Source organism: Rhinoderma darwinii, chromosome 10 (assembly GCF_050947455.1).
Source record: "Rhinoderma darwinii isolate aRhiDar2 chromosome 10, aRhiDar2.hap1, whole genome shotgun sequence".
Classification (NCBI taxonomy): Eukaryota; Metazoa; Chordata; class Amphibia; order Anura; family Rhinodermatidae; genus Rhinoderma; species Rhinoderma darwinii.
Window position 1 is genome coordinate 41,973,686 of NC_134696.1, and position 72,089 is coordinate 42,045,774.

At 40.4% G+C, this 72,089-nt stretch overlaps 1 protein-coding gene across 7 annotated transcripts; it reads right to left on the reverse strand.

The window, feature by feature from the left end:
• Positions 1–3,883: 3,883 nt before the first annotated feature.
• LOC142661406 (uncharacterized) lies at positions 3,884–49,053 on the reverse strand. 7 transcript variants are annotated; one of them, XM_075838796.1, is made up of 15 exons: positions 48,878–49,053; positions 48,475–48,557; positions 47,562–47,588; positions 45,737–45,783; positions 43,588–43,645; positions 42,409–42,543; positions 28,162–28,242; positions 23,634–23,718; positions 22,398–22,532; positions 20,311–20,363; positions 17,284–17,482; positions 11,333–11,476; positions 8,985–9,105; positions 5,614–5,726; positions 3,885–4,780 (listed from the first exon to the last, which is right to left on the reverse strand). In XM_075838796.1, the coding sequence occupies exons 5-15, from the start codon at positions 43,632–43,634 to the stop codon at positions 4,688–4,690; spliced, it is 1,206 nt and encodes a 401-aa protein (XP_075694911.1). In that variant the 5' UTR covers positions 43,635–43,645; positions 45,737–45,783; positions 47,562–47,588; positions 48,475–48,557; positions 48,878–49,053; the 3' UTR covers positions 3,885–4,687. The 7 variants fall into 7 exon arrangements, with proteins under 7 accessions (XP_075694915.1, XP_075694911.1, XP_075694912.1 ...); XM_075838797.1 differs by having other exon boundaries at positions 47,537–47,588; XM_075838798.1 differs by lacking the exon at positions 48,475–48,557.
• Positions 49,054–72,089: the final 23,036 nt, after the last annotated feature.

Sequence of the window (72,089 nt, forward strand, 5' to 3'; positions counted from 1 at the left end):
TATACTCTGCTACCCTTATATATATCTCTGTGTGTGTTTATATGTGCCTGTGGTTATAGTTATCATCTATGACATTATCTGTACTCAGAGAGTTATCACTGTGTTATCTGTTGTGTTACATAGGACTGCAGGTAACGCTACTAGATTATCTGTACTCAGTTATTACTGTGTGTTTTCTGTGGTGTTACATAGGACTGCAGGTAACATATACTACATTATGTTTACTATGTATATATGGGTCTGTTTGTGAATGTGTCTTTGTGCTTGTATATATGTGCCTTTTATGTATTTGTATATGCTCCTGTCTGTGTATTTATCTGCCGATGCATGTGTGTATATGTGTCTGTACGTCTATATATTTACCTGTATGTATATATTCCAGATGTGTGTATGTATATTTGCCTGTATGTCTAAATATCTGTCCTTATGTATGTACAGTATATATTTCCAGTATGTACGTGTCTATATATGTGGTTAATTTTTCGTTTGTGTACGGGGCAGCAATAGAGAGTCACGCACAGGGCGCCATCCAACCTAAGGCCGGCCCTGTCTATTATAACCTGACCCTGATGAGTACTATCCTACAGTAATATCAGCACTAGTTTGTCATCTGCTATAAAGTATATGAAATCAGATGTTCAAACATTTCACATTTCAAATCATATATTTAAAAAACATTTAAGTAAGCAGACTGTACATATAAGTCTTAGAACTGCTTGATCAGAGTTGTATAAATTCTGATACAATAAATTACATTAATCCCATATCATGAACAGCAAAGCATAACTAAAATTAATAAGGAAAATGCTGAGTCCTAACAATAATATTTAAATTTATATATAATGTAACCTGGAAATAACCTTAACAGTTCACCGAAGCACAACTCAAAGAGACATCTGGTGTTAATAATTGCTTAATTGTTGCTAAGTGGGACTAAATGGATTTGAGTATCTCCTTGTAAGTGTCCTTTCCTGGTTATTGGGAGTTTCCATGTCACATATAAAAAGTAAGATTGTTTTTAAAAGAGTCTACAAGCAACAACTTAAGATTTAGTAAAAAAAAGATATAACAACCCCAGGGCCTTTTTTGTGATTCCTCCATTGTTTTTTGGCTTTAATTTTTTTAAGAGCTATGGGATTTAGTCTGTTTAAATTTTGGTTTTTTCACGGCGTTCACTGTGCAAGTTAATTAATGGACTTTTACGGACGCGGCAAAACCAATTTTGTTTATTTTTTTACATTGCTTCAGAGAAAAAAATGGGAAAAGGGGGGTTTTTAACTTTTTTTTCACTACTAATAACTTTATTAAACTTTTTTTTTTTACACATTTTATTAGCCCTAGTAGGGGACTTGAACCAGCGATCGTTGGATCGCTGGTACAATACACTGCAATACTAATGTATTGCAGTATATTGTCATATTTACAGGCAGAGTGAAGGCAGTCCTGGGAGCCTTCATTAGGACCCTGGGTTGCCATGACAACCATCGTCACCTCGATCGCGTTGTGGGGGGGGACGATGAGCTGTCGGAGGGGGCGCCCCCTTCTATTCAATGCCTCAGAAGCTCGGTCGCGATTGACCGCAGCATTTGAGGGGTTAAAAGACAATGAACAGCGCGATCGCCGTTCCCAGCCATTAGTACCGGGTTTCAGCTATAATACACAGCTGACACCCGCTGAGTATGGAGCGTGCTCAGCCCGTGAGTGCCCTCAATACTTCCTTATGACACTTATCACGTACAGGTTAAAATTACCTTCACAGTACACAATATAATTGAATATCAGTGGATAGATTTCAATAGGGTAGTGCATGTAAGATGACTTAAATATATTTTTTGCCTAGAAACAGCACTACAGCGCCCTGCATCTTCGGCTGTGATCAGTGATCCTCGTTAGCTTGAAGATGGATCACAAAGACGTTCTATGTGAGACAACTTTTGCCTAACAGGGAGGGTCGATTTCAGCCGAAGATGCAGGGTGCTCAGATGAGTGCTTCTGCACCTTCCTTTTAGCGACGATGGGGGTCTCAGCACCCGGACCCCACTGATTCAGACTTATGAAATTTTGTGGGGAAATTATCATAACCTGTAATTTATTGATATAAAGTACAGTGCAAAAGTTTTAGGCAGTTGTGGAAAAATGCTGCAAAGTAAGAATGCTTTAAAAAAAGTGTTAATAGTTTTTTTTTATCAATTAACAAAATACAAAGTGAATGAACAGAAGAATAATCTAAATCAAATCAATATTGTGTGTGACCACCCTTTGCCTTCAAAACAGCACAAATTCTTCTAGATACACTGTATTTTGTATAATTATGGTCAGGTGTATGATTAACTAATTATACCAAACAGGTGATAATAATCATCATTTTCATATGTAGGTTGAAAAACAGTAATTAACTGTAAAATATACAGCTGCGTTGGAGGCTTAAAATTATATGAGGATCAGCCAAACTCTGCTACAAAGGTGAGGTTGTGGAGGACAGGTTCATGTCACAGGTCCACTATGGCAAGACTGAGCACAGCAACAAGACACAAGGTAGTTATACTGCGTCAGCAAGGTCTCTCTCAGGTAAAGATTTCAAAGCAGACTGGGGTTTCAACATGTGCTGTATAAGTGCTTTTGAAGAAGCACAAAGAAAAGGGCACATTGAGGACGGTAGACGGAGTAGTCGGCCAAGGAAACTTAGTTGCGCAAATCAAAGACACATCATGCTTACTTCCCTTCGAAATTGGAAGATGTCCAGCAGTGTCATCAGCTCAGAACTGTCAGAAACCAGTGGGACCCAGGTACACCCATCTTAGACAAGTTTGTCCAGAAGTCCAGAAGGGGTTGTCAAGGAAGAATTACGGCCAAAAAGCCATACCTTCGACATGGAAACAAGACCAAGCGACTCAACTATGCACAAAAACATAGAGATTGGGGTACAGAAAAATGGCAACAGGTGCTCAGTTGCTTTGGAGATGATTTGATGGAGAATTGATGCTGTTTTGAAGGCAATTGGTGGTCACACCAAATATTGATTTGATTTAGATTTTTCTTCTGTTCATTCCCTTTACATTTTGTTCATAAAAAAAACAAACTATTAACACTTCTATTTTTGAAATAGAAGAAATTTGCAGCATTTTTTTTACAACTGCCTAAAACCTTTGCACAGTACTGTAAATCCCTGCTCAATGGGGTCTAGTGACCAGTGGGCGGTCTCAATCATACTACCCTGTATAAATGTGAATAGAGAAATATCTGCCAATCACTGAGTGAGACCGCCCACTGGAGTCTTTATCCCACTTAGAACTGAAATTTAAATCATTACATTATAGGTTATCCTAAATCTTTTCCCACTAAACTAGATATCAATCTGTTTAGCACCTCCTGCTCTATAGAGTAGTGCACGCAGTTTGGACAGCAGGTTTGACGTGACAAGTTTCCTCTAGGCATTTTGAAAAGCAGCCCAATTCCTGTGTTATTAAATAACTACATCTTACCTTGCCATCCCCTTCCTGATCTATCTGGTGTCCTGTCCAATATAGGAGTCCTGCCTCCTGCTATTTGTGTACCCCTGACTGTGATCTGTGAAGTTATACATAGGCACCACTGGTGCAGATCCTAATACTCAAATAACACGTTTCTCAAGGATTGCAGGGCACTATCACTAGTTCATGGGTGATAGTGCAGATGGGGGAAATCGATCTTTCTTCAGCCACAGGTGTTCTAGTTTCAAAATTGGATTGTATTTAATTGAAATGTTTGATTAATAAATAGCATTCTACTACAAAATACGGTATTGTATGCTTATATGCAGTTTATAATATTAATATCTCTCGCAGATTTCTTGAAGACTGTTGGTGTAGACAGGCTACTGTATTACTACAAATTCACTAAAGACAGACCCTGATCAACCATACAAGAATAAAAACGAAAGATCTTTATCAATCCAGAGCCAAAGCCATGATGCCACTTTTGAGGGTCTTTATTCTTAATACCATGATATGAAGGGATGAATCTCAAAAATGAAATGTAATAATTGTTTTTAATTCCTTTGTAATTTTAGAATTTCATTAGATGGATACTGAATATTCATAAATTCTTGCCTGCCTGCCTGCCACTTCTGGTCAGATGAACTAGTAACATGAAGTGCGTCTTATCAGAAGTACAGCTCTTCTCACAACATCAACCATATTAACATTCACAGCTTAGGGCACAGCTACCAACCAAATTAACATGCAAACCAGGTGGTAAGCTAGGCAATGTGGCGGGAGGTTGTGGGTTTACAGCCTCATACAAATATTACGTCATTACAAAATGCCATAAATTAATACAAAGAACAAATTATTGTTTTACATTTTCTGTTATTATTATTGTTTATTTATTACATTTTTATCTCGGTAACCAGTCATTATCTTCTCAATCTTTAATAAGGTAAATCGATAATTTCGTTGGGCAGTGTCTGCAAACAGTGGTCTGCAAACTGTGACTCTAGCTGCTGTGAAACCACAACTCCCAACATGCCCTGACCACTGAACATTGTCACTTTCACAATAGATGGCGAGGCACAGGCAGTAGACCAATGTCATAAAACAATCATAAAAGGTTGTAGTACTCTAGTATACACATAGGTGAATTACAATGAAGTTATTTTTTTGTTATGAACATTTATAAAGAACGTGGAGACAACAATAAGAAATGCAATTCATCCAAGTTCTATATCTCTTTCATATTCAAAGATGTCTTCCATATCTTCCACCAGTATCATATGTAATTCTGTTAGAATAACTTCTAGTGCCTGAAAGAAAGACAAACAAGAATGATGAAAATATATTTCTGAGAGGAGATCCAAGAACACACGCGTGTGTGTGTGTCTGTGTGTGTGTGTGTGTGTGTGTGTGTGTATATAAGGAAGGAAGGAAGCATACGCGCTTGCAAGTCACAGTCAGTGACCTTATCACATTACTAGCTCCAGTCATTGTTCTTATGTTATCAGCGCCAATCATTGTCCAATAGCAATAAACAATTGGGTGTCTTAGGATTAAAGCGGTTGAACATGGCTTCTTTCGTCCAGAAACAGCGCCACACTTGTCCATGGGTTGTGAATGGGGCTGAGCTGTCATACCACACATAGCCTGTGGACAGATGTGGCACATGTATTTCTAACCCTGGACAACCCTTTTAAGTCCTATATGTAATATAATAACTTAAGGTCCGTTTTACACAGGCCAATGATCGGTTGAGCGAAGAACTCGTTCTCGATCATTGGACCATGTGAAAGGGCGCAGCGACCTGCTGACAATGAAGCAAATGCTCATTTTGTTGGCTGATCGCATCTTTTTTGCAGCAGTAAAAATCATCGTTGTTGGCAGCATATCTCTCCCTGTAAATAGGTGACGTGCTTCCGACAATGATACAAACTGTATCGGGACGAATGATCTCATTCGTCCCCATTTAGTACAATGATTGCTCCATGTAAATTGAACTAAACAAGCGCAGATCGATGTACAATATTGTCGATCGGCGCTCGTTTACAACAGGCCACCCATAGTAAAGCCAGCAGCCGAAGGTAAAGCTGTGGGAGGCGTCATCAATTCCAGAGGTCATGTGGAAATATTGAAGGGCACGTACCACTTTGCTAACTGTATTTTGGTGGAAAAGCATTGCCGGATAGTTTTCAAATGTGTTTTGTTGCACTTGTTGAATGGTGACTTGTTCTCTTAGAAGTACATCAAGCATGATACCTTTAATAAAATACAGTGTAAATAACTCCAGTCTCAAAAACATACACATATATACACAATATATATACAACTCTAACAGATTTATAATATTTGAAAAATTGTATGCTCTTGGAAACAATTTATTTGTTGCAAAGTCGAAAGGGATTTGAGAAAGATATAAGTTTGTAAGTTTTGCACAGCTTTAAAATTAAATTGGTTGTCTCATGATGACAACCCCTGTCCAAAAGCCCTACTCTATGGGAATATGAACGTCATATAGGAAGGCCGTCTGCTCAGTTAGCCAGAATATACAGCCTCTGAGAAAGTAAATAAGGGTATGTTCACACTGGGAGAAAACAGCCCCGTCATTTCAGCCGTAACGGCATGTGCAGGCGCTTGAACGCCGCGTCCAATACGGACGTAACTGGAGCTGGTTTTCCATGGAGTCCAAGGAAAACGGCTCCATTTACGTCTGAAGAAGTGACATGACACTTCTTTGACGCGGGCATCCTTTTTACGCCCCGCCTTTTGACAGCAGGGCGTAAAAAAAATGACCGTCTGAACAGAACATCGTAAGACCCATTCAAATGAATGGGCAGATGTTTGCCGACGCTATTGAGGCGCATTTTCGGACGTAATTCGGGGCTAAAACGCCCGAATTACGTCCGTAAATAGTGTGTGTGAACATACCCTAAGGGTATGTGCACACACACTAATTACGTCCGTAATTCACGGACGTATTTCGGCCGCAAGTACCGGACCGAACACAGTGCAGGGAGCCGGGCTCCTAGCATCATACTTATGTACGCTGAAAACATGATTGCAGTACGGGACAGTTGTGCTGCAGCGAGGCAGGGACTCCTAGCATCGTACATAAGTATGATGCTAGGAGCCCGGCTCCCTGCACTGTGTTCGGTCCGGGACTTGCGGCCGAAATACGTCCGTTAATTACGGACGTAATTAGTGTGTGTGCACATACCCTAACAGGTACAAGGATAACACCAATGCTATTTTGGATTGTACCGCAGCAATGAGCCCAAGATCATTTTCAACTAGACATCAATACCAGCTTCTTGTTAGAGCAGCAGAGAGAGGTGTCTGAAACTGGAAGCCAACTATGCATCAGGCGGGAAGACTGCTAAGTAATAGCAATGAAAGAGGGTAAGGGCAGAGGTGTAGCTAAGTTCTCCAGCACCCGGGGAAAAGATTCACTTTGGGTCTGCGACAAATTCCGTATGCAACACATGCAGATTTTTTTCCGCCACATCTGGACTTAGCGGATAAGACAAGACAAGGTGGATATTTTCTGCTGTATTTTTCACAACAAATCTCTAATGAATCCACGGCAAAATGTGGATGTAATAAATGTGGATTTTGGCATGGATTTGCTGTGGATTTCACCCTATATATTGTAAAGAGTGAAATCCACACTGTAAGATGTGAAATCCAGAGTTAGTTTTGCAATAAATCTTGGACAGAATTGACATTTTCCCTCATATCTGCACATATGTTTTCTGCTACATGTGGATGGGTTTTAAAAACACTTATTTATTCACATGTATTGTACTGTAAATAGATGCAGATTTTCAGTGCATATACCGAAGGCCGGTTCATACATCACGCAAATATTACGCTGTGGAAACGGTCAACAAAACTGCCCAAAACCACAATAAAATCATGTGCATTTCATTGGGTATTTTGGTGTGCGGATTCAGCTGCACATTTTACTCAATGCATTGCAATGAATGAAATCCAAGGTAAAAATCCATGGCATTTCCCCAACACGTATGGTATGCTGCAGATTTGAAAATCATCAGTAAGGCTTCATTCACAATTGCGTAGGGACTCTGTTCATGGGTTCCGTCGAAGCTTTTCGTGTGGGGAAGCCATGAACGGAATAGAAACTGAAACAAATGGAAACCACAGGTTTTGGTTTGCATCACCATTGATTTCAATGGTGACGGATCCGGTGCAAATGGTTTCCATTTGTCCCCGTTGTGTAAGGGTTCCTTTGTTTTGACGGAATGAATAGCGCAGTCGATTACGGTATTGATTCCATCAAAACGACGGAACCCTTACACAACGGTGACAAACAGAAACCATTAGCACCACATCTGGACCTTAAAGAGGCTCTGTCACCACATTATAAGTGCCCTCTCTCCTACATAAGGAGATGAGCGCTATAATGTAGGTGACAGTAATGCTTTTTATTTAGAAAAACAATCTGTTTTCACCACTTTATTAGCGATTTTAGATTTATGCTAATGAGTTGCTTAATGCCCAAGTGGGCGTGTTTTTACTTTAGACCAAGTGGGCATTGTACAGAGGAGTGTATGACGCTGACCAATCAGCCTCATGCACTCCTCTCCATTCATTTAGTCAGCGCATAGGGATCCTTTTAGATCAGTATGTGCTGTCTTATACTAACACATTAACGATACTGAAGTGTTTAGACAGTAAATAGACATTCCATGGGATGTCTATTCACAATGCCTGCACTTCGTTATGGTTTCTGTCGTAGTTACAGCAGAGCAAGCGTAATCTCGTTGTAACCTGTCATCTACAGTGTAATCTCGCGAGATTACGCTTGCTCTGCTGTAAGAACCACAGAAACAGTAACGAAGTGCATAGATTGTGAATAGACATCCTGTGGAATGTCTATTCACTGTCTAAACACTTCAGTATTGTTAATGTGTAAGTATAAGACAGCACATAAAGATCTAGCAGGATCCCTATGCGCTGAGTAAATGAATGGAGAGAAGTGCATGACGCTGATTGGTCAGCGTCATACACTCCTCTGTACAACGCCCACTTGGTCTAAAGTAAAAATACGCCCAGTTGGGCATTAAGCAACTCATTAGCATAAATCTAAAATTGCTAATAAAGTGGTGAAAATAGATCATTTTTTAAAATAAAAAGCATTACCGTGACCTACATTACAGCACCCATCTCCTTATGTAGGAGCTAGGGCACTTATAATGTGGTGACAGAGCCTCTTTAAACACTAGGGAAATATAGTGGAAATATTTATTATTCTTCTCTTTGACTTTAAAATACTGATGCAAAATGCTGACCAAATATGCAACATGTGAATGAGATCTAAGTGAATAGGGTTTTATAAAACCCATTTACTGACATTGTGCTGTGATTTGTTGGTGAATTTTCGGTGCAGATTCCGCAACAGAAATTCTGCAACAAACACTATATGGCCTTAGGGTCCTAAAAGAGACAAGTATGGGGTCATAGTCATTCTGTATGGTTATGCTTTTTAAAACTTACTATCCAGCAGGCACTCCATTGGATCCTTCCCAAACATCAGTGGTTCATGTGTTCCAATCATGCCGAGTAAGTGCTCCAAAAGAAACATGTCTACAACATGCTTGTTCGCTGTCACTGCAATCTGAATGAAATAACCCATCATTTATGTATTAATTTTGTATTAATGTATTATTTATACAAGCATTTTAACATGGTAAAGTGACTTTCAAGAACAGTGTATTAAACACAATTTACACTGTAAAGACTGTTAAAGGGGTTGACTCAATTTGACAATCCTTTTTTTTCAACTGAAACCAGCCTGATGATCAGCTGATCGCTGCCGGCTTTGTGCCTGAAAACCCCAGAGATCAACTGATACAGTCAGAAGAGGTTGCACCTGGCTTTACATATGTACAAACATGCAGATTTAATATTGCATACTGGCCATTTATATGAATGGCTAACCATGTAATACATGGTTGGGACTGGATAAACCAGAGTGAGAGTTGCTATTTGTTAGTCTCTTTCTTTTCTGGCTAATATAAGCGGTCCCAAATGGGGGACCACCATCTATGATGCAGAGATCCGTTAATAAAGAATATGAAAAATGGTTGTCTTATTGAGACAAACCCTTTTAAAGGGAAGGTGTCATGTTTTTTTTTCTTTTTTTATTATATTGCTTTTAATATAATGTAAACAAAAATTTTATTTATTTGTGTTGTCACTTTAAACTTTTTAGTGTATTCATACATTTACTTCTCTATGGGGGCTGCCATTTTTTTTTTCATCTCTGTATGTGTCGATTAACAACACATACAGAGATGGAATACGCCAGCTACAAGGCATAGGGCACAATGAACGGCAGCCGTTCATTGCCTCTGCTATCTGGCTCTGTTCTGCTCAGACGCAGGTCAGAGTCACACAGCAGAGAAGCCGGTTTGTAGGGAGATAGCAGGCGCCATTATGAAGACCAGCTGCACTGCAGGTAAGGTGTGTGTCTCTGTCTGTCCCTCTCTCTTTCTCACAGACCCCTGCTCTCGTGACCCCCGACGGGCCTCTCCACCCGGCGGGCCCCCCACCTGATGGCCCCCCAATGGGCCGCCCCCCCGATGGGCCGTCCCCCTGTCGCTAGATGTATTCTCAGTAGGGACGGTGTGCGGAGCTAAGCTTGTCAGATGTAGCAGAGCTGAGTGTGTGTGTGTTTCTGTGTAGTAAAGCTGAGTGTGTGTATGTACTGTATGTATGTATGTATGTATGTATGTATGTAGCAGTGCTGACTGTGTGTGTCTGTGTAGTAGAGCTGAGTGTGTGTGTGTGTGTGTGTATGTATGTAGTAGTGCTGACTGTGTATGTATGTAGCAGTTTTGACTGTGTGTGTCTGTGTAGTAGAGCTGAGTGTGTGTATTTATGTAGCAGAGCTGAGTGTGTGTATGTATGTAGCAGTGCTGCGTGTGTGTGTCTGTGTAGTAGAGCTGAGTGTGTGTGTGTGTGTGTAGAAAGCGGAGTATGCACGGGCGCCGCTGATACTTCATAGCCGCTTATCAGCTGTTTTTAAGAATCAGCGGCGAGCACCCCCCCCACAAACACACAAATCCCCCCAAACATGCAAAATCAAGTGTAAAAAGCGTAATCAAGCGTTATTTGATGCGGTTTTGGCACGTAAAATGCGCAAAAAAATACATGTCAAATACACGTCGTGTGAACCGGTCAACTGAAAAGTCATTCACTTCACTTTCACTGATGAGGTAGTTGGAAGTACGGAAACAGCTAAGCTGGCTGAGCTATACTGTTTCCGGAACTCCTGTGGATATGCCATACATTTTCAAGACGTTTTCAAGATGGGAAAACCCTTTAAGCAGCTACTGTAGGTGAACAGTTTCTGTTCATGAATATTACATAAAAAGTTGAGTCATTTTGCTCGACTTATCCTGTACTGATCCTCCTGAGTTGTAGTCAATTCTCCACAGCAGCATTCCCAATTCTGCACGCTCCAGAAATGACATCATCCAGAATTACCTATTGACTCAATGCCTGCACAGAGCTTGCTCTAGTAATTTACAATCTGGGAGGAGGTCTGTACACAACGCACTATACATTCATGTGATGCAAGAAAAATGAACTGTCCCAGAATGCAGTGCAGTTCAGGGCATTGCATTATAGAAGCTCAATATATGTCGACAAGTTGTCGACTGGTGCCAGTAGCAACCATCAAAACTGTGAATGGAGCTTTAGACTATCATACAGGCTGTAACTTAGGATCAGTACAAGGAATGCAATGTATTTATTACGTTATAGATCATACAAAGGATACACAACATATAAAATAATGATTTCTTTCTGACATGGTACAAGAAATTGTAAAGAATTACCTGATTTTTGTGCAATTGAGAGAGTTGATCATCAGACTCGTTTAGAACAGAGATGACAATGTCTTTCACTTCCTTATCAATTACCCTCTGAATAAGATTATCAAGCATTATGTCATGTTCAATTTCTGTATTTAGTTCATCTACCTGAAAAAGTATTCAAAATATATATGTAATTATTTTTTTAAATCATAAAATGAACATTTGGTTTAGGAAGGAAGTGTTTTTAATAAGAAACTTAGGCTTCGTTCACATCTGCGTCAGGATCCCGTTCTGACAATCCGTGGGATCTTCCCCTCACAACGGGGGCCCCTACGGAAACAAACAGAAACCATAGGTTTCCATTTGCATCACCATTGATTTCAATGGTGACGGATCCGGTGCCAATGATTTCCGTTTGTCTCAGTTGTGCAAGAGATCCGTCGTTTTGATGGAATCAATACCGTAGTTAACTACTCTATTGATTCCGTCAAAACTACGGAACCCTTGCACAACTGAGACAAACGGAAACCATTTGCACCGGATCCGTCACCATTGAAATCAATGGTGATGCAAACGGGAAACCTATGGTTTCCGTTTGCTTTAGTCAGGGTCTCGTTCTGACGGACGTTCCGATGAAACGTCAGAACGGGACCCTGACACAGATGTGAACGAAACCTTAGTGCAGGAGCAAGGGGTCACAATATGAAGTTATTTGGGGACGATCAGAAACAAAGTCAGAAAATATTATTTTACTGAAAGAGTAGTAGATACTTGGAACAAACTTCCAGTAGATGTAGTGGAAAAATCAACAGTAAGTGAATGTAAAAAGACCTGGGATAAACACATCTATCCTAAGATAAAAATAAAAAATAAATATAAGGGCAGAATAGATGGACCATGTGGTCCGTTTCTGCTTTCAATCTTCTATATCAGACTCCTAGGTTTCTATCAGGAACTCTCTTCTATCAACTACCCCAATAAATGATGCTAAAATAGGTGCACCATCTGGAGGCAAGAGAGTCACCTGGGGGCCTGCAATACCTCACATTTAATGCTTGCTCTTGAAATAAGTAGCACCAGAAGGAACCAACTCTTGCAGTTCGGAAGGTACAAAGATTAAGTTCCCCTTAACAAGTTCTAGTATATGAATGGGAAATGTCTGCATATATTTGAAGGTGGTTTGCATTAGAAGAAATAGGTGTGATGAAATTCTGAGTTGGTTTATCTACCCTGTACCTTAATGTCTCGTCTTTGATAGGTGGTTGGTTGAGTGGCCATCTTTTGGGTGGACGCACCAGGGTGTATGTTTTTGTGTGTATGCAGGTATGGTTGCAGGTGTGTGTACACTAGCTGCCTGCTACACTCAAAAGGAGTATCTTTACACCTTGATATGTGATTTTCAAATATCCGGGACTCAGTGTGCAGAGATATTCTGGCCAGTTATTTTCCATTGTACTTAACTCATATCATGGTTCTTACGTACTTATTGTCTTTGGCGGTTTTACAGCATTTTGTGTTTGTCTATATGCTTCATTCTAATTCAGCATAAATGCATTCACATTTTTATTGGAGGTGATAACATTTTATAACAGTAATAAGAAGTGGGGTCCATGGTATTGGTCACTATCATTAATGAAATTGGTCCATTTTCGACTTGAAATGGATCTTCAAAGGTATAAAAAATATAGTTTTTTGGGGACATTCTGTAATGACAGGGTAGGGAGACAGACAGGTGAGCCCTAATCTACCCGCCACTTAGTCCCTGCCTACTTGCACGGCCCGTCCTAGGCGACGGCGTACAACTGGGCGACGGTCCCTACGCTCAATATGTGCACGACAGACAAACAGACAAGGGTACACAGAAGCTAAGGCAAATGGGGAAGTTGCCCACGGCAACACCGTGAGCAACAAGAGTGGTGAACGAGCCGAGTCAAACCAGGAGTGTACGAGGTACCAAACGCAGAGCAGGAGAGTAGTCAGTAAAGCCAGGTTCAATATGAAGCAGACGACAATAGTACAAGCAGCAGCAGCAGAGCCAGGAAACAGGCAGAGTCACAGGCAAAGGAGGAGCAGGAAATGAAGGTATAAATAGACAGAGGGCGGAAGCTAACTCCATCTGGCCAGGCTGTGATAGGCTCTCCCACTTCTCAGCCTCCCAGCCCGAGTGGTAGATGATCGAGTCACTCTATCAGACTCAGGAGCAGGTGCAGACTGATTAACCACGGGCGTCGACACAAAAGCTGTGTCTGGCAGATCCTTTACAGTACCCCCCTTTTATGAGGGGCCACTAGACCCTTTCTAGGTCGACCTGGCTTATTGGGGAACCGAAGATGGAAGCTCCTGAGCAATACCCCAGCGTGAACATCCCGGGCGGGTACCCTATTCCTCTCTGGCCAGGCTGTGATAGGGTCTCCCACTTCTCAGCCTCCCTGCCCGAGAGGTAGATGATCGAGTCACTCTATGAGATTCAGGAGCAGGTGCAGACTGATTAACCACGGGTGTCGACACAGAAGCTGTGTCTGGCAGATCCTTTACACATTCCTTGTAAGAGTGAAATGAAGATCAGCAAAAAAAAGCATGGGATGAGGTAGGAAATTGGGCAGCTTTCTTCCCTGACTGCAGGGGGGCGCCAAAGCACACCTCTGATGGTCAGTTATCTTATGGAATTTACCATTCAAGAGCAGAATTTGTCTTAGGCCTCGTGCACACTTCCGTCACCGTTTTCATGGCCGTGTTTGATGGATCCGTGTTTCCGTTTTAGCGGCCGTGTGATTTCCGTGTGCACTCCCGTGTTTACTCCATGTTTCCGTTTCTGAGCGCTGAGCATGGTACTGTCCAGGGTGCTGAAAGAGCAGGGTTGTTCAGCGCTAGTCACTGTACAGGGTGCTGAAAGAGTTAATGGGCTGCAATGATCGGTGGTAACTCTTTCAGCACCCTGGACAGTGACTAGCGCTGAAGAATGACCATGCTCGGCGCTCGCAAAATACAATTTTAATGAAATAAAAAATATCAGTTCATACTTACCCAGAACTCCCTGCATTTTCCTCCTGTCCGGCCTCCTGGGATGAAGTTTCATCCCATGTCACCGCTGCAGCCAATCACAGGCTGTAGTGGCGGTCACGCAAGTCTGGATGACGTCAGATGGCTGGCCTCCAGGGATGACGCTTCATTTCACGTGACCGCCTCTGCAGCCAATCACAGGCTGCAGCGGCCACATGGACTGCCGCGTCATACAGGAAGGTCGGACTGGAGGAAGAAGAGGGATTTGTCACCAAGACAACGACTGGGGTACGTATGATCTGCTTTTTATTTTATTTTTATCAGCAGCCTCTTCTCTCTATCAGTGATTGATAGATACAAGTGGCTTCCGATTAGTGTAATATATCTCTAATGTACTTCTGCCCGCCCGGCCATTGCTAGGCAACGGCTCCGTCACACACGGACGGCACACGGATGCCTTCCGTGTGCCTTCAGTTTTTTTGACGGCCCCATTGACTTGCATGGGCCTCACGGTCATGGAATCTCGGACCAAAGTAGGACATGCTCTACTTTGGTCGGAACGGAGCAACGGGACCGTCAAAAAAACTGAAGTGTGCATGGCCCAATTGAAATGAATGGGTCAGGGTGCCAGCTGTCAGAAAAACAGCTAGCACCGTGAAGAAAAAGATTACCAAACAGCTGCTAATTCACAGTTCAATACAATTGGTAATGTTTTCATGGATTTTGCATCTTTTTCTTTTTTAAAAGATACAAGACTCAAGGAGTCTATTTTGTTAACAGTGTATAGCAAAGCAGATCTTAAGCAGCAAAGGTTTCTGGTGTTGTACAGCGTGATTTGATGGCAGGAATAGTAAACAGTGATTTGCCAGTACAGGTATAATAAATACAACGATGCTATAATACAGAGAAAATAAACAGTCGTAACAAGGATATTAAACACTATGATGTCACAGAAAATGGGCAATAGACAAAGTGAAAATCCCATCAAAGGAATAATAGTCTCAGTGATGTCACAGCTCAGGGATGATGCACACTGTAATGTCACAGTACAGCGATAATGCACAAAGTGATGTCCTAAAACAAGAATATCACTTACAGTGACGTCACAGTACAAGTATAATGAACGCTGTAAAGCCATAGGAAAGAGATTTTGCACACAGTGATGTCACTGATGTCATAGAGCATGGATAATAAATGTAGTGATGTCACAGCTAAAGGACCATCGTCACAATCCAGGGATAAAAAGGCTTCATAATATAAGCATAATTCACACAGTGATGTCACAGTACAGGGTTAAAAAAACAGTGACGTCAGTACAGAGAATAAACACAGGCATCGTGCCCAGATGCAACTACAACCTCTGTACCCTCTATAGTTACTCCCTTTATTTTGTATGATGTTGTAATAATAAGTAGAACCATTTGGCATTTACAAGTGAATAATATATTTTTGACAGATTCACCTGCAGGACAGGGGTAATGAGTTCCTATTGATGCCTGTTTGCTCCCATTACCATGTACTGCACATGCTCAGAAGGATTAGTAGAACAGGGTATACTGGTACATGTAGTGCACATCACTTTATCTTTACTTTAAGTCACAATATCGCCTCTTCCATTTCTAAGAAGAAATCAGGTAGAATGGACTCATTATGGAAAGAGGCCACTGAACAAACACATACACTTAACCTATATTAAGTTATGGACAAGCATTAGTCTCGCAGCTAATTCCGGCTATCCCTGTACACCGAGTTTTAATTATTGCAGTTATTATATTTGACAGCCACATAAACCATCATCTTATTCAAAATGAAAAAGCTTCCAGTTTTAAGGTTTTTTAATATTGTTACATTTAACCTTTGTAATATTTTGTGTTACAGATCATAATGTATTTCCAGAAATATAGTCCATCAAGTTTAGTTTTGATGAATGATCTCTGACCTTTTACTAGTTCCAGTTTCTATCACTTCATTAATAATAGATTACAAAGCTCTGGATAAGCAGTAAATTTCACCATAACCCTATTTTTTTTTCACTGGGAAATACAGGCTTTGTAGTGTATTTTTCAGCTCTCCAGAATCTGATACTGATATCTGACTACATACATACAAATACAAGCTTATAAACATGATGTTACAAAAGGTTCTTCCGTCAAAAAGCTGCCAGATTTTATAAAATCCCATTCACACAGTCCTGGTTTTCAGGGCATTATAAAAAAAAAATTAAAACCACAGCATGCCCAACTGATTTTGGTTATGTTGTGGTCTTGCCAATGTTTTCCCTATTGACTTTAATGAAGAAAACTGTAGAAATAAATCCACATGTAAAAACAATGTGCACAAGAGTATTAGTTCTGAGTAAGGTCCTTTCTAACGGATCAAGTTTTCCTCTAGAAGCACTGAATTCTAGGGTAGGAATTAATCCTATATATATGGCATCGGATAGAGCGTGTTATTTTCAGACCACTGCATGGCCCTATTGAAATACAGTTACGTTACACCATGTCTGGAGTCCATGTGATGCTGTATGAGCCAGAACGGAGAGCCGCTCAGTTGGAGCGGTTCTTTATCTGACTTTCTCGGCCCGTCCATGCATTACATGGATAGCCATTGATTTGGATGGCTGCCATGTAATGCTAGATTTCCCTTGCAGCGACCCTGAAGTCTTTCAAGAAGTTGCTTACCCCGGTCATAAAAGCTGATCGCTGAGGCTTAGAGGTGGACATTGCCACACCGGCTACCTTTAGAAAGGAAATAATTGATAATACTATTATATTATGAAATGCCTATTTAAGTTATTCTGGTATGTTCATCTAAGCTGAACCAAAACTTTAATTTGTATTAGTGCCATTGATGTCCCTCAGTGTTTCTTCTGTATGCTTCTGGAATAGTTCATACATAGTTGACATTCTCTGTACTTGTGCCTAAAACCCATGAAATATGGTCTTAGTTGCATGGTCCATTTAGTTACTCACCATTGATGATAGTTCTGTTTGGATGAGGCTGGTGAGAATATCATCTATACAGTCATGCAGTGCCGCCCTTACCAGATGGTCATCAACAAAATCTCTCACCATCCTCCTGAGTACATGAGCAGACAGATCTCTCAAGATTTCAATTAGCAGTTCATCCAGAAGAGACGTTGAGTGGGACCCCGCTGATCCTCTATAATGACTATGGTGAAGAAAATAACTCAATATTCTATGGACATGATCAATGTACAGTTTACGTAAGAAGCCAATTGCTGATGAACCAATAAACAGTTTTCTACAATCAGAGCGAAACAATGCAGAACAATAAGTACAGCACAACATGTCAGTATTTGGTATTAGTAAATATATAAGGTGTACCACAAATGCTGCCAAAAATGTAATGTGTAATATAGGTATGTATGTTCTGTCCAATTGTGCCCTCCACCCCTAGAGAAGATTATCTTGTCTCTTGTCTGCTCTTAAAGGCTATATACACCTTTGAAAGTCATTTTATATATATATATATATATATATATATATATATATATATATATATATATATATATACAAAAAGGTCAATCACGGTTATTGGTGAAACTTTATAATTAGTTTTTGTTAAAAATTATTTTTACTTTTTCAGATACAGCTGCTTTGTGTTCTGTATACAGACCAGTGGATCGTTCGCTAACACCTGAATCCGTCAGTCCGGCGCACCTAACAGGTCCAGTGTCAGCAGCTCCTGCTCCTATCTATCACATCTAAGTGATAAACTTGTGTCGGATAATAGGCGGATAATGGGCGGATCCCGCTTTCACCTAACCCGTCAGTCCTGCAGACCTGATGGAACCAGGATTTAGCGAATGATACAGCTGATATGTATAGAGAATACAGAGCAGCTGTATCTCAAAAAGTACAAATATTTTTTCACAAAAACTAATTATAAAGTTGCACCAATCACACTGATTGACCTTTTGTTTAAAAAAAAAAAAAAAAAAGCTGTTCGAAGGTTTACATAGCCTTTAAAGGAGTTGAAGCATTACACAGTTAAAATCAATGAACGGTCTGTGTAATGCATGGACATGCTGCTTTATCCAGAGATGGGGAGCTGCTCTTTGTAGCCACTCTCTGCTCTGGCTTATAGAGGAGGGCCTGGAATAGTAGACTATTAACTGAGAATGAAAATGGGTAATAACATAATTGATTGACAGCATGTAGAATTATGACTTGTGTTTATATATATATATATATATATATATATATATATATATATATATATATATATATATATATATATATATAAAAAGCATAATCATTGAATAATGAAGTTTTGCAACTTCCTAATATACTTTGGGGGGAATTTATTAAGACTGGCGTTTCATATGTCAATCTTAATAACAGGAAAAATTGGAGTGAACAAGGTGAAAGCGCTACAATTGTGGCAAGGACTATTCCCCCCGCCCCTAATATTAGACAGTTAAATAGATAAAAAATTTCTAAAAAAAAAATTAGGTCACCTCTCCTCTCAATTGTGGCGCCACGACTGCAGCTGTGCGCCATTCATGCCTAAAACCCTTTCACTCATAAAATACAAAAAAATCCAGAAATAACCTCACCGTAGCGCTCCTCTTCTCCGCTCCAGCTCCTTCCTCCTACTAGCGCCACTCGTACAAGGTCCTGACACTGAGCAGCGTCAGGACTTTATAAGCGATGCAGCACTTCAACGTCATCAGTGCTGTGTCGCATAATGTCCTGATGTTGCCCAGCGTCAGGTCCTTGAATGAGCATCGCTGTAGTGATGAGGGAGCTGGAGGGGAGAAAAGGAGTGGAGAGGAGAGCTCATTTCTGGAATTTTTTTTATAATTTTTTTTATTTTTATTTATTTAACTGTCTAATATCAGGGGTGGGGAGGGGTACGCCTCATGAAGGAAAATCTAGGTAGAATCTGGCATAGATTTCAGCTATAATTGGGACGTGGTGACCACGTCCCTTTCCACGAGACCATGCCCCCTTCCCACAAAAGTGATGAAGGTAGCGCAAGAAGGTCAAAAGCCGCAATTTGCACCACAAATTGTAACTTTTGGGTTAGTTTGCGACTTTTATACGCCAGAAAACTGGCATAGAAAAGTTTATTAACTACCCCCTTTGTGTTTTAATTCTTCACCATTTTTGTGTTTTAATTCTTCACCAGTTTTGAGAAATCTATTTGCTGTTAGTAAATAAAAACATTCTGATATACCAAAGAATAAAAACCTGCACAGACCAAATACTTCTCAGGTTAAAGGCTATGTTCACCTTTGAAAGCAATTTTTTTTTTTATAAAACAGTGTATCTGTGTGTTCTGTGCAACTTTACAATTAGTTTTTATTAAAAATAATTTTTACTTTTTGAGATACAGGAGCTTTGTGTCCTGTATACAGAGCAGCTGTATCGTGCACTCAGACCTGAATCTGTCAGGTCCGTGAAACTGACGGGTTTACCACTGACACTGCACCCGTCAGTCTCGCTGACCTGACGGGTACAGGATTCAACGTAAGTTACAGCTGCTGTGTATACAGGACTCAGAACAGCTGTATCTCAAACAGTAAAAATAATTTTTAATAAAAACTAATTATAAAGTTGCACAAAACACACTGACTGACCTCTTTATTTAAAAAAAAAAAAAATCGCTTTCAAAGGTTTACACAGCCTTTAAAGTTTGCCGCAATTATATCCAGTCTTCATAATCCTCTGTAAACGAAACAGCCTGGACTACCTCTGCTGGCAAACTACCAGAGAGATTTCTGCTGCTGCTGATCCTGCTGCGGCTTCTGTATTTAGCTCACAGTCCATTCCTTTGACTGGATAAAACATTATTTACCTTACAGCTGTGAGAAGTATTAGGCCTTTACAGGCTTTTATTCTCTAGATATAAACAACAATGTTCCCATTCTTTGACAGCAAACAAAAATCTTGAAAGTAACGAGGAATTGAAACACAATAGGCCAACATTTTCCCTCATCAAGTATAAGGAACATTACTTGGTAAACGTACTCTGATTTCCAATGCCTTGATGTCTTTTTGCCATAATATTTCTTCTTTGGCATCTATAATAAAACAAAAAATCATTATGACTAGTAGTCATATATATAAGCACATAAAATAAATATTCATCATCTTTCTGAGGCTATATTATTTAGTTTAAAGGAGTGTCCCAATGCATAAACCCTATGCAGATGTCACTTTATTCATTTCCACCGCTTTAACTCTTTCAGGACTAGTTAGATAGAAAAATCGAAACTTTTGAAAACAATTTTAATAGCAATAAAAATAGCGGAAGTAAAATTTTGACAAAATGCAGTGTAAGGGCATGACCACACGTAGCGGAATTGCTCTGGAATTCCGCTGCAGACAGTCCGCAGCGGAAATCCACAGCGTACACGTTTCTCCATTGCCTTCCACAGCTTTGTGGTTGGGTTCGTTTACACGTTGCGGACAATTCCGCTGCGTAGCATAGGCTGCGGAGCGGAATTTGGTGTCCGCAGCATACGATGGTTGTTGCGGACGTGTAGCGGACTTGTTGCGGACTCATTGCGGAATTTCTCCATTGACTTCAATGAAGAGTCAAAATTCCGCAATAAAGTCTGCAGATGTTATGTGTGCTGCGGAGCGTATTGGTTTTACTAACATGACATTTCTTCATTCTGGCTGGACCTATGTATTTCTAGGTCTACAGCCAGACTGAGGAAGTCAATGGGGCTCCCGTAATTACGGGTGACTACGTGTGTGCACCCATAATTACGGGTGACTACGTGTGTGCACCCGTAATTACGGGAGCGTTGCTAGGCGACGTCAGTAAATAGTCACTGTCCAGGGTGCTGAAAGAGTTAAGCGATCGGCAGTAACTGTTTCAGCACCCTGGACAGTGACTACCGATCACAATATACATCAACCTGTAAAAAAAATAGAAGTTCATACTTACCGAGAACTCCCTGCTTCTTCTTCCAGTCCGGCTTCCCAGGATGACGTTTCAGTCTAAGTGACGGCTGCCGCGTCATCCAGGGAGGTCGGGCTGGATGGCGAAAGAGGGACTCGTCACCAAGACAACTGCCGGTAAGTATGAAATTATTTTACTTTCACTAGGGAAAGTGCTGTCCCTTCTCTCTATCCTGCACTGATAGAGAGAAGGGAAGTACTTTCACCTCAATACGCAACGGCTAGTCCGCATCAATTTAATGCCCATTTTGGGCAGAGCCACAACAGAATCTGCAACGCAGATTCTGTGCGGCATTGATACGGACAGTAGCGGAAAAATTCCGCCACGTCTGGGCATGCCCTAAGAGGTTGAAGCTCCTAATCCCCCATTTTCCTTGCAGTGTCCGCACTGTTAAATATAATAGTTTTGGTGGCCTGCAATCACCTCTAAAGGGACCTTATTGTGGATATGGATTTCAATTACCTCCATTATGTACAATAAAATAAGTCTAAATCTGTTTTACGGCTAAAGACAGTCAAAATGGTCTTAGAACGATAGTGACTGTTCAGGCAATTAGGCACTGCCCAAGGGCACAAAGCGTTATTGGGTCCTAAGCCCATCATCCAGAAAGTGGACTCTACTTTACTAGGGGATTGTAGTTTAATTTATTTCTTATATGGTATCCTGCTTCCTGTCGAATAATTAAATGATACAATTCTGGGTGCCTGCAGCCACCACTGGGAGACTTTACTACATACAAATTTATATAGTTTCCATTGAGTTCTATAGGAACTGCAAATAACCCTATGAATTAATGGTACGTTGCTGCCATGTAAAGAGTCGTCCCATCAGTGACTGTGGGAGACTGGTGTAAGTATATTATAGAGTTTTCTTTCCAATTTTTGTATGATGACTGTTTTCTTTTAAAACCAGTTAAATCCTGGAAAAGTGCTTAAAATGATATCTGAGCATGGAAAACAGCAACAAACGGGAAAAAACAAAAACTGTATTGTGGACGGTGAGAGGCATTAATGTCAAGGGAGCAGAAGATTCTCAGTCTGCTCCTGCTTGAGACCCAACGATTGCAACAGTATATTGGAGATGTTAAAATAGCAAATGTATTATATCACCCAAAAAAAAATACACAAAAAAAACCAGCTCTCACCTGTGTATTATTAGCTAAAGTCTCTATAAGAACATCTGGGACAATCTCATCGATCAGAATCTCAGATACAAAAGAATCCACAAAATCCCAGGCAAAATGTTTATTTTCTGTGAAATATCTAAATGCATTGTGTTCCTAGAAAAGGGAAGAACACATCAAATTGCAACGTACAATGTGGTGATAAAACGTAGCATTATTTATTAATTTGAGCAATTTACAAAGTTTTAAATATTTCATGCTCATTGATCTGGAAAGGTCACCGGCTTGTGAGGAGGTTATCATGTAAATGCTGCAGCTTAGTAGTTTGAGATGTTCTTCATTAGTATATAACATTATTCTTTTGATCCATTTAAACCAGGTTTATATTCATTTTCAACACTGCAGTATAATAGTTTGAATTAGATGGTTGTATGTCATGTTTTTAGCCCTGCTAACTATGTTACTATGTAATTAATTTCCAATCACGGTTCCAAGTTCATAATTCTACAATATAAGGTCTTTGCTATGTTGAAAATATTTAGAACAGGTTTGTACAAAGTCCATAGTTTTTGTGCAAATAATTGAAAAAGTTAACTTTGCAAATAGTCTTGATTAAAAATATTCTACCTTTCGGTGCTTACAGCTCCTATGCAGACTTCAGTGTTTCCATGGTAACAGATTATAAATAAACCCTGTGAAGTCTGACCATCCAGTCATACTCCATTCTTTTTGCCCCCTACCACTTGCTAACATACACTTGAAATGTAAGCGAGAAATAGGTGAGCTATTAAAGAGAGCATGACTGCAGGGTTTGTTTGTAGTCTGTTACCATGGAGATGCATAAAACTGTATAGGAGCTGTAGTTGCTTCAATTTGTCTTGTAAATTCACTGAAACAATAAAAACAATTGGTTACAAAGGTGTGAATAGCCTCTGAGCACTTGAATAAATCCACTCAAAATGGATTTTTTTAAATATTTTTCAAATCAGGGTCTGTCGTTTTGTTTTTTTAGCAGACCTATAAATGATTTGAAAGTTTTTTTTTAATTTGATAAAATTATAGTCTACATAAAAATGTATTTAAAAGTGTTTTATTAAATTAGAGAAAATTGTTGGCGCTTGTTTCTAGAGATAGCGTCACTCTTATCCACGAGTTGTGTCTAGGATTGCGTTTTAGACTTATTAACCTAAATGTGGAGGGTTTAAATAACTGGGAATTAAAATAGTTACGGGTGATAGTACTATGACATTTACTTACTAAAGTTGGCTTCATTTTGTCATATTCCTTATTCTTCACTAGCATAGGTTTATAGGAGAAAGGATCGTACTTAGCACTTCTCCTCCTAGAATATTAAACAAAAAAGTTTACATAATAATTTCCACATTGAAGCTACAGTTAAAATCACATATTTCAAGGCACTTATAATTTGGTCAAAATATTATTCATGCATAACTGAAAATGCCCATAAAAACTACTTTCATAATGGACGTTGTGTATCACAATTACATATTACAAATAAATCACATGTCTGAAGGCTCTGTTGTGAGAGGACAGGTGCATTAATTATGTTAAAGGAAGGAAACCATAGCGTAGTCGACTATCCTTATGGAACGGAGACAAACGGAAACCATTTGCAATGGAAGCATTACCATTGAAATCAATGGTAATGCAAACGAAAGCTATAGTTTCCGTTTGTCTTTCCATTCTTGGGTTCCTCCGACTGAAAGTTCTAACGGAACCCATGAACGGAACCCGACGCAGATGTGAGCAAGCCCTAAGATAACTTGAAAACAGATTATATAATTATAGAAGTAATTTCTAAAAAAACCTCAAAACACTCTCATTCTGTTATTTATCTTTTTCCATTCACTTATAAAATTCTCTCAAAGCTAAAATGCTTATCAATAGTCCTAATAACTAACAGACCAGTGGTTTGCTACGACCTGTTCTGCAATCAGTAAAGGAGCCCTTAAAGGCAATGTATAACTTTATTTCTTATTAAAGAAATAAAAAGCTATACTAAATATTTTTATATTTTCGGATTGTATATTTTTGTATTTTTGTTTTCTTTACATGACTATGGGGGCAGCCAACTTTCCTGAGCTGGTACAATTTCAGAGTTCCTGAGTTATCTCCATCCAGCTTTATAATACATTAGTAATCTTTTATTGTTAGGCTGCCCTGATAATAATGAGAGGACTGCTGATCCTGCCCCAAGCTATAGAGTGATAGGAAATGTCAGCCTATTGTGAGCACTTATTGGATTTCCTATTTCCAAGACAATGTGCGCAGAGGAATATCTAGAAGCAGTTAGGCTAAATACACTATCTGGCCAAATGTATCTGGACACCTAACCATGACATGTAAATGAGCTTGTGGGAAATCCCATTCTAAAACCATCGGCGTTAATATGAAGTTGTGCCCTCTTTTGCGGCAATAACAACTTCCACTCTTCTGGGAAGACTTTCCACAAGATTTTGGAGTGTGTCTGTGGGAATTTCTGCCCATTCATCAAGAGAAATTGTGAGGTTAAACACTGATGTTGAATGAGAAGGTCTAAGGCTGGATTCACACGAGCATGTTCGGTCTGTAAAGGACAGAACGTGTTTCGGCCGCAAGTCCCAGACCGAACACACTGCAGGGAGCCGGGCTCCTAGCATCATAGTTATGTACGATTCTAGGTGTCACTGCCTCGCTGCCGGACAACTGTCCCGTACTGTAATCATGTTTTCAGTACGGGACAGTAGTTCCACGGAGAGGCAGGGACTCCTAGCGTCGTACATAACTATGATGCTAGCAGCCCGGCTCCCAGCAGTGTGTTCAGTCCGGGACTTGCGGCCGAAATACGTTCCGTCCTTTACGTTCCGAACATACTCTTGTGAATCCAGCCTAAAAGGTCTGGCTGGCAATCGCCGTTCCATTTCATTGCAAAGTTGTTTGATGGGGTTGAAATGTTGGCTCTGTGCTGCCACTCATGTTCCTCCATAAAAAACAACTCAGTAGAGCCTGTCTTTATGGACATCATTTTGTGCACTGGGACAAAGTCATACTCATACAGGAAAGGGCCGAACCCCAAACTGTTCCCACAAAGTAGCAAACATACAAGTGTCTAAAATGTCTTTATATGCTGTAGCATTAAGATTTTCCTTCACTGGAAATAAGAAGCAGAATCCTGAAAAATAGCCCCAGACAAATTCCGTTTATTACCAAATTTTACAGTTGGCACTATGCATTCTGGTCGGTAGCGTTCTCCTCGCATTTGGTAAAACCAAGAATAATCCAATAAACTGCCAGATAGTAAAATGTGATTCATCCTTCCATAGAACACATTTCTACTGCTCCTGTGGCGGCGTGCTTTACACCACTCCATCCAGCGCTTGGCATTGTGCATGGTGATCTTAGGCTTATGTGCAGCTGCTCAACCATAGAAACACATTCCATGAAGCTCCCAACGTACAGTTCTTGTGCTGATGTCTCTTCCAGATGTAGTTTCGAATTATGTAGTGAGTGATACAATGAATGATAGGCGATTTGTATGGGATACACACTTCAGCACTCGGTGGCCCCACTCTGTGGGATTGTGGGGTCTACCACTTCATAGCTGAAATTTTGTCAATCCTAGACACTTCTACTTCACAATAATACTTACAGATGACCGGGGCAAATATAGCATAAAAAAAATCCACAAACTGACTTGTGGCAAAGGTGACATCCTATGACACTGTGCGTAAATGTTAGCATACATATGAATCCATATTTAATGTTTCATCTTCATTAGCAGCCTGAAATACCTGAATTCAATAATTGGGTGGGGTGTCCACATACGTTTGACCATATAGTGGGCCGTCCTTTTAGTGTACCTCAAAAGACATAAACATAAACATTTCTTTCAACTTTCTCAACCTAAACACTCTGCAAAATGCAACTTTTTGGAAGAACGGCGTTAGTATTTTTGAATGTATATATTATAGACACACACACACACACACACACACACATACACACACATATATACATGCATATATGTATGTATTTTGTATTCCGCACTGGCCGATTTTGTTTTTTTTTCTAAGAGCTTTATGGAAGAAACCACATTATGTGTTCCTCTGCTGGAATAATGTAAGACCCCGCTTTGTCTTTCTTATGTAGCACTGTATAGCAGCTAATGGTTCTTTGCTGCTCCAGTAGGCTTTCCAGCATCTTGTCTGAGCAGATGTTGTAGCGGCTTATACTGATCTCAGAATTATGCAGTATTATGTATGCTTTTGGCTCTGCGCTCTAAACAAAAGATGTTACATTCTATTTGGAGACTGTGCCCTAGGTTGACTCCATTTTCTGAAATTGCAATGCCTGTAATCAGTTCAAGAGGCATGAGATGTGTTTCTATTACTGTACATAATGCTGAAAAAATTCATACAGAGAAAAGTGTACAACAGCTGCTGCAAAACTGCAGCATTGAATATGATGAGCAGATATCTACCAGATCAGACCGCTGTTCTAATGGTAAGAGATAAAAAATAGAATAATGTTTCCAGATTCCAAAGTCCCAGATTGGGATGCTCCATATATTTTCCCATGACCCATTGGATTAGTCTCATTTTCTGTATCTCCCAAACAATTGGGATAGAGAATGACCATGTATGTAGGACCACTTCTCAGCCAAGAATAGGGACGCAGTTATAGGATATCACTGATCGCCCTCCTATGGCATATTCTGTGGAGATCCTATAAAAGTCCATTCTGATTTAACCTCTTTAAACAGCATTTCCATAATACAAATAATGGGAGCATTCTGGTTAAGTGGCGTAACTATAGGGGGTGCAGACGTCATAGCTGCACCAGGGCCTATGACCACTTATAGAAATGCCGGTTCTTAGAGGCATAACATGAAGCTCCTGGGCCCCAATGCTAAATCTGTAAGGCTTAGTTCACACAGAGTTTTCTTTAGGCAGAAAAAATCTGCCTCAAAATTCCTTCAGAAAGTTTGAGGCAGATTTTGAATTGCAAGCGTTGTTTTGACACTTGTTTTTAGCAGCGTTTTTTGCCTGCGGCAGTTCACACCGAGTTTTTTAGCGCTGATTTTGAAATTGCGCCAAATAGCAGCCTGAAATTTCACCCCCATTGATTTCAATGTGAGGCAAAGGTTTTGGCCGCTCGTAGGAAAATAAATCGACAGGTTCTTTCTTCCCTCAGCTTCTGCCTCTGATCTCCCATTGAAATCAATGGGAGGCAGAAAAAACCTATGGCGCTTGTTTCTGAGCCTTTTTTTGCAGCGTTTTTTTGCCCGTGGTCCTTACATTAGACTCGAAACGAGCTAAAAAAAAGACTTAAAAGAACACTGGCAGGTCAAAATCTGCCTCAAATAATTTTGAGTTAGATTTGTACTGCCTAAATAAAACTCTGGATGAACTACCCCTAAATCTAATGGAAAATGCGCGGGTAAAAAAACTCTCAAATCGAGAGTCCTTTGCCTCCCATTGACATCAATGATGGGCGCTGATTCCGACATAGTTTCTGTGTCAACATTAGTGCCTAATAACTCTATATGAACTGACCCTAACAGAGCCCCCAACTACCATGTGCTGTTTATAATACAGCGGTCTTCTTATGTGATAGGAGACCTTTCGGACCCCTCGGGTTCGAGGACCTCAGTGCAACTACTACATCTGTACCCACTATAGGCGCACCCCTGCCAGTGTTTATTTTCTGTACGGTACTTTGACAAACCTGGGACATTATTTTTCCTATAAGGTAACTAGGTTGTAATAATTATGCCAAAACTTACCCCTCATGCGGTTTATGCTGCTTCGTGTCAGCGTATTCCAAGTTTACGTTTCTGCGATCCCAATTAGATGTGGATATAAGACTGAAACATTAAAATTGCAACACAAAATTAAATAAGCCATAAAATCAAATACAATGTTACAATGGATAACAATTTAAACGGCCCTGAACAGAAGGAATTCCTCTGAACATGGCAGTGCATTGTGTCCATTCACATAGGAAAACCTACAGATATAGAACGCACAAACCTCTCATCTGGTGCGCATGTCAACATTTTTCTGAGATAACAAAGGGACATTGCTGTCACTTGCTAATTATCTATGAAAGTTATGATACACAGGGACAGCCTTACGTTAAATAGTGTCCAATGTGGTTTTTGTGGGCCCCCCCCATATAATGTACTGTCATTCAATGTACAGATAACTATACCACATAGTGCCCAATTAATTAGGATCCCAACCATGACATAATGGATAAATGTAGAAAACGAGAGGATCTATATTGGCGCTGCTGCGTGGATCAGGTGCGATGGAGAGACGAGTAGACTCTTCCTTGGTTTAAATAGGTGTTTTATTGCAACGCGTTTCGACGCCGAACTGGCGTCTTCATCAGGCATAAAATTTCAGTTTAAAACATGCTGGTATATATATACAACACTGGGTACTGATTGGCCCAGTTCAGATGGAACAGAATTGGCAAGGAAAAAACCGCCAAAACATGGTGGGTCAAAGTTCAAACAGATATCAGACAGGATAAAAGAAATAGTCAAATTGAATTACGATTAGAATGGGAACATATGATTAAATGAATAAAACTTGGGATATTAAAATATAGAATAAAAATGTTTTGCGTGATTTTATATAAGTCAAATGTTGTAACAGCACCGAGAACGTAAATATTTCTAGTAAAGAGGTTTTTCCCCCATAATGTGGTCTGTAAAGGTTTATTTCCCGTTAGTGATAACGTAACATAAGTGTGTTACTATTATTCGGTGTTGTTATTATTTTTTATTGATGTAGTAGATGGGGATTTGTTTGGGTCAATGCGGGCCGTAGTCATGGAGATTACTTAAACTACGGAAGCCGAGGCAGGCCGAAGTTAGGTGGTGGACCGCATACGGTGAAGCGCATGGTGGAACGCAGAATGGCACGCAAAGTCCGGGGAATCGTGTGAGATGTCATCAAGTACAGAGATGGACAGAACTATTGCTGAAAAAGTAAGTAGAGATTTGTGTGAACGAATTTTAATTCACAATGTAGGAAAAAACGGAGGAGGGGGGGGGGGAAATTTTATCGACAACTGACGAGTCAGAAGTTTATTTCGATGAGACAATTTGAATGGTTTATTCAAATATAGAGGTTGTTTGGAAGAAGAAGGTATTTGATTTCATATGTGAACGCTAGGTTATGATTAGAAGATTATGAAGGTAAACGTATGTGCGTCTTAGTGTGTTTACTAGACGGATCCAGGCATATCGTAATTAGGGGAATTAATAACTGATGGTAGCACTAGTCCAAGGATGACTCAGAGATGTCGTTCAGGCCTCTGGGGTGTAATGTATCCATTTTAAATATCCAAAAATTCTCTCTTTGTTTCAACTTATTGAACCTGTTTGGGACATCGGGGTGAATATGCTCAATAGGAGTAATGCGGCTTTCATTAAATTGGCATTTATGTATTTGGGCAAAGTGGCGAGAAACACTGTTTTAGAAAACCAGTTTTGATATTGAAACGGTGGTTATTAACCCGGGTCCGTAGGCATTGCGTAATCCTGCCTATATACTGTAGTTGACAGGGGCATTCTATAAGGTAAACGACATATGAGCTGCCGCAGTTGAGAAACGTTCTGATTGGAAACTTTTCATCGGTAACTGAGGATGTGTATGTATGTTTGTTATGATTAATAATGTCACAGCATAAACAGCGTGGCCGACCACATTTGTATGAACCTTTGAGATCCGAGAGGAAGTTAGTGTCGGGTATTTGAGGTTTTTTGATTCTACTAGGAGCCAGGATATTTTTAAGGGTGGAAGACCGCCTGAAGGTAATATTCGGTTTTATGGGGACCAGGTCTTTCAAGTAAGGGTCATTTTTGATAATGTGCCAATGCTTACCTAGGATAGCTCTGATAGACTTATTGCCTTTGTTATAAGTGGTAATAAAATTGGTATTAAAATTCTTGTTAGGTCCAGGATCTCTAGAGGGCGGGTTTAGGCAGGAAACTTGTGTTAGTTCGGTGGCTCTCTGTCTAGCACCTTTTATTAATTTCAGAGGGAAGTGTTTGTCCTTAAATCGTTGCTCAAGGACATTGCACTCCTTGTGATAGTGAGTGTCTGTACTGCAATTTTTTCTGATTCTTCTAAATTGTCCGAATGGTATGTTTTTCAACCAAGGGCGGTAATGGGCACTTTTGAAATCGATGTAACTGTTTACATCTACCAGTTTGAAATGTGTTTGGGTAATGAATTTATTGTAAATGCTATCGTAACTAATTGTGAGCTCTAGAAAATCAATGGAAATCGGGGAAAAGGTGTGCGTAAATGTTAATCCATATTCATTATTATTCAAAGTCTTGATGAAAAGGGAGGCTTCATCCATACTTCCTCTCCAAACAAGAAAAAGATCGTCAATAAAGCGTCGGTATAATATTATATTGTCTTTAAATTGATGTGGGCCATGAATGTGTGTTTTTTCAAATGCACCCATGTAGAGGTTTGCATATGCTGGTGCAAACCTGGTGCCCATGGCGCATCCTTTAACCTGGTTGTAAAAGTTATTGTTGAAACTGAAAGTATTGTGATAGAGGATAAATTTAATGCACTTGACTAAAAAACGGACTTGTGGATCAGGAATTAGGGTATTTGCTGAAAGATAGGATTGGACAGTTTCTATGCCCTTGCTATGAGGGATATTACTGTACAAGGCGGTAACGTCTGCTGTAAGGAAACCAATTTGGGGTAGGGAAGGGTCAAAATTCAAATTATTCAGATCTCTAATTAATTGTGTAGAGTCTTTTAAGTACGATGGTAGGGTCAATACAATGGGTTGGAGATGGAGGTCAATAAAATGGAAAAGGTTACTGGTAAGTGAACCTATCCCAGAAATAATGGGGCGTCCTGGGGGGTTAGTGAGTGACTTATGTATTTTAGGTAGGTGGTATATGAAAGGCATATTTGGGAATGGGACCGATAGGAACTGTTTTTCTTTTTTGGTAATTAGACTTTCAATGGCTGCAGATTCAATAAGATTTTGATATTCCGATATATAGGAGGACAGTGGGTTGGTGGTTAATTTATTGTAAAATGAGGTATCACTCAAAATCCTCATAGTTTCGCCCAGGTAGTCGGTTCTATCCTGTATAACTATGCCCCCTCCCTTATCTGCCGGGCGGATAACTATATTTGTATTATTCTGGAGGGTTTTTAATGCCCTTCTTTCATAGGAGGTCAGGTTGTCTGGGTGATGTGATGGTGTTTCAAATGACCTAAATTCATTGCTCACTAGGGTGGAAAAGGTTTCTAGCATAGGTCCTTGGTGATAGGTTGGGTAGAATGTTGATTTTGGGTGGACTTCCACTGGAACAGCGCTTGGAGAGGCCCTGTTTGGGGGTTCTTCGGTATTGTAAGTTGAAGGGGTGGTGTGTTTAGCGATCGCAAAATGTCTCGTCAAAGTCAGTTTTCGTATAAACCTATTTAGGTCCATAAATAACTCAAAGGTGTCGACTGGTGCTGTTGGACAGAAGGAAAGTCCTCTATTTAGTAGGCTACATTCGTGGGTATTTAGTATATAGGATGATAAGTTAAATAATTTTATTGTGGGACAAGGTTCCTCTTTTTGCTGAGAGATAGGTGTTGATTTATTTCGGTTCTTTCCCCCTCTCCGTCCTCTAGGTCTGTAGCCAGCTTCCTTTTTGTGGAAATTTTTGGTAGTTTCGGAAAAAAGTTTGTGATCGACTGAGCTTTGGGGCTCATAATGAAAGGGATCAATATGTCTTGACTCATGATCGTGGGGGTTAAAGGTGGCCTGACTAGTTGTGAGGGGAGCCCTAAAAAAGATGTTCCTGCAAAAGTGAAGTCTAGGGTAGAAAGGGCTAGGTTCGTATCAGGGTTAATAGTAGTACACTCCTGGGGTAAATTAGAGGCCTCTAGCGGTTCATGAAAAAGAGTGTCTGGTGAAGTTGAATTGGAAATACCCCTCATTAACAACTCCCCTACCTTTTCCTTTAATGACTCCATAGAGGATGATATCTCGTCCCTACTACAACTATCAATTCACAACCCCCCCCCAGTCACCCAATTCAACTTCACCAGACACTCTTTTTCATGAACCGCTAGAGGCCTCTAATTTACCCCAGGAGTGTACTACTATTAACCCTGATACGAACCTAGCCCTTTCTACCCTAGACTTCACTTTTGCAGGAACATCTTTTTTAGGGCTCCCCTCACAACTAGTCAGGCCACCTTTAACCCCCACGATCATGAGTCAAGACATATTGATCCCTTTCATTATGAGCCCCAAAGCTCAGTCGATCACAAACTTTTTTCCGAAACTACCAAAAATTTCCACAAAAAGGAAGCTGGCTACAGACCTAGAGGACGGAGAGGGGGAAAGAACCGAAATAAATCAACACCTATCTCTCAGCAAAAAGAGGAACCTTGTCCCACAATAAAATTATTTAACTTATCATCCTATATACTAAATACCCACGAATGTAGCCTACTAAATAGAGGACTTTCCTTCTGTCCAACAGCACCAGTCGACACCTTTGAGTTATTTATGGACCTAAATAGGTTTATACGAAAACTGACTTTGACGAGACATTTTGCGATCGCTAAACACACCACCCCTTCAACTTACAATACCGAAGAACCCCCAAACAGGGCCTCTCCAAGCGCTGTTCCAGTGGAAGTCCACCCAAAATCAACATTCTACCCAACCTATCACCAAGGACCTATGCTAGAAACCTTTTCCACCCTAGTGAGTAATGAATTTAGGTCATTTGAAACACCATCACATCACCCAGACAACCTGACCTCCTATGAAAGAAGGGCATTAAAAACCCTCCAGAATAATACAAATATAGTTATCCGCCCGGCAGATAAGGGAGGGGGCATAGTTATACAGGATAGAACCGACTACCTGGGCGAAACTATGAGGATTTTGAGTGATACCTCATTTTACAATAAATTAACCACCAACCCACTGTCCTCCTATATATCGGAATATCAAAATCTTATTGAATCTGCAGCCATTGAAAGTCTAATTACCAAAAAAGAAAAACAGTTCCTATCGGTCCCATTCCCAAATATGCCTTTCATATACCACCTACCTAAAATACATAAGTCACTCACTAACCCCCCAGGACGCCCCATTATTTCTTGGATAGGTTCACTTACCAGTAACCTTTCCCATTTTATTGACCTCCATCTCCAACCCATTGTATTGACCCTACCATCGTACTTAAAAGACTCTACACAATTAATTAGAGATCTGAATAATTTGAATTTTGACCCTTCCCTACCCCAAATTGGTTTCCTTACAGCAGACGTTACCGCCTTGTACAGTAATATCCCTCATAGCAAGGGCATAGAAACTGTCCAATCCTATCTTTCAGCAAATACCCTAATTCCTGATCCACAAGTCCGTTTTTTAGTCAAGTGCATTAAATTTATCCTCTATCACAATACTTTCAGTTTCAACAATAACTTTTACAACCAGGTTAAAGGATGCGCCATGGGCACCAGGTTTGCACCAGCATATGCAAACCTCTACATGGGTGCATTTGAAAAAACACACATTCATGGCCCACATCAATTTAAAGACAATATAATATTATACCGACGCTTTATTGCCGATCTTTTTCTTGTTTGGAGAGGAAGTATGGATGAAGCCTCCCTTTTCATCAAGACTTTGAATAATAATGAATATGGATTAACATTTACGCACACCTTTTCCCCGATTTCCATTGATTTTCTAGACCTCACAATTAGTTACGATAGCATTTACAATAAATTCATTACCCAAACACATTTCAAACTGGTAGATGTAAACAGTTACATCGATTTCAAAAGTGCCCATTACCGCCCTTGGTTGAAAAACATACCATTCGGACAATTTAGAAGAATCAGAAAAAATTGCAGTACAGACACTCACTATCACAAGGAGTGCAATGTCCTTGAGCAACGATTTAAGGACAAACACTTCCCTCTGAAATTAATAAAAGGTGCTAGACAGAGAGCCACCGAACTAACACAAGTTTCCTGCCTAAACCCGCCCTCTAGAGATCCTGGACCTAACAAGAATTTTAATACCAATTTTATTACCACTTATAACAAAGGCAATAAGTCTATCAGAGCTATCCTAGGTAAGCATTGGCACATTATCAAAAATGACCCTTACTTGAAAGACCTGGTCCCCATAAAACCGAATATTACCTTCAGGCGGTCTTCCACCCTTAAAAATATCCTGGCTCCTAGTAGAATCAAAAAACCTCAAATACCCGACACTAACTACCTCTCGGATCTCAAAGGTTCATACAAATGTGGTCGGCCACGCTGTTTATGCTGTGACATTATTAATCATAACAAACATACATACACATCCTCAGTTACCGATGAAAAGTTTCCAATCAGAACGTTTCTCAACTGCGGCAGCTCATATGTCGTTTACCTTATAGAATGCCCCTGTCAACTACAGTATATAGGCAGGACTACGCAATGCCTACGGACCCGGGTTAATAACCACCGTTTCAATATCAAAACTGGTTTTCTAAAACAGTGTTTCTCGCCACTTTGCCCAAATACATAAATGCCAATTTAATGAAATCCGCATTACTCCTATTGAGCATATTCACCCCGATGTCCCAAACAGGTTCAATAAGTTGAAACAAATAGAGAATTTTTGGATATTTAAAATGGATACATTACACCCCAGAGGCCTGAACGACATCTCTGAGTCATCCTTGGACTAGTGCTACCATCAGTTATTAATTCCCCTAATTACGATATGCCTGGATCCGTCTAGTAAACACACTAAGACGCACATACGTTTACCTTCATAATCTTCTAATCATAACCTAGCGTTCACATATGAAATCAAATACCTTCTTCTTCCAAACAACCTCTATATTTGAATAAATCATTCAAATTGTCTCATCGAAATAAACTTCTGACTCGTCAGTTGTCGATAAAATTCCCCCCCCCCCTCCTCCGTTTTTTCCTACATTGTGAATTAAAATTCGTTCACACAAATCTCTACTTACTTTTTCAGCAATAGTTCTGTCCATCTCTGTACTTGATGACATCTCACACGATTCCCCGGACTTTGCGTGCCATTCTGCGTTCCACCATGCGCTTCACCGTATGCGGTCCACCACCTAACTTCGGCCTGCCTCGGCTTCCGTAGTTTAAGTAATCTCCATGACTACGGCCCGCATTGACCCAAACAAATCCCCATCTACTACATCAATAAAAAATAATAACAACACCGAATAATAGTAACACACTTATGTTACGTTATCACTAACGGGAAATAAACCTTTACAGACCACATTATGGGGAAAAAACCTCTTTACTAGAAATATTTACGTTCTCGGTGCTGTTACAACATTTGACTTATATAAAATCACGCAAAACAATTTTATTCTATATTTTAATATCCCAAGTTTTATTCATTTAATCATATGTTCCCATTCTAATCGTAATTCAATTTGACTATTTCTTTTATCCTGTCTGATATCTGTTTGAACTTTGACCCACCATGTTTTGGCGGTTTTTTCCTTGCCAATTCTGTTCCATCTGAACTGGGCCAATCAGTACCCAGTGTTGTGTATATATATACCAGCATGTTTTAAACTGAAATTTTATGCCTGATGAAGACGCCAGTTCGGCGTCGAAACGCGTTGCAATAAAGCACCTATTTAAACCAAGGAAGAGTCTACTCGTCTCTCCATCGCACCTGATCCACGCAGCAGCGCCAATATAGATCCTCTCGTTTTCTACATTTATCCACTATACACCAGCGGTACCTTTGGTCACCGGTCCGGATCTGGCAGCAGCACCTGTGGACCTTTTTCCTCGCGCATTACCTATGGCTTTCTGGTGAGCATAGTATCTTCTTTCCTCCATTAGCCTATCCTAAACCTACTTCACTATGTGGCGCCGTGGTTTTTTCTCTATTTGAACCATGACATAAAAAAGCCCATTCAGATTGCGGTATTCAATAAGGGGAATTTTCTGAAGTGCTCTATGCCAGTTCTCGGACATAGAAAAGTTGCAATATGTGCAAATACTAGCTTTTCGCACAAAATTTTCAGCAATTTCTTTATTTTTACGCCACCTCCGCCACTTTAAAAAAACCTGATGCCTGGTCTGACTGCCACAACCACCATACACTTCAAGAATAATATACAGCACAGTGTCACACAAATTAAATACCACTATATATTGACCAAATAAGGCTCCATACATAAAGTAATGTAATAATAGAGCTAAACAATGTCTAATTAATACTGCACTATAATTAAAAGGAATCTGTCAGCAGTTTTGAGGGGAGGGAAGGGGGAGAGCAGTGTAAACATTCCTTTTGCCTCGGTCATGAAAGTTGCATGACCAAAAAACTATGTTTGTTTCCCCAGTGCACCGATTGCAAGTGCCACTAAGGCGGGACTTGATGTGCAAGTGCTCCTGCATTGCATGCTGCAAGCCCTGCCCCTCTGCTTTGAGTGACGGCTCTAGCGGTCTCCTGATTGGCCACCAGAGCTGTCAGAGAGTGGCACTTGCGACTTATGCGTATAAAATGCCCTCCCCCTCCCCTATATCACTCTTTCAGCTGCTTTGAGGCATCAAAACTTCTTAAAGTTTCCCTTTAAGATTTATCTGGGTCACAAGCTTCAAGTGCTAAGCGATCAGTAGAGCCGCCTTTTGTTGTGGATGGCTGATAATATCCCTGAAAATACAAGGTACCCCAGTGACTCTATAAGGGGCACTGGTGTACTATGTATATATAAAATATGGGCAATAAATTTGTATTATTTAAAAAAAAAAATTATATAGCTCCATCAATTTGTATAGCACTTTACTAAGCATAACATTGGTATAACATTTGCAAAAGACAGTGCAAAAACAGATACGTAAGACAGTGTTTACAAGATACATTAAGTAGGAGCCCTGCCCATACAAGCTTACAGTCGTGCTTACAATTGCCCCTTCGTGTTAATTATTTCACCATTTTCTCAAAGCAGTTAAAAGAACACTCCATCCAAAAATTCTATCTGGGGCAGTACTTGAGGAGGCGGAGCATGACACAGGAATTCTCTTTGGTGCTCTTCGAATACCTGTGCCATACAGGACTCCCTCAGGTCCTACACTTATTATAACATAGTGTATATGTTTTTGTCAGAGTGTTCCCTTTAAACGAGCCTCACATTAAAAATCTATGTGGAGGATTCTTCAGTCTGCGTAACAGCCCCTGACTCACTGAGTCGACTTGAAAATCTTTCTGTCCTTCTCTGTTTCTATTGATAAGAGCCACTCAGAACAAGTACGTACAGTACGTTTCTAAAAGATGAATAATAATATGAGGACTGTTAATTTGCATCTAGCATTGTACAGTCCATTTAAGTATTGGCTTCACATTTTTGTCATGCTGTGACTAATATGTGATTTGTCGGGTAAATGCTTCTACATTATCAGTATATTCATATTCTGATATACATTAACCTCCTCCTAACAATATGAAACTTGACATATATATATTCTAAGGGATTGTCCAGGACTAGAAAAAAGGTCCATGGCCAATATGTGGTGTTGGAGCTCAACCTATTGTTTCTGTTAAACGAGCAGAACATTTTTTTCTAATTCTGGACAATCCCTTTAAGTGTAAACTCTGATGAATACAGGAATTTATTCAAACTTTAACCATTCATCTTGAAACCTGCTGTTTGCCAAGCAGCATCCCATGTATGCCATAAAAATTCTGATGTTCATGCTCTCTTGGCGTTTTGGGTATGTCACTCAAATTCACAATAATACGTGCCGCCGTCAATTCGATTCCAATTTCAAAGACAAACAAAATGATTGGCATTCCCTCGCACTGATGCCTGGGTATTTCAGTAAATAGTCTCTTATATTTTTTTTTTTTATAACATTGTGGCTTTGAAGAAGGTGGGATGAAACTTTGAAGATTCAAAGAGATCCTGTGATGAGCAAATGTACCTTAAGTATGGATATCTGAGGGATAGCCACAAAGGGTTAAAGCGGGGGTCACCAAATGCACCCATGCTGAATTGCAGGTCTGCACACAAAAAAATCAGGTTGACCGGTCAGTAACACAGGGAGAGCTACTGTGATTCTAGTTGGATGAGAACAATCTGATGGAGAGGAATACAATCGCACCGTACCACCCAACAGACTAATTTGTATAGTAGGTGGAAGTATTCTGCGGCGCTGCTCCGAGGGCTGTGTAATACCTACTGATCCCCGGAAGATCACAGAATCTACCACTATACCCCTTTATGGACATCAATCAGCTGTAAATATGTAGGTCACAGTGCAGTTTGGGGCCGTCCTAAACATTTTTTTGTTTGGTCTTTTCTGACCCCAAATCTAGGATAGATCTTAAAGTGATAAAAAAAAAAACTAAGGCCAGGATCACACATACAGTTTTGATGCAATTTGTGGTGAATTTTTTTGGCTCAGTTTTTTTTAGCCAAAGCCAGAAGTGGATCGAAAGGGAAGGAAAAGTATAAAGACAAGACTAATGCGTGTCTTTTCTTTTGTGTCCACTCACGTGCTTGGCTCAAAAAACTACCTGAAACAAATTGCATCGAAACTGTGTGTGATCCTGGCATTAATAGCTCAGTGCAATTTACTTTAATATGGCTGATCTGCAATACAAAACAATGTCCATGGACAAGGGTGCCGCTGGTTCTAGGGAAAAAGATTATTAAAAAATAGCCCTAAAACTGAGCACTGTGAACCTGCCTTAGTATTTCTGTCTCTAGAGAGATCAATTTTAAATATACTTTAAACAAAGAGACCATTTGTTTACTTGGCATTAAGGGTATGTTCACACTCTTAGCAAAAAACGTCTGAAAATACAGAGCTGTTTTCAAGGGAAAACAGCTCCTAATTTTCAGACGTTTTTTAATCATACTCACGTTTTTTGCTACGTTTTTTACGGCCGTTTTTGGAGCTGATATTCTATAGAGTCAATGAAAAACGGCTCCAAAAAAGTCTCAAGAAGTAACATGCACTTCTTTTTCGCAGGCTTTTTTTACGCGGGCATTTTTCAAAATGGCCGCGTAGAAAAACACCTCGTCGGAACAGAACAACTTTTTTCCCATTGAAATCAATAGGCAATGTGTTTGGAGGCGTTCTGCTACCAATTTTTCGGCCGTTTTTTAGCCCGAAAAACTTCTGAAAATAAGCTGTGTGAACATACCCTTAAGGGTTTTCCCACTTTAGACATTTATCAGACATGAATGTCTAATAAAGGAGGGTCCTACCTCAGACCTCATACAGAAGCGAGACTAGATGAATAGATGGTGCTTGCTTGGCTGTTAGGGTATGTTCACACGAGGGCGTCCGTTATGGCTGAAATTACGGGGATGTTTCAGCCTGAAAACATCCCCGTAATTTCAGCCGTAACGGCATGTGCAGGCGCTTGAACGCCGCGTCAATTACGGCCGTAATTGGCGCTGCTATTCATTGGAGTGAATGAATAACGGCTCCAATTACAGCCAAAGAAGTGACAGGTCACTTCTTTGACGCGGGCGTCTATTTACGCGCCGTCATTTGACAGCGGCGCGTAAATATACGCCTCGTGTGAACAGACAAAACGTCTGCCCATTGCTTTCAATGGGCAGATGTTTGTCAGCGCTATTGAGGCGCTATTTTCGGGCGTAATTCGGGGCAAAAATGCCCGATTTACGTCCGTAAATAGGCCGTGTGAACATACCCATATAGTAACTCCGAGAGACTTCAATGGGGAGAGTCGTGCAATTTAGTCTTCTCCAGTATGCTCATTTTTCACTGGGCCCCTTATTCTCCTGATAGGTGGTAGTACCATAGGTGAGACCCCCACTGACCAGACATTTATGGCATATCCTGTGAATATGCCATCGGTGTCCAAGGCCGAGTTCACACAGAGTTTTCTGGCGGTTTTTGACGCGGAAATCGCGTCAGAGACCACGCAAAAAAATGTCCAAAACCGCCTCCCATTGATTTCAATGAAAAAACGCTCACGTGGAAAAAAAGCTACATGCTCTTTCTTCCCGCAGTTTAGCCTCTGATCTGTTATTAAAATCAATGGAAGGCAGAAAAAGCTTTTTTGCCCGTGGCGCTCGATGGCCGCAGCCGAAAAACAGAGAACACCGCAGCAAAGTAAGTGCAGGAGGTCAAAATCTGGGGAAGATTTTTCTGCATGCAAAAAAACCTCAGTGTGAACATACCCTAAGATTGGAAAACTCCTTTAAAGATGTTAAAAAATTATAAATATATTTTATGTCCCCGTGCCTGTTGCAAATATATTACATTTAAGCAATGACAGATTTCCACTTATTTGTCATGATTCTAGCAAACACGTTGATTTAGTAATTGAAAATGTGCAAATTTGCTTGTGTAGCATCTCGACAACAATACTTATGTGAAACGAGCATGTCATTTGTAACAAATGGTTGGAGATAGAATTCATTGTTACATTCATACAAATAAGAATGAAGTCATTAATGATCTGCCTATATTGCTGTCACTATTACCCCGGCACATATATTTACTATACAAGGGCACTTGACTTGTATGTTTCTTTAAGCTTCAGTGTTGTGATATAAAATATGAACAAAATAAATATAGTTCCCAAGAAGTTAACAAAAGGTAGAACAACAAGCCGCTGTGTAAAAGAATTACACAATATGAAAGACCCTATAATGAAAATGTCAGACAAAGGAGGGAGTGTGCTTCTCCGCAGATGTCAATGTGCAGACAAGGAATACTCAGACAGCTTAGCAATATAAATAAAATACATTTTCTCTTCAAAGTTCACAACTGCATATAAAAACAGCAGGGGTAAACTTTATAAAATATCAAACCCAGAACAGATTTAAAGGATATATTCAGTCTCAAACCAATATTTATGCACTGTCCTGACTTTATGAGAACCACTTAAATGGTCCTACACCAAAAACGGAGAAAATTTAATATTAGGATAAAGTTATATATCAGCAGTCCACCATGATTTACCCTGTTAATAAACAATTATTTAAAGCGGTTGTCCGGGATTTTAAAAGTTGATTAAATAAAATAATAAAGTACTTTGTTGACTTGTGCTATTTATGCATGATGTGACCACTAGAGCCAATCACTGGCCTCAGTGGTCTTGTGCCGTACAGGCTAGAATCACTGCTGAGGCCAGTGATTGGCTTCAGCAGTCATGTGCTGAATGGCACTTCATCACCGCAGGGAAGTCAACAAAGACCGGGCTGGACTACCATAGCGGTGGCGCTGGAGCAGCGGGGAAAAGGTGAGTATTGATTTTGTTTATATCAACTTTCCTGCTCTTAGCAAAAAATTGCATACTACTAGGCTGAGTTCCCACAGGGCAGATACGCTGTATAAGAGCACGCAGCGTATCTGCCCTGTGCGTCGCAAGAAATTCCGGGCGATGAACCGCACCAAACAGTGGTGCAGTTTTTTGCCCGCAATGTCCGCTGCGGAAAACTGCAGCACAAGAAGGACGGCCTCCTGGGATGACGTTTCATCCCAGGAGACCACTGCAGCCAGTGATTGGCGGCAGCGGTCACATGGGATTAAACTTTATCCCAGGAGGCCAGACATCTGGGTAAGTATAAGATCTTTTTTTCTGAGTTGCGTTTTTTGAGGCGGAATCGCTGTTTTATTTCTATTGAATTCAATAGGGAAAACTCACACAGTGTTTACGCAACGTGTGAACTGACCCTTAAGGCTAAGGTTACACTGAGACTTTTTGTTGCGCTACTGATTAATTTTTAACTTCAGTATGGAGCTACAGCTGCAGTCCAAAGGAATACATTGAGTTGCCTGCAATCTTGTGGACTGCAGCTGTCACTTCTTCCCTTAAACTGTAAAAGATTTGTGCTCTACTTCAAATCAAAATGCCAGTGACGTCTTTTCAAAATATAGTAAATGTTTTTCTTGGAAGAATGATAAAACATTGGTTTGGGGGCATGAGCTGTAATCTTAATGAAGCATATATATTAGTAATTTTGCCCTACCTTGGCAGGAATGGCCTTGGCAAACTTTTGTTCTTGTGTTTTGCTGACATAGCTTTTTCATACGAGGTCATGGCAATGAGGTCATCCCACTCAGCTCGTGGTAAGAGACCATATTGTTGTCGTACGCGACTTAAGCTGTGAAATACAAAATGATGGTCAAATGTGTTTTATACTTCATGGTAAGATGTGAGTAACAGTCCTTGAATAATAGAATTTCTGCTTTGGGTCTCTAAATTGTGGGGGTATAATAAAGGCAGTTAAAATAACACTGAAAAATAATACCAATCAAAAACAATATTCCAGTGCAACAGGAGAAAAGTAAAACCTAATACATAGATGCATAAACAGCTTGTACTATTTGTAGGTTACAGACTTTCATAACCTGCAGTCTGTAGTTTGTCCTTGGAAACTAAAGATAACCATGGGGCATTTGATATTCCACCAGCTGCCCATCTGGATTACACTTTGTGCCAACATAAGTAATTATATTAATAACTATATTCATGGAAATAATATTTATTTAATATGTTAATATTTTATTTAAAGAGCCTACAAAGGAAGGCACACTTGCTAAGAACTGCTTCCAAACTACAGTATAAGGCAGAACTGTGCCCACACGGCCATAGGCACTCTGTGTTTTGTCATTTGGTGCCTCCGTATGGCATTATTTCATGGAAGTATTCTCCTCTAGAACCAGTGCTTGTAGGGGATAATATCTCCTTAATACGGCATCCAGTGGAACATAAAATTTGCTCTAGGATAGAAATAAATCCTGTATCTCTCTGCAAATGGAGGTACAGTACGGTATTGGCCCATAGACATTTATGGAGGATTTATTACAACTTCGTCCAAATTGCAACTTGTACTGTATGTTCTCTTACAGCTATGTGTAGAAGGCCTAGCTCAGTATGTAACGCAGATAACTAATGATAACTGGAACTGCATCATTGCTCGTGAAAAGCTGATAGAGACTCCGGTAGAAGCTCCATGACTTGCGTTTAGTCACAGATTTGGATTTGATCCTGAAGACCATCTTATCAACATCAAGACACTGTATCAGCTTGAGAAATAAACTATGGTGAATTTCTATTTCCTTGGACAGATAGAAAAACCTTAAAAAAAAAACAATATAATTGCTCTACTACTAACTCCATAATTTAAGCTTTTGAAATGATTCACCTTTCCTGGATGTCAGCCCAAGTTCTGCTTGATTTTATTGATGCCATTGTCTAAATTTCTAAAAGAAAAAAGAAAATTAGCACAGTTCCTTTCCATGAAAAAAAAACACACTTTCAAAAAGTCTACTATTAGGGCATGACCACACGTGGCGGATTTCCTCCGCAACTGTCCGCATCAATGCCGCACAGAATCTGCGTTGCAGATTCTGCTGCGGATCTGCACAAAATGTGCAGTACATTGATGCGGACTAGCTGCTGCGGACTGCGGGAAAAGTGCTTCCCTTCTCCCTATCAGTGCAGGATAGAGAGAAGGGACAGCACTTTCCCTAGTGAAAGTAAACGATTTTCATACTTACCGGCCGTTGTCTTGGTGACGCGTCCCTCTTTCGGCATCCAGCCCGACCTCCCTGGATGACGCGCCAGTCCATGTGACCGCTGCAGCCTGTGCTTGGCCTGTGATTGGCTGCAGCCGTCACTTAGACTGAAACATCATCCTGGGAGGCCGGACTGGAGACAGACGCAGGGAGTTCTCGGTAAGTATGAACTTATATGTTTTTTTACAGATACATGTATATTGAGATCGGTAGTCACTGTCCCGGGTGCAGAAACAGTTACTGCCGATCGCTTAACTCTTTCAGCACCCTGGACAGTGACTATTTACAGACGTCTCCTAGCAACGCTCCCGTCATTACGGGAGCCCCATTGACTTCTTCAGTCTGGCTGTAGACCTAGAAATACATAGGTCCAGCCAGAATGAAGAAATGTCATGGTAGTAAAACCAATACGCTCCGCAGCACACATAAGATCTGCGGACTTCATTGCGGAATTTTGACTCTCCATTGAAGTCAATGGAGAAATTCCGCCATGAGTCCGCCACTGCTCCGCAACAGACAGAGCATGCTGCGGACACCAAATTCCGCTCCGCAGCCTATGCTCCGCAGCGGAATTTTACGCCTCGTCTAAACGAACACTGCTAAATTAAAGTGTAAGTCAATGGACAAACGGCACCGCTGCGGATTAACGCTGCGGAGTGTCCGCAGCGGAATTTTAGTGAAATTCCGCCACGTGTGAACCCAGCCTTAAAGAAGCACTCCAGGTTTTTATTTCTATCATTAGGTATTTGTCTCCCCAATATATATCCTCAGCGGGTATTACCTTAATTAGTTATTTCTATCTACCTGAATTCTTCTCTTTAGTTGGGTCATGTGACCTCACTTAACCTGATAAAATCTACAGCAGTTAATGTAGATAAGAGTCAGCCTCTTCACTTTTGCATTTATGGACTGTACCAAACAGGTCCCCACAGAGAGGATACAGAAACAACTGTCACTCATCACTAGTTTGGTACAGTCCATAAATGCAGTAGTAAAGAGGCTGACTCTTATCTAAATTAACTGCTGTAGATTTTATCAGGTCAGAGTGAGGTCACATGACCCAACTAAAGAGAAGAATTCAGATAGAAAGGAATAACTAAATAAGGTTTCTCGCTGAGGATATATATTGGGGGAATAGGTATCTAATGATAGAAAAAAAGATGGAAATACTTTAAAAAATTGTGATGTCATCCAAGTTTGTCTAAAAGAAAATGAAGTATTTTGAGCTTGCATTTTGTCATGCATTTTTTAAATACCGTATAACAAACGGAATGAAGAAATATGCAACAACTCTACTTCATACCCAGTGAAAATAAGGCCAGGATATTACACAAAATAGTCATGCTTCTTAAGAAAAAAAAACCATGACAGTCACCATGAATATCAAAAACTATTCTTGAGAATTGCATTTTTATATTGTGGTGAAGTTTTGCCAATGCAGAGACACTTAATCTAGTTTTATATTACTGCTTCATATAAACTCTGAGTTGCATGGAGCTGTAATAAAGCTCCCATTCTTTACTTTTGCATGCATATACTCTGATACAACGATGTTGCTTATTATTGTGGCTTTCACGAAATAATTACCAAATAATAAATAATGTTTATATCATATTAATGTATCTTTAAACCTATACGGAACTTGAGAAAAAAGCAAAAACACCACAAGTAGATATACAAAGTGTTATTGCATTAGTTTACTATCGGTCATTCAGTCATAAGGAAAAAAAGAAACAAACATGTCAGCTAGTATATGTGACATGAAATCAGCATTACCACTTCTGTCACATAGCCATCAGAAAAACAGCGGCTTCCATCAGCGTCTGTCAAAAGGAAAACAGTACACTATGTAACCACTAAAATTGTTAGAAATATCAGCAAAAGTTAAATTTTTCATTCTTTCTTGATGACTGCTGTGTCTATGGGTGACAGAAACAAAATAGCTATAGTCTTTTCATAGAACTTACAGGAGACGTTCTGCAGAGTAATTCTTTGGGTATGGACCGTTATTTTCTTTTAGCAGTATTACCTATGCAACCTAAGGTTCTAAGGCCCCATGCACACGGCCACAATGGTTTTGCGGTCTGCAAAACCGCGGGTCCCTTGTGGTCCATTGGACTGCTAAAAACCATTGTTGTGCATCCGTATGTCATCCGGACTCATCGATCCACAACAATTCTCAAAGTATTGGTGAATCTGCAAATCCGGACCGTAAAATGACATGTCCTGAGTTTTTAGCAGTCCGGATTTGCAGCCCCCGCACCTAATTGTGTAAACCACGGTCATATACATGGGGCCATAGAAAAGAATGGGTCCGCATTGTATCCACATAAGCACAGTAGTCTGCATGATGCCTAAAGCCTAAACCAAAATGCATGCTACCAGTATTTTATTTATCACATTTTCTACACTATTTTGTACACTGTATTCAAGAACATTTTACCTAAACCTTTAAAATTACACGACCCGCACTGGGCTGTTGTCAAGCTAGTAGATTTCACTTTACATAACAGTGTAGTGAAGTGATGTTCAACCTAGCACATTATTGGGACTCATATGCGGCCCTTGGCTCAATTTGTGGGCTACACATATGCATTCCAAAATCTGTAGCAGAGAGGTGGCTGCACATATGCAGTCACCAGGGGCGTACAGAAATCATAGGGCCCCATAGCAAAACTTTGTATGGGCCCCACCCCCTGCTGAGACCTCCAACAAATGTTCGCCATCATTTTATAACAGAACTTTATAAGGGGAGCTCAATTAAAGCCCCTATTACACCGATAATCAGCCGGTGCAGCGAGCGCCGATCACGAGACATCGTTGATCGGAGCTGGTTTTCTCCTGTCACAAGGAGCTATGTATGGGCCGAGCAGTAGTTACTCGGATCGCTCGTCCACATATAGTATTATCATGTCGGCAGCGCGTCTCCCTGTTTACACAGAGAGATGTGCTGCCGAAAACAATAATATTATTTTTAAAATGAAACGACCAGCAGATGATCGAGCGTTTGCTCGTTCACCTGCTGATCGCTGCCCTGTTTACGCAATTATCATCAACGAACGCTCGTCTGCCCAATAATCGCCCAGTGTAAAATCCCCTTAATACTAATGCACCGTGCAAGCAATATGTCAGCATACTTCCCTGTGCAGTTTGTGACACATTTACAAACAGGGTGCACGCATACCATTATAGTCTATGGTGACGGATGCCACTGATAGGTCACAGCATTCATTTAATGTATATACCGGGAATTTTAGCAGCGTATACATCAAACATAGTACAATAACGTGATGTGCAGGAGGCCTTAGTTGTCAATTTTCTATGTAGGATCTGCAATGAAAATCTGCAAGAAAAACAGAGTGCAATGCAATTGAATAGGCCCAGAGGCGTAGCATGTGCTCCAGGTGCATGGTGCCAAAGGGGATGCCAACAAGCCACTCTGCCTTGGCCAAGGTACTTAGATATAGGGCTAGGGCAGTGAATTGAATCTTTATCCCAGGGGAAGGAATGCCTAGCTATGACCTAAATGTTCAAAAACAGTGGTGTCGACAAACAAGAACTTGGAAAATTCCCTACTTGAAATGTTGGCGCTCAAACTCACATCAGAAATGTCAGTCCTGGGTGGTACCTGTGGGCAATGACACATTGCTGGTATTGTGGTATTACATGGTGCTCATGCAAATTAATAAGTACATGAGACATGGCTGAGCTGAGTCACCTAGAGAGTGAATCGCTGGTTGCTTTCGCTAATAGAAAGGGGACCCAAACGGGGAACCCCTTCTATGATATTCATAGACAGGGGTGTTTCCTAATGGGGCAACCCCCTTCAGACTCATTTACATTTATTAATTATCATTGCGATTCTTACACATTTGAGAAACTTTAATGATAATTGACTAGTGTAAAAGCACAAAACAATCACTGATAAACCATAAAGCTATTATTTACCATTAAAATTGATCATTCATGCATAGCAATCATTGTTATAATTGTAAAAAGTTGTTAAATGGAAATGTTGTCAACCAGTTCCAATTTTTGTTAAAAAATGGCGGCATATGTATGATAATTATAATGATGTAAAAGTCCATTCAATGCTTGTAGTCATTTGTCCATATAGACAGGATACATATATGGACCTCTTTGGGCATATTTTACACCTGGACAGTCAGAGTTATTCTAATACTATTATTTTAGGCTTCCTAATATAAAATGTAATGCAGAAAAGAATTCAATCCAATAGCTGTTTGTCAAAAGTTAGGTATTCACTACATCTTCACCAAAACAAAATATCGCCATGTCAAATATCCCAACTGAAACATGAAGCAGCTGTATATTACAATAAGGTTTGTAAGCCATATTTCTGTATATACATATATGAACAAAACCGATCATATTCAATCAATACTAGAAAATTACAGAAATCCATTACAAATTTTAAGGTTCCCCTTTCTCTCCCCGGAGGAGCTATCCAAAGGAGGTGTTCCCCACCATGAGGACCTCCTTAGCTCAATTACCTGAAGCTGGAAGCCGGATCTCAGCACAGCCGAAGTTGCTGGAGGCGTATGATGAGGGATCTGCTGCATGATCCATATCCCTGCTTCATGTAATAGGGGGAGGGGAGAGAATTACACGACCCTTTAATTTTTCAACCTTGGTTTACAGCTCACTATAATTACTATTTCTCTATATGAAACAAGACTTGCAATATGTTTAAAATGGAATATAATTTTTATGATCCTATTTTACAGATGTAAATCTATAGAGATACGGTGATAAGACAATGCTTGCTGGCAGCTTCCACAACCCACACATTGCAGCACTTGTTCACTAGAACTCAACGTCACATACATTTCCTATAAAGAGGGAAGGCATGCAAGAACTGGAGACAGCAGAAATCATTAAAATGCTTTTACAGACCATTTGTTGTATCATGGGCTTGAATATCTCTTCATATTCACTGTGTGAAGACCATGGGAACCGCAGTTATTTAACTCAGTGAATAGATGAGGATAATCCAATAGAAATAACATATCTGCACTTCTCTGTGTGTATTGTTAGAGACACAGCCTCTGCTGCTTGGAAACACCCCACCCTCTAAACAAAACCCATATTCAGCGCCTCACACGAATCACACATACAGGCCGAGGCATTCTTTGTTGTCAAATACTACAGGGAGGCATGCTTTTTATAGACATATACACACAATGCACACATACAATAAAAACATGCATCCCTACACAGTCAGACCTACACACACACACACACACACACACACACACACACATACACACACACACACACACACACACATACACACACACACGTACAAAAAAGTCATACCTATATACTGTACACACCTATATAAATACAGTCAGACCTGTACTATACATACAGACAAATACATGACCACACGTGGCGGATTTCCTCCGCAACTGTCCGCATCAATGCCGCACAGAATCTGCGTTGCAGATTCTGCTGCGGATCTGCACAAAATGTGCAGTACATTGATGCGGACTAGCTGCTGCGGACTGCGGGAAAAGTGCTTCCCTTCTCCCTATTCAGTGCAGGATAGAGAGAAGGGACAGCACTTTCCCTAGTGAAAGTAAACGATTTTCATACTTACCGGCCGTTGTCTTGGTGACGCGTCCCTCTTTCGGCATCCAGCCCGACCTCCCTGGATGACGCGCCAGTCTATGTGACCGCTGCAGCCTGTGCTTGGCCAGTGATTGGCTGCAGCCGTCACTTAGACTGAAACGTCATCCTGGGAGGCCGGACTGGAGACAGAAGCAGGGAGTTCTCGGTAAATATGAACTTATATTTTTTTGACAGGTTGCTCTATATTGTGATCGGTAGTCACTGTCCCGGGTGCAGAAACAGTTACTGCCGATCGCTTAACTCTTTCAGCACCCTGGACAGTGACTATTTACAGACGTCTCCTAGCAACGCTCCCGTCATTACGGGAGCCCCATTGACTTCCTCAGTCTGGCTGTAGACCTAGAAATACATAGGTCCAGCCAGAATGAAGAAATGTCAAGTTAAAAAAACAAGACGCATCCGCAGCACACATAACATGTGCATGACAGCTGCGGACTTCATTGCGGAAATTAGAATCTCTATTGAAGTCAATGGAGAAATTCCGCCATGAGTCCGCCACTGCTCCGCAACAGACAGAGCATGCTGCGGACACCAAATTCCGCTCCGCAGCCTATGCTCCGCAGCGGAATTTTACGCATCGTCTAAACGAACACTGCTAAATTAAAGTGAAAGTCAATGGAGAAACGGCTCCGCTGCGGATTAACGCTGCGGAGTGTCCGCAGCGGAATTTAAGTGAAATTCCGCCACGTGTGAACCCAGCCAAACAGTCATTCCTATATACACCTATATATAAATACATAGTCATATCTATACACATAGACATATATATATATATATATATATATATATATATATATATAAAAACAGTCATACCTATATATTGTATACAAAATAGGCACAATGATAGAATATTCCGTTCCGTTAATATTGTATACAAACATCTATAAATACAGTCAGACCTATAGTGTACATACGCACACACACACGCATATACAAAAACAGTCATACCTATATATTGTATGCACACACATATAAATACACAAGTCATACCTATACATATAAACATATACAAAAACAGTCATACCTATATACTGTATACAAACATATATAAATACAGTCAGACCTATACTTTACATACATACACATAAATAGTCATACCTATATACTGTATATACACATATATAAATACAGTCCGACCTACGTATTCTGTACACACACACACACACACACACACACACACACACACACACACACACACACACACACACACACACACACAACAGGCAGTCATACCTACATACTGTATACACATATAAATGCACAGTCATACCTATATACTGTATACACACATATATAAATACAGTCAGACCTAAACTGTACACACATACACACACACACACACACACACAGCAATACCTATGTACTGTATATACACTGTAAATACAGTCAGACCTATACTGTACATACACACACTCATACATAAACAGTCATACAATATACTGTATATCGACCTATATAAATACACAGTCATACCTATACATACAGACACACATACGTACAGACACACATACTTATGCAGTCATACCTATACATGCACACACATACATAGGGAGTTATACCTATACATTAACATATACCGTACACATGGAGAGTAATATCTATACATAAACATGTAACACAGAGGGGTAGCTAGGTTCTCCAGCACCTGGGGCAAGATTTAGTTTGGCGCCTCCCCCAGCCACACACACCCCACCTGTAGATAGTGCTACACATACCCTCCTGTAAATAGCACTACACCCCCCTCCATGTACATAGAGCTATTGGAGATCCCTAGTGGAGCCCCTGACGTCACTGTCCATACATGGATAGTGATGTCAGGGGCTTCTCCAGGAGCAGAATGCCTAGGAAGAGCATTGACAATGCTTTGGCTCGGGATTCCTCCATACCTCCCAACTTTCAAGTATCACAAAGAGGTACAACCGATACGGCACGCATAGCAACACAGTATAATGCCCTCTAGCTGCCCCAACACAGTATAGTACCACAATAGCTGCCACCATACAGTATAATTTTCCCATAGATGCACCCATACAGTATAAAGCCCACACAGACTATGTTTATTCAGAATCCTGACATGTCTGTAGCGTCTCTGTGAGATTTACATCAAGGCAAACGTAATCTCGCGAGATTACGCTTGCCTTGCTGGAATCTCACAGAAAAGATTCAGAAGCGTCAGGATTCTGAATAAACATCACGTCCAGGCTGGTAGTGATGTATATTCATTATCAGGACACTGCAGTAATGTTAGTGCTTTTGTATGTAGCTGCACATAACGATATAACTATATCGCTAGTGCAGTGTAAATGAATGGAGAGAAGTGTATGACGCTGATTGGTCAGCGTCATACACTCCTCTGTACAAAGCCCACTTGGTCTAAAGTAAAACACGCCCACTTGGGCATTAAAAAAATCATTAGCATAAAGCTAAAAATCGCTCATAAAGTGGTTTAAAATAGATTGTTTTTCTAAATAAAAAGCATTACTGTCACCTACAGTACAGCGCCCATCTCCTTATATAGGAGATAGGGCACTTATAATGTGGTGACAGAGCCTCTTTAAAAGTAGTATATGATTGAAAAGAGGCACAAAATCTTGCCAGTTACAGAACACACAGAGTGGCACAATCTCCTAATGCTATAGGCTTAAGGGGGTTTTACACTGGACAATTATCGGGCAGACAAGCGTTCATGGAACGCTTGTTGGCGATAATTGCCCTGTGTAAAAAGGGCAGCGATTAGCAGATGAACGAACAAACGCTCATTCATCTGCTGACAACATGTTGATAATGTATGGGGATGAGCGATCGGAGTAACGACTGCTCGTCCCCATCCATAGCTCCTTGTGACAGGAGCAAACGAGCGCCGATCAACGAGCTGTCTCATTGATCAACGCTCGTTGCAGGGCCTAGAGGCATGCTAGAGGCAGGGTTTAATAAGAGCCGGTAACAATGCAAATACATTACAATACATAGGCATTGCAGTGTATTGTATCAATGATCAAACACTTACGTATTCAAGCCTCCTTCAGGAACTAAAAGATAATGTCAAAAACAGTGATATAACGTTTTTTTTAATATACAAAAAAATATAAAAATTTAAAACAAAACCTTCTTCCCATTTTCCTTTAAAGTAATGTAAAAAGAAAAAATTAAACATAATTGGTATCGCCGCATCCGTAAAAGTCCAAACTATTATAATATGACGTTATATAACCTCTTAATGACCAGGCCCTTTTGCACATTAATGACCAAAGATTATTTTTTGTTTTTACACTGTCGCATTCTAAGAGTCCTAACTTTTTTTTTGTTCCATCAACATAGCCGTATAAGGGCTTGTTTTTTTGCGGGACGAGTTGTACTTTTTAACTGTACTATTTTCAGGTGCATATAATATATTGATTAACTTTTATTAACTTTATTTTAGGAAAGAATTGAAAATAAACAGCTATTTCAGCATTGTCTTTCACGTTAGAAATTTACGCCTATCACTATGCGGCATAAATAAGATGTTACCTTTATTCTATGGGTCGGCACGATTACAGGGATACCAAATATGTAAAAGTTTATGTTTTCCTATGTTTGCAAAATAAAAGCCCTTTTAAATAAACAAAATTACTTGTTTTTGCCTCGCCACATTTCAAGAGCTGTAACTTTTTAATTTTCCTGTCGATGTAGCCATATGTGGGCTTGTTTATTGCGGGACAAGGTGTAGTTTTCATTGGTAGTATTTTGTGGTACATGGGACTTATTGATTAACTTTTATTTAATTTTTTATGTGGGAAATGGGAGAAAAAAAGGAATTTTGATGTGGTTTTTTTGTGGTTTTTTTTTTTACGCCGTTCACCCGGCGGTTTAATTAATGCATTAACTTTATTGCTTGAGTTGTTCCAATTGCGGCAATACCATATATGTGTATGCTATTATTATTTTTTACACTTTTACTAAATAAAACAACCTGTTGGGGAAAAAAGTGTTTTATCTGCTGATCATTTATATAATGCTTTGGTATACTTAGTATACCAAAGCATTATTGCCTGTCAGTTTAAAACTGACAGGAAATCTATTAGGCATGGCCTAATAGGCAGTTGATAAGGCAGCCCTGGGCACCGATGGGGTGACAGAAGGAGCTCCCTCCCTCTGTCAAACACATTAGATGCCGCTGTTGCTATTGACAGCAGCATGTAATAGGTTAAACTGCCAGAATCGGAGCGCGCTTCGATTCCGGCAGTTGGGGCAGGAGCCAGGCTGTGTATAACAAAAAACTATATAAATTTTAAATCGCCGTACCCTCCATGTAGAGTTCGGTCCAGAATTATTTGGACAGTGACACATCTCTCATTTCCAGACCTTTTACTGGCTTAATTGATGATGGATTAACGAGGGAATAGCCCATGTAGCCCATTTAAAAGATTTGGAGATAATTGCCCAATTACCTTTGGTCCCTTGAAAAAGAGGCAGCTACATATTAAAGAGCTGTAATTCCTAAACCCTTCCTCAAATTTGGATGTGAATACCCACAAATTCAAGCTGAGAGTCTGCACTTTAAGCCCATATTGATTATATAACTGTATATTCAATATGTTTTTGTTAACACCTAGAATGCCAAAACTTGTGTCACTGTCCTAATAATTCTGTACCTAACTGTAGATAGTGCCCAGTGGCGGATTAAGTAGACGATGGGCCCTGGGCTGTTACCCAAACTTGGGCCCCCCTTGCGCACCGCCGCCCTGCCGCGCCGTAACTATTCTTAACACTACCTTTTTGGGCAAGCATTAACAAATGGGTGTTACGTATTCCCCTTGTCACAGGGCTGTGTCCCTACATACTGACAGGATCACACTGTGCAGGGACACATCCTTCTGACAAGGGGAATTGTCTATCAGTCCTGGACTGCAGAAAAACTTTTTGTGTAATACAAGGATTTCCTATAATAAAAATGTCAGGAGAGGTGACAGATTCTCTATAAATGTAGTGACTCACAGGTGATGACGTCTCAGATTCTAGTAGTTTTTTTCCTCTTTTCTTCTCCATCCGGTCCAGAGCACATGACGACTTCTCCCGGCCATGACTGATTTCTGCAGAATTTGCCACTCAGATGTCTTTGACTCCTCACTATTCCAACATTTCCACACCTATAAATTAAAATAAAGTTATCATGGTGCCACATGCTGTACCCCTATATATAATAGCACCAAACACTGCGCGCCTGAATATAATAATACCACACACTGTAAAACACCACATACACACAGCCCCCTGTACATAGTGCCACACACAGCCCCCTGTAGATATTACACACACCCCCATAGATAGCGCCACACACAGCCCCCTGTACATAGTGCCACACACAGCACCCTGTACATAGTGCCACACACAGCCCCCTGTACATAGTGCCACACACAGCCCCTGTGGATATTACACACCCCCCATAGATAGCGCCACACACAGCCCCTTGTACATAGTGCCACACACAGCCCCCTGTACATAGTGCCACACACAGCCCCTGTGGATATTACACCCCCCATACATAGCGTCACACACAGCCCCCTGTGGATATCACACATCCCCCCTGTAGAGAGCGTTACACACAGCCCCCTATAGATACAAATTAATATCCCCCAAATGGAAATCTTTAGCAAAGTTTCCATCACCATTGAGATCAATGGTGATGCAAACGGAAGCTAAGGTTTCCATTTGCATTTCCATTGAGGGGTTAACCAGATGGAACCCCTCAGCGGAAGGGCAGCAGTGATGTGAACAGGGCCTTAGATACAGGGCCCTAGATACAGGGCCCATGTGCATGTGTGATACTGTTTGTTGGACCCTGTATCTAAGCATAATGTAGGCTTAGATACAGGGTCCAGCAGACAGTATTCTTACGCAGTATAAGCTGGGGCCCTGTATCTAAGCCTAACACATGGTAGGCTTTAAAGGTTGTCCAGTCCCTAAACATTGATGGCCTATCCTCAGTATAGGCCATCAATAGCTGATGGGTTTGGGACAGACACCCGGGACCCCGCCAATTAGCTGTTTTGAAAGGGTTGCAGCCACTCGTATGAGTGCTGCTTCCCCTTCATTTCCCTCACTTGCTCACACTGTGAATCGCTGACATGTCTGTGTCGGCGATTCAGTGTGAGAAAGTGACTGGAATGAAGGGGAAGTAGCACTCGTATGAGCGGCTGCAACCCCTTCAAAACAGCTGATTGGCGGGTGTCCCGGGTGTCTGACCCCAACCCATCAGCAAGACAATAAAATTAAACTTACCTCCTCTACCTCCTCCACGGCCGCTGGTCCTCACTCCATCAACTGTCGGGATGCTGTGCGCGGCGCATAGCATCGTGACGTTATGCGCTGCGCACAGCGCTGTGACGTCAGAACCTCCGATGCGCTCCAGGAAGAGGAGGGGTAAGTGCTGTCAGCTACTATAGTAACAGGGGCCCGTGTAGTTTATTACATAGGCCCCAGTTACTATAGTAACTTTTCATTGATGTGTGAATGTGGCTGCCGCTAGCACCGGGGCCCCCTCCGGTGCTAGCAACGCCACACCGGGCATGAGGGGGGCCGTGCGATCATGTGTGGTTCGGTCGGCCATGGGCCCCCCAGGAGTCTTGGGCCCCGAGCGGCCTCCCGAACCGCCCTAATGATAAACCGCCACTGATAGTGCCACATACCCCCCTTGCTGATAGTACCACACACACCCTCTTGTAGATATTGCCACCCCCTTGTAGATAGTGCCACACACACACCCTTGTAGATAGTGCCACACCGCCCCCTTTGTAGATAGTGCCACATACCTCCCTTGTAGATAGTGCCACACACACCTCCCTTGTAGATAGTGCCACTGAGCCTCACAATAGACTGACACTTTCTGTTCTGTAGAGATCACTTTTCAGCAATCATCTCATTATCATCACAGGCAGGATTACAATGAAAGGTAACACCTCTTTTATAAAGCTGGAGGCAGATAACACAGGATCAGGCCATTGACAACAGGTGATGAACCCACCTCACCACTTCTCCTGTACAGTGACCTCTGCACTTGTCACAGACCATGCCCATAACACTCTACTATAGATGTCAGTGACTCCATTTCTGACTGAGGATTCTTATATCCATGTGGCTGCTGTAGAACAAATTTATGAACTTCTGTTTACAGTTCAGAGCCACAGCTCCGGCAAGATGGCTGCCCCTATAGTCATGTACAGAAAATAGAATAAAAGATACACCCACTTTAGAAACTATAAAACAAATATTTTTTTTCTCTATTTTATTGCAGTGGTTGTTTTTTAAGATTATTTTGATCTTTTCATATTATAATGAAACAACCAGTAAAAACATCTCTGACTTAATCTTAAACGCTGGATTATGTGTTCTTGTTATAATATCCTTGAAACGCTACATAAATGGTGGATGGTTGTGAAAATAAGCAATATTCCTTAATACTTCTAATACTTAAAATACCTCTGTACTCTTACATTCTAGAAATAAAAATGCTACTATCTCAAGCAACGTGTATCTTTTCTTTCATGACAACACTTAGAAATATTATCTAAAATTAAATATAATTTTCCAAATTATTATTTAAATGTTTTCTGTATCCATAAATTTGTTTCCATTCTGTCAAACTCCTTCTATTTCCCATTTTCATCCCCATATTAAACTGCTTTTATTTTAAACCAATCTCAATTTCTGTTGCTAAGAAATAAATAAGAAAAGCAATGATCTAGTGCAGAGAAAAGTTATTGGAGGTCACCCAGACAGGTCACTTCATCTCATCATAGCAAGTAAATAACTCCAATGTTTCATGTATGCAATGAGATATATTCTGAAGTAATAGACAGATATTAGATACTTAAAGAGGTAACTGTTCATATTTTTTTTTTTTTTGCAGGTGAATCTATCTATCATCTATCTATCTATCTATCTATCTATCTATCTATCTATCTATCTATCTATCTATCTATCTATCTATCTATCTATCTATCTATCTATCTATCTATCTATCTATCATCTATCTCTCATATCTATCTATCTATCTATCTATCTATCTATCTATCTATCTATCTATCTATCTATCTATCTATCTATCTATCTATCTATCTATCTATCTATCTATCCCTTATCTATCTATCTATCTATCTATCTATCTATCTATCTATCTATCTATCTATCTATCTATCTATCTATCTATCTATCTATCTATCTATCTAATATCTATCTATCTATCTATCTATCTATCTATCTATCTATCTATCTATCTATCTATCTATCTATCTGTCTATCTATCTATCTATCTATCTATCTATCATCTATCTATCTATCTATCTATCTATCTATCTATCTATCTATCTATCTATCTATCTATCTATCTATCTATCTATCTATCTATCTATCTATCTATCATCTTCTTTTCATGTTATTCTATAAAGGAAGAACGTAGCTACTACATTTGAAAATGTTTCAGAAATCCCAGCATGTAGACATAACAAAAAGGAAATGGCTAGTGACTCGCTTGACTGGTGTCATTTTGAAATGATATTCAAGCTTCTCCATGCTTTTCTACGGACAGCTACTTTAGAGCGATAAAAAGCCTAGGCGTAGCCTTAGTCTGTAAAATAGTTTGTCAAATGTACACCCAAATATAATGACCTAATAACCAGGATTTTGCTAATAAGCTCTGAGGCTGAGGACACATGTAGCTGCCGCCAGGTGGCCGGGATATGGTCAAACACAAGCCGTCATGCTAGTGTATATATGTGAATAAAATACGGAAACTAGATCGTGAGCTCCTTTGAGGCTTGATCTGATTGATGACAATCTCTGTTCTCTGTACAGCACTGTACTGCAGAATATGTTGGTGCTATAGAAACAGCAGAAAATAAATCTACATATATCTATATACAGAATTACGCTTCTTTTACAACAGTGATCCCCAACCACCAGACCGCGGACCAATACCAGGCCGAGGATCATTTAGTACCTGACCATAGTATCTGCCCATTGGCCCGGTATTGTGGTGCAGTTCTTCGTCCGGAATGCCCACTGCTGAGCATTCAGCTGGCCTGCTAGCAGGCCGGCCTCCTGGGATGATGTTTTATCCCAGGAGACCGCTGCAGCCAATCACAGGCTGCAGGTCACATGGGATGAAGCATCATCCCAGGAGGTCGGCCCTCTGACGTCATCTAGGGCGGCCTCCTGGGATGACGCTTCATCCCATGTGACCACTGCTACAGCCTGTGATTGACTGCAGTTGGTCACATGGGATAAATGATCATCCCAGGAGGCCGGCCTGGAGGAACAAACAGACTTTTGAGTCAGTATAAGATATACTTATAAGTAAGTATATGTCGTTTTTTCTGCAATAAACACAACAACTGCTACAGTATTTGTTGTGGGTTTTACCTCCCCATTAAATTCAATGGGGAATACGCGCAACAAATAAGCAGCGTTTACGCAAATACAATTGACATGCTGCGGAATAAAACTCTGCACTGCTGTTATGTAAATGTCGGTGGAGCAATACCTCAAGGTTGCTGGAGTCTGCTGGGAGAGAGCGTAAACCTGCAACCTCTAATCCATAACCACTCTGGTCTACAGAATCTAAGGCTACTGCAGGGCCAGCCTTTGGGGTGTGCGACCTGTGACATGCCACAGGGTGCATCACTCCCGCAGGTGGAAGGCGGCGCTGCACTGGCTCCTTTCCCATGCTTGTATTTTGGAAGCGCCTGGGCGACTCAGCACCTGCCTTTCCGCCCAGGCACTCCTTCTCTATTATGACGCCAGAGCCCAGCGATGCAAAGAGACACATGACGTGTCACATGACAATTGTGTCACAGTGCAGCGCCGGGGGCCAGTATAGAGAAGGACCCGGACGAGCGGTGAGTACAATCAACCAACGCTCATTTGTCGAGTCCCTAGGCTGCCTGCAAGGCATAAGGCAGCCTTTTTATATATATATATATATATATATATATATATATATATATATATATATATATATATATATATATATATTAACATTGGCACAGTGGGAGGCATAAGGGGCCATTATATAACATAAGGGGGTCTGTATACCGTTCGGGGTGGGCAATGCATAATTATATACTGTACTGTTTGATAATAGGGACATAAGGTGGCCGGCATTATATTGTGTGTGGGGTGGCATAAATGGGTATTATATTTTATAGGTGTACTAAAGGGGACACTATACTGTGTGTGGGCACTAAAGGGGCATTATATTGTGTGTGGGCACTAAAGGGGGAATAATACTGTGTGGGGGCACTAAAGGGGGCATTCTACTGTGTGGGGGCACTAAAGTGGGCATTCTACTGTGTGGGGGCGCAAAAGGGGGCATTATATTGTGTGGGGGCACTAAAGGGGCATTTCACTGTGTGGGGGCACTAAAGGAGGCATTATACTAGGTGGGGGCAATAAATTTGGCATTATACTATGTGGGGGCACTAAATGTGGCATTATACTGTGTGGGGGCACTAAAGGGGCCATTATACTGTGTGTGTGTGTGTGTGTGTGTGTGTGTGTGTGTGTGTGCGTGTGCACTAAAGGTGGCATTATACTGTGAGGAGCACTTAAGGGACATTATACTGTGTGTAGGCACTAAACGGGGCATTATACTGTGTGGGGCACTAAAGGGGACATTACACTGTATGGCGCAACTAAAGTGGGCATTATACTGTGGTGGCAATTGGGGGACATTATACTGTGGGTAGGCACTAAAAGGGGCATTATACTGTGTGTGGGTGATTGGGCTACATTATGTGTGTGGGCACTAATGGGGGACATTATATTGTGTGGGGGCACTAAAGGGTGCATTATGCTGTGTGTGGGCCACTAAGGGTACATTATACTGTGTAGGGGCACTACAGGGGGCAATATAATGGGTGTGGCACTTAGCAGGCATTATACTGTGTCCTTAAAGGAGTTAGAATATATTATATTATTAAATATTATTATTATACTGTATGGGGCAGCTATGGGGGGCATTATACTGTAAAGGGGGCATTATACTGTGTGGGGCCACTATAAAGGACATTATACTGTGTGGACCACTATAAAGGGCATAGTGTGGAGGCATTATACTTTTTTATTGTCCAATTTTTTTATGATGGGGTGGGGCGCTGAAAGAAAATTTCGCACTGGGCGCCAACTATCCTAAGGTGTTCGCCAGAGCTGACCGCAAGATGAGACGAACTTTGCTGCTTAGAATCCAGGTTGTCTTTGCAGAATGCAGTTTTGGAAAAGATGTGCAGTGCAGGCAAATCTGAGCTGGAAACCAGACAGCCAGAAGTTTAACTGAATGTCCAGAAACGGAGTAGAGGTAATCAGACAAGCCACGGTCAAAGCCAGTCGGCAGCGGATAATCAGAATCGGAAGGCAGAGGGTTAACGAGAGACAAGCCGAGGTCAGTATACACAAGGTCCAGAAATTAGACATGCAGTCAGGAGCTTGACCAGGAAACAGGAAGATTCACAAGCAAAGACAGGTGGGAAGAGACAGATATAAATACAAGCCCACAGCTGATTGGCAGAAGGACAGAGAAGAGAGATAGGCTCAAAGCAAAAGAAGAACCGCCCAGAAGCTAGACAGGTTGTCATAGCGACCTTAAAGGAACAGGTGTTTTCATAACAAACGTAGTATTTACGCAGCGTGTGGATAAGATTTGTTTTATCTCATCCACTTTGCTGCTACTGTATTATGCTGTGGATTTTCCGCAACTAATTCCTTTACGGAAAATTTGCAGTATTTATGCTATGTGTGAACCCCCCCCCCCCCCACTCCCCGCCGGTCTGTGGAAAAATTGTATTGCATGAAACTAGTCCTTGGTTAAAAAAAGGTTGGGGACCGCTGTTTTACATCACATTTGGCCTATATGTTCGGTGTGCAGGATTGAAGTGTGCCCCAGACATAAGCAGCTGATCTGACACTGCCGGCATCCAGGGGTGGACATAAACCTGTGAAGCTTGCTCAGTTGCAAGAGGGGCCCAGAGGGGGAGGGGGCCCCACACTCTCCACATGTCACTCATAGTTTTTTGCACAGGATCCCTCAGTTGTCTGTGTCTGTCCCAGCATGACACATATTCAACTGAATGGCTGGCTGTGTGATACGGGGTCACCATAAGTCAGGAGCCTCATAGGAGACCCCTCTATGATGTCCATATGCCCTAGTAGAGTATGTGGGATGAGTTGTCCTGATGGGGCGATCCTTTTAAGGGGTTCTTTAAGTGGTTTACATTTTATGGAGACATTTTTTGTTTTTCTAAATTTTAATCCCAGTAACTCCAAGAAATAAGAGACTATTCGTATAAGAAAAAGGTACAAAAGTCACATAAAGAAGAAAACAAAAGAACAGAAAAAAATGAGTAACAAATGTAATAATAAGAAAAACTCTGCTGTTAAAGTAGCACATTACCAAATTTGGGAAATCATATCTGGTTATTTATCCCCCAAAAAATATCCCTGTCATGAAATTACGGCGGATTAAAAAAAACTCTAAAAAAAAGGATTTATATTAGTTACAACTATTTAACACCAAAATGTATGCTCTACTTTTCCCCCTTTTCAATATTTTATAGTAGCAGCATTTTGGGTGGATATTGCTCTATCAGTCCTATACTTGTGGAGAATGTAATTATCTCTAGATTTATTTCCAAAATTATTACATTTCTGTCATGTTGCATGGGGACCGTGAGATACTATTAGGTTTTGATAAAACTTCTCTATTAATTTTGGGTCGGACATAGGCACTCCACAACATATACATTGTTGTTTTAAGGTATTCCCATATACTTTATGTTTGCAGTCATTGTCTTATTGTTTTTGATGTTCCTCTAAATTGCAGTTCTTTAGTAGATTACAGCAAGTTTTACTCCAGGATTTTCCTCTGTTCACGCAGAATTTTTTAAGGCATTTTTGACTCAGAAACCGTGCCAAAAAACGGCTAAAACCGCCTCCCATTGATTTCATACCCATTATTCGGGCGTTTCCGTCTCTGACCTCCCATTGACATCAATGGGATGCCGAGAAAGCGGTTTTCACTGTGTTTTTTTGCCAACCACGCTTAATGGCCGTGGCCGAAACCCCCCCCCCCAAAAAAAAACGCCGCAAATAGAGTGCAGGCAGGTCAAAATCTGATCATAATCACATTTTTCCGCCTGCAAAAAAACTTAGTGTGAACAGGGCCTAACGCTACATGCACACATTGGGTAATTTGGTTCAGAAAATGTGCATCAAAACCACAGGCAAACGCAGGCAATTCTGCAGGTAAAACCCACACCTAATAGTGTGTTTTATGAAGCGTTTTTAGGTGCATTTTGTTTTAAGAAACTAGTCAGATACAGTACGCAGGCGGAAAGGCAAGAGACATTGACATGCTGCAGATTTTAACCCCTTCCCGACATATGACATACAGTTACGTCATAGCCCGGTAGGGGAAGTATGGAGCGGGCTCACAGAGTGAACTCGCTCCATATGATGCTGGTGTCGGCTGTATGTTACAGCCGACACTTCAGAGTAACTAGCAGCATCGCGCTCGAGCGCGATCCCGCTAGTTTAACTAGTTAAATGCCGCGATCAATACTGACCACATCATTTAAATCGTTAGAAAGAGGGGGGCAGCCCCCTCTAACAGCTCATTGCGCCCCCCCGTAACGCAATCGCAGGGGGGGCGATGGTTGCTATGGCTGCCTGGGGGCCTAATGAAGACCCCCAGGTCTGCCATCTTTGTACACCTATTAAGCCCTGCTTCCGGCAGGGCTTAATAGTTGCCTGTCAGAATCACGATATACTGCAATACATTAGTATTGCAGTATATCGTGCAAGCTGGTTGAAGTCCCCTAGGGGGACTAAAAAAAAAAGTAAAAATGAGTTAAATGAAGGTTTTTTTTTGCGTCCAAAAAAAATAAATATTAAAAGTTAAAAAAAAAACCTTTTCCCATTTTCCCCCTAGAGCATAGTAAAAAATTAAATAAATAAACATAATTGGTGTTGTCGCGACCGTAAAAGTCTGAACTATTACAATATATCATTATTTGACCCGCACGGTGAACGCCGTAAAAAAAAAAAAATTGTAAACGCCAGAATGTCTATTTTTTTGTCACCTCATCTCCCACAAAAAAATTTAATAAAAAGTGATCAAACCGTCGCATGTACACCAAAATGGTATTATTAAAAACTACAGCTTATCCCACAAAAAATAAGCCCTCATACCACTTAAAGAGGCTCTGTCACCAGATTCTCAAATCCCTATCTCCTATTGCATGTGATCGGCGCTGCAATGTAGATAACAGTAACTGTGTAAATGAATGGAGAGGAGTGTATGATGCTGACTGGTCACTGATTGGTCAGCGTCATACACGTAAACACGCCCAGTTAAAAACACAATACACGCCCAGTTGGACATAACGAAAAAAAAAAACGCCCAGTTGTCCATTTCAAAGCTCATTTGCATAAATATAAAATAGCTCATAACTTGGCCAAAAATGAACGTTTTTTTTACATTGCAGCGCCGATCACATGCAATAGGGTATAGGGATTTGAGAATCTGGTGACAGAGCCTCTTTAATCGACGGAAAAATAAAAAAGTTATGGCTCTCGGAATTTGGCGACAAAATAAATTTTCTTTTTTACACTTCGGTTTTTACTTGTAAAAGTAGTAAAATATAGAAAAAACTATATATATTTGGTATCGCCGTAATCATATTGACCCGCAGAATAAAGTTAACATGTTGTTTTAATGGCACAGGGAATTCCATAAAAACGGCGCCCAAAAAACCATGGAGGAATCGCTGTTTTTTTTCATTTTCTACCCCACAAATTATTTTTTTTGCCATTTCCTATTACATTATACGGCAAAATAAATGATGCTATGAAAAGCTACAACTCGTCCCGCAAAAATCAAGCCCTCATAGGACTATATCGATGGAAAAATAAAGATGTTATGGCTTCCGGAACGTGGGGAGGAAAAAACAAAAATGAAAATCTGAAAGTTGTTTACAATGGGAAGGGGTTAAAATACGCTCCGCAGGTCAATTTACGTGCAGAAAAAAAATCCACAACGCGTAGGTGAGATTGCATGTAATCTCATTTACTTTGCTGGTACTGTATTATGCTGCGAATTTGCCACAGGAAAATCCACGTGGCAAATCCGCACGTAATACGCATCACGTGCATCCGGCCTCAGTTTTACGCTCTAACTTCACAAGTCTTCCTGAGATTACTACAGAGAACCATGGTTTGTTTCTGATGGTTTGTTACTCACCTCGCCCAACTCCAGCGAAGAGTCGCAGGGAACTATTCAAAGGAAATATAGCAATACTTTTACATGATTTCAAATGAAGGTATTTTTTTGCATTGTATGTAAAGCTATCACTTAATAATAAAAACTATTTTACTGAATTAAATCATGGAGGCATTCAGCAATGTGCGACTCATCTGACTGCATTGTTTTAATACTGACTGTATGCGTCTCATGAAATTGTTTTCCATAAATTTTCTTGCAAATACAGTCAAAGAAGAATTGACAATAAACTGCAATATTTCTATGGTACCATAACTAAGCCTTACCTGCAGAGGGCGCTCCTGAATAAAAATCCAACGCTTTCTTCCCGGCTTTGAAGTCTGCCTAGCATCAAAGCAAAGGGGGATTTCGTCCCTAAATAAAGAAGATTCTCACTCTGTATATAATTGTAATTCAAAGCCACCAAAATAGTATGAAGCTCTCCCGAAGACAACAATGCAGCCTAATCTATTTGTTAAAATGTGCTCGAGGCACCATGTAATAATGATTCAATTAGATTGCATATTCTTAAAGCTTTTTCAGAGGCCACCTATTTACTAAAGTGGATTTACAGTATCTCTTAGATACAATGCTTCAGTTTCGCATTTTGTAAAATATTTTTCAGTATTTAATGATATATTGGTTTGAATAAAATAATATAAATAAAATAATAACACATTAAACCTGGACCATTTAGAGGAGAAAGCAGAAACATGCATTCCTTATGCTGGATAAGCGATCATATGCTTCACATAGTTTGTGATAGTCCCACATAAAACAGAAAATTAATTGTGAAAAGACAATTATTCATTAGTATTACAGGACAGAGGATGCAGATATATGCGAACTGTTTTTTTTTACGCACATATCATGATACTTGGGGATGAAGTGAGTTATATATGAAGTTTTGGAGACCAAAAGATTATTACAATTGCATTTAAATTAATAAAAAAACAAAAAAACAAAGACAACCCTTTTAAAATGGAGCCATGTCGCTGATTTGGTGATGGCCGGGGCTCTAGGCCAACCAGAAATATAGCATTCAAATGCAGAATCTCTGCTCTGGTTTATAGAGAGAGGTCCGTAATAGGCATATGGACAGGGGTTGCCTCCATAAGACAACTACTTTAACCCCTTAATGACCAGCCTCTTTTGGACCTTAATGACCAAGCTATTTTTTAAGTTTTTCCATCGTCGCATTCCAAGAGCTATAACGTCTTTATTTTTGCGTCGACATAGCTGTATAAGGTCTTGTTTTTTGCGGGGACGAGTTGTATTTTTTAATAGCACCATTTTGGGGGACATATTATTTATTGATTAACTTTTATAAACTTTTTTTTGGGGGGGAATAGAAAAAAATCTGAAATTTCGCCACTCTTTTTTGCATCCTAAATATACGCCGTTTACCGTGTGGTATAAATAATACAATAACTTTATTCAGCGGGTTGTTACGATTACAACGATACCAAATTTGTATAGTTTTTGTATGTTTTACTACTTTTACACAGTAAAAACGCATTTTTTTCAAAATTATTAGTTTTTGTGTCTCCATATTTGAAGAGCCGTAACGTTTTCATTTTTTCGCCGATGCGGTTGTGTGAGGGCTTTTTTTTTGTGCGGTGACTTGTAGTTTTTATTGGTACCATTTTGGAGTAGATGCGACTTTTTGATCACTTTTTATCCCATTTTTTTAAAGTCAGTATTCACAGAAAACAGCAATTTTTCCATAGTTTTTTATTAATTTTTTTACGGCGTTCACCGCGCGGATTAAATAATGTAATAGATTTATAGTCGGGGTCGTTACGGACGCGGCGATACCAAATATGTGTAACTTTTTAACTTTATTTTGTTTTTTTAATAGTAAAGCAGTTTGTAAGGGGAAAAGCTGGGTTTTTCATTTTTTTTCACATTTTTTTTTTAATTAACTTTATTAAACTTTTTTTTCACTTTTTTACTAGTCCCACTAGGGGACTATAATATGCGATTCTGCGATCGCTATTATAATACACTGCAATACTTTTGTATTGCAGTGTATTACTGCCTGTCCGTTTAACACGGACAGGCATCTGCTAGGCCTGCGGCATGATCTAGCAGGCATTCACTCCAGGCAGACCTGGGGGCCTTTATTAGACCCCCGGCTGCCATTAGAGACACAGACACTCGGCGATCGTATCGCCGGGTGTCGGTGGGGGAGAGAGGGAGCTCCCTCCCTCTCTCCAAAACCACTCAGATGCGGTGCTCGCTATTCAGCACCGCATCTGAGGGGTTAAACGTGTGAGATCGATACTAATATCGATCTCACACGGCAGAGCAGGGACGCTCCCAGCCCTCAGCTGCCTCTAGCAGCTGAGAGCAGGGAGATTTGACAGCTCCCTGCTCTGTTTACTTATTCCGATGCCGCGACGTAAAAAGTCTATGGCATCGGAATAAGGCCCGTTAGTGACCGACGTAGAAACACGATGGGCCGGTCACTAACGGGTTAAGGGTTCATTCAGATTTTGAGTTTTGCCTGGACCCAGATGTTCTCTCTCGTCCTGCAGTCTCACATCTCTTCGAGCTTGCATTTGTAAAATTACCCGCTGGTTTGCCTTCGACGAGGGACTTAATCAAATGGCAATTAAGCGAGTCTGCAGGGTATTGTGTTACATAGTAACATAGTTACGGTAGTAAGGTTAAAAAAAAAGATAAGTCCACTTAGTTCAACCTATTCTGCTGCAATGTTGATCTAGAGGAAGTCAAAAACACTCATGAAGCCGACACCAAATTTTTGTTCCCGACTCTAAATATGGCAAGCAGAAAATATCCTTGGATTAACCACCCATCTCCAATAACGATAAACTTTGTACATCCAGAATCACTGAGGTATATGGATCATGGGTGTTATGACCAGGGTTACAGGCAAAACAACTGCTATGTGCCCAGAAACTAAAGGGACCATCTCCAACCAGAAATGTATTTCAGTTATAGACTATGGATGATGAAAAATTGAAATCAGATTGTTGGGACAAATAGAAAAGGGGGAATAGACAGACAAAAATAATAATAATAGTAATAATAATAATAATAATAATAATCTACACACAGAAGGTGGTAAGGATCAGTGGAGGCTTATTTAAAGTTTTGCTGTAGATCCCTTTGGTTACTTATTATGATTTTGCTCTGGAGCACCGGGGAAGGCAGTAAGCTACTGGACCACTGGGTAGGAAATTAACCCAATATTGCTTTTTTCCTAATTTGTATGTTAAAATGATGGTCATAGGTGATCAGTACAAGCATGGCTATTTACATGTAGTCAGAACTGACTGGGACTGTATTAATATGGTCCTAATCCAGAGGACCTTGTTTGCTTATTGTCTTTCTAACTGTTCTTAGTTTATATACTCAATGTATTGGGCCTACATTCACTAGAGGAGGAAGATATTGGGCGAAGGTTAATATGAGGATCTGCAGGGAGGTTTCTTTCCAGACACTTTAATCATACATCAGTCCAGTGGGAGCCATATGAAAATGCCTGATTCACCTTTGATATTTATTAAACCTCATAAATTTACTTATTTTCACCTTGCATGACCTGACTGGAAATAATACACTCTGGAATTGTGTTGTGTTTTTTGATTGTCATTTTGAACATGGAAAAGGTTAAAGGAAACATAAATGACATATGTTCAGCCTTTCTGAGCTGTAGAGCCTATAGTTTGACAGAAGAATTAATAGCCACACGTCATATAACCCATCACAGCTATAAATATTGTTAACCTTTATTTTCCAGAGGACTGGCAAGGCCAAGCGTTACACAAGTCTATTTTATTTGTCATATTTTTGCTTTGTCAGTACTAAAAATGGACCAATAAACAAGTAGTAGAGTCCCATTCAGTGGTGTACATAGAAGAGGGGGGCATGGTAAAAATGAAAATTGGCCCCCACTTATAGAGATGAGTTTTGCCACTCAGAAGGGGCTGGTATTTGTTTCTTTCTCCACACCATTCTGGACTCTTGGGCCAATTCCCCACCACCTTGTTTGGTAAAAATTCAGCTTTTCTGTAGAAGGGTGCTTTGTGTAGGTGTTCGCCACCCAATAGCAATGGAGATGGGACTAACCAAGGCTGAGGCCGCTTTCTTTAAGGGTTTCATATCAGCATCATGGGCTACTTCTATTGTATGTGCACCATTGGTCACATTGATACCTTTAAAGATTTTTTGGTTTCCTTAGAATTTAACAAGTGCGTGGCCGTGTGCAATAGTCTTCTCCAAACTCTGTAGTCCCAGTACCTGTAACTTAAAGCAACCCTCCGGTCCCGGGACAACATTTTAAAAATGATGAGGTATATGGCGTAATGTTACCTTGTGCCCTCCAGTTGTGCCCCTCTGCCATGGATCCGCTGTTTTACAGTCCCCTCTGTATTGTCCCAAAATAGCTGCAAGCCTTATTAGGCTACGAGTCGGAGACACTTTTACTGTTCTCGGATTGGACAGAGCTGCTCATGTGAGCAGTTCTGTCCAATCCGTGAACAGAGGGTGTGTCTTAGGCTGGGTTCACACGACCTATTTTCAGACGTAAATGAGGTGTATTATGCCTCGTTTTACGTCTGAAAATAGGGCTACAATACGTCGGCAAACATCTGCCCATTCATTTGAATGGGTTTGCCAACGTACTGTGCAGACGACCTGTCATTTACGCGTCGTCGTTTGACAGCTGTCAAACGACGACGCGTAAAATGACTGACTCGGCAAAGAAGTGCAGGACACTTCTTTGCAACGTAATTTGAGCCGTTCTTCATTGAAGTCGATGAAGAGAGCTTAAGATTACGGGCGTCAAAGACGCCTCACATAATGCGAGGAGGAGCTTTTACGTCTGAAACGACGCAGCTGTTTTCTCTTGAAAACAGTCTGTCTTTTCAGACGTAAAAGACAGTTCTCGTGTGCACATACCCTTACACTAAGTCTGAGAAGTGCTATAGTCATTTTGAGATAGAGAAGAACCTAAAATGTATCCACGGCATACGGGGGCAACTGGAGGACACTAGGTAATATTACTTCATATACCCCATCACATTTATAATTTTGTCATGAGACCAGATGGGCCCCTTTAAAATAAATTCTTTACAAATGTTGTTATTGAAAAGTTCAAATTTCAGATACTTTGGCCTGGAGATTCATCAGCAGAATAAATAGCAACCTATGTTTGGCTTCCAGGACTGTAGGGCAATGCAAAGGAATTTGAGAGCCTGCAGAGTTATTATTGAGACATAGAGATCTGATACTAACATAGTATTACAGGATTACTGCACATGTAGCTCTCCAATAGTCCTTTTAAAGTGTCTTTAAAGCAAATCTCCCAGGTCTCCTATCTGAGGGCAGCATAAGATAGAGGGGGAGATGCTAATCTCAGGGATATTTAGCTACTGCCAGGACTTAGCGAAAGCCTGTGAGTCCTGCTTCCCCCGCCCACACAGGGTGATTGACAGTTTTTTCTTTATAAGTTTCAGTAGAGGGTTGTCAATCATTATGTGTCAGCAGGAGAAGCAGGACTCACAGGCTTTCTATTTTCTACCAGGCTTTGAATATGTTTGTGCCTAAGATGAACATCTTTACTCATAGTAAGTACATGGATTTATGATGTTTTTGACCACGTAATGTTCATTTTAAACGAATCTCTCTGAATGATCCCGTTATAAATTCCAAGATCATAATAATATAGCAATGGACAGAACAGAGAACAGTCTAATGATCTATACCAAGGACTGTAACTATAGCAAGGGGGTATCCTCTACTTCTAGAAGGAATAAGGTTTCTATACAAACATAGAAGGAGTTTGTTAATGTAAGAGCTGTAAGACTTCTTGAAAGTAATAATATTACAAGTTATATGAACTAAATTACTGGAAATGAGTTGCTGATCCAGGGATTTATTTTGGTTACCATTTTTTAGTCTGGAAGGAACTTTTTCCCCTTCAATATGAGGCAATTGGCAACTACTTCATGGGAGGTTGGTTTTTCTGCCTTCCTCTTAACCAACACTATAGGATACTATGGTATTATATATGTATATACAATGTTACTATGTACTTAAAAAGTATATAGTGAAGTTAAAAGGATTTTGCACCTTTGGAAGTCATGGCATTTGGCCGTGATATGAAATAACTTCCGGACCAGTGAGGATCTGTCTGCGGAGACCCCCACAGAACTTTCCAGATTTTCACTTGAATGCAGCTGTGTTGCAGTTCCTTGCACAGCAGGTGAACAGAAATGTAGCTGTCAAGAAAAAAATGTGAACGAGTCTTCCGACCTTTCAATCAGGTGATTGTCAGCATCTTGGAGGTCGAACCCCCGCCGATCATTCTTGCGACATGCCATCACTTTTTATTACAGGAATACATAGGAATACAAAGTCCCTTTATATATTTTACATGATTTAAACAAAAATATATCCATCTTGTTGACCAGTTTACTGATTTAGAATGACTACTTTATGGTTCTAAATGAAGAAGATATTTCAAACCTTTTCACAATTCTTTTAAATCAATGATTAACTTGATGGATTTATTAGTATGCACTTGACACGATGAGATCCACAGTCAAGATAACTGCTAATGAATAGGTGTTTGGCATCTAGTTCATAATTTAAAATAGATTTAATAATTGAAAAGCCAAATGTGCAATGTAAACTTTTATATCATATTAAATTAAGTGAAGCACTTTTTACTTAATAATTGACAGTGCATTATTTTACATCTCACTGCAGTAAAGAGTTTGGATAGTTTGAATCTGGAAAATGTAATTTGTATGTATTTACCAGTGTAAAAAGTTATTAAAATGCATATTAATAGAAAATACTATAAATAGTTAAATTCTATAAATATATATATATATATATATATATAAATAAGATGACACATTCCCATAGGTTAATATATACATAATTGTTTTGATATAAAAAACAATAATATAGGCAGACAATATTATTTAAAATCTTATTTTTTCTCCAATGAAGGAATCACGCAGTAAAAGCTTCTACATGAAAGCTGGCCTGGTATGATACAATCAGTTAAATAACAGTTGTCCTCTTTAGGGCTATTCCTCTTCCAATGACCTTCAGGAAGTGCTTGCCAAATAAAATGCCATCTCCAATTTAGTACTCTGCCTCCTGTGAATTCGTAATACAGGGCCCATAAAAATCTTTGGGCTT

Bases quoted from the DNA above. Each gene is read 5' to 3' on its own strand.
- LOC142661406 (XM_075838800.1), bottom strand. From the start codon at position 43,634: ATGGCATCAATAAAATCAAGCAGAACTTGGGCTGACATCCAGGAAAG. The intron at 28,243-42,408 runs GTAGGGCAAAAT...TTAATGTTTCAG, and splicing joins CCAAGGCCATTCCTGCCAAG to TCTTATATCCACATCTAATT. The intron at 20,364-22,397 runs GTGAGAGCTGGT...GTTTTATTATAG, and splicing joins CTTTAGCTAATAATACACAG to ATGCCAAAGAAGAAATATTA.